General features: G+C 36.2%; 4 protein-coding genes across 7 annotated transcripts; 2 read left to right on the forward strand and 2 right to left on the reverse strand.

Moving 5' to 3' along the window:
- Window positions 1-16770: 16770 nt before the first annotated feature.
- Window positions 16771-18129, reverse strand: LOC112757689 (uncharacterized). Its single transcript, XM_025806246.1, has one exon. The coding sequence runs from the start codon at window positions 18127-18129 to the stop codon at window positions 16771-16773; it is 1359 nt and encodes a 452-aa protein (XP_025662031.1).
- Window positions 18130-27741: 9612 nt separating this feature from the next.
- LOC112757690 (uncharacterized) lies at window positions 27742-28653 on the forward strand. Its single transcript, XM_025806247.1, has 2 exons — window positions 27742-27998; window positions 28095-28653. The coding sequence occupies exons 1-2, from the start codon at window positions 27742-27744 to the stop codon at window positions 28651-28653; spliced, it is 816 nt and encodes a 271-aa protein (XP_025662032.1).
- A 4013-nt stretch (window positions 28654-32666) lies between these two features.
- On the forward strand, window positions 32667-36661 carry LOC112755300 (AUGMIN subunit 1). Of its 4 annotated transcripts, none has more exons than XM_025803289.3 (6): window positions 32667-33185; window positions 34109-34241; window positions 34341-34475; window positions 34622-34745; window positions 35681-35818; window positions 36275-36661. In XM_025803289.3, exons 1-6 carry the CDS (start codon window positions 32936-32938, stop codon window positions 36380-36382), a joined length of 888 nt encoding a protein of 295 aa, XP_025659074.1. In that variant the 5' UTR covers window positions 32667-32935; the 3' UTR covers window positions 36383-36661. The 4 variants fall into 4 exon arrangements, with proteins under 4 accessions (XP_025659074.1, XP_072077422.1, XP_072077423.1 ...); XM_072221321.1 differs by having other exon boundaries at window positions 32685-33185; window positions 34109-34237; window positions 34352-34475; XM_072221322.1 differs by having other exon boundaries at window positions 32723-33185; window positions 34109-34237; window positions 34316-34475.
- A 986-nt stretch (window positions 36662-37647) lies between these two features.
- LOC112755301 (carotenoid cleavage dioxygenase 7, chloroplastic) lies at window positions 37648-46056 on the reverse strand. Its single transcript, XM_025803291.3, has 7 exons — window positions 45266-46056; window positions 41789-41917; window positions 41518-41649; window positions 40258-40533; window positions 39645-39727; window positions 38694-39014; window positions 37648-37994 (listed from the first exon to the last, which is right to left on the reverse strand). The coding sequence occupies exons 1-7, from the start codon at window positions 46017-46019 to the stop codon at window positions 37839-37841; spliced, it is 1851 nt and encodes a 616-aa protein (XP_025659076.1). The 5' UTR covers window positions 46020-46056; the 3' UTR covers window positions 37648-37838.
- Between the last annotated feature and the right edge of the window lie 26033 nt (window positions 46057-72089).

The raw sequence follows: 72089 nt of genomic DNA on the forward strand, positions 1-72089 counted from the left end.
CAATTTAACCACTTAATTAACCGGTTCGATTAAGTGCGGTTCTTACAAAGCAAAAGGCAACTGCTTCAAGCGCTGCAGAGTTGTTTTCCGTGAACTATTTGTGAGCTACGGACCGTATCATACTACGACAGGCACCTTCTGCTACGCGATTGTAGCATGTTCGACAAAGAGTTTTGGACTTTTCCATCATGTATTGAGGCTTTCAAGCATTGCAAGCCGTTTGTTTCTGTCGATGGCACACATCTGTATGGCAGATACGGTGGGGTGTTGCTTATTGCAGTGGCACAAGACGGCAACAGCAAGATCCTGCCTATTGCTTTTGCCATTATAGAGTCCAAAAGTACAGAGTCATGGTCATTCTTCCTTACTAATCTGAGACGCCATGTTACCCCAAAAGAAGGCATGTTGGTTATCTTCGATAGATCGCAGGCCATCAAGGCTGCACTTAATGCCAATGATAGTGGTTGACATCCTCCTAGAGCGATCAACGCTTGCTGTATTAGACACATGGCCGCGAACTTCATGGCTCATTTTAAGTTAGCCGAGGGCAAGCGATACCTTATGCCTGGGATAGCAGACTGGGCTAGCCATTTCAACCCATAGATATGGCTACAACACTGCGACAATGGTTGGCAGTTTGGTCATATGATAACAAATCTGTCGGAGTGCATCAATGCAATTCTCAAAGGTACACGGTACTTGCCGACTTTTGCCATCATGCGCATTACGTACGAACGGTTGCAGAAGTTGTTCGACATAAAGGGCAGGGAGGCGCAGTCACAACTGGCTGCTAAAAACAGGTTCTCCCAGAGGCTGATGGCAGCCATTGAGAAAAATAGAGAAGGCATCCCGAAGAAGCGTGTTGCTCATTGTGATCGGTAGGCTTTTGTGTTTGTCATGGAAGAGTTAGAGCCGTTCAAGGGTTAGTCGCAAGGTTCCCTCCCAGTTCGGCTATCAGCGGGTTCGTGTTACTGTGGACTCATTCAGGCTCTCCACTACCCATGCCGCCATGCGCTTGCCAGGTGTGCCGCCGCTAGCATCGAGTGGGCTCCGTATGTTCATCTAGTATACAGGCAGGAGGCTTTGTGGCACAAGTGAGAGCCTTTTAATATCAGCATCCTGTCATCATAGATGTTAATATCTGGGTATGTGTCCTTTAGGCTGCGTTTGTTTACAAAGACAGGAACACTGAGACACAAAATCGTATTTGACAGGGGAGACATGGACAGGGACAATGTATCTAGGGACACTGAATTAATGTATTTTATGTCCATCCTGACATGAAGGATACAAAGACATCAACAAGGGACACAACTTATTTTTCATTTTTTTCATTATTCTTATTAATTTTTTATAATTATATTTTTTATTATTATATTTTTCGTCTCAAATTTTTTTAATGAAAAAAAAATGAGAATAAATTAGATTTTCATAATTTGTTATAGTTTATCACCAAACAGGATACAAGAACACAAAATCTTGTGCCTTTATCCTTTATGTCTTGTTCTCAGTATCTTGTCTTGTCATGTTCTCAAAAACAAACACAGCGTTATTTACTGCAAAATGTTCACTTATATTTTGGAGGAATAATTGACCATTTGGACCCATGAGAGTTCAGAACGCTGACAAATATACCCATAGTAGATGAAAACTGACTTTGTAACCATGAGAGATGGGCTCTGCGTGACAAAAATAGCCTGGCTTGGGTTGGCACCTGCTTCGGATTTGTAGTGTCCTACATGGCTCCCCGAACCTCCCAAAGCCCAATCCACGTGAAATTTAACATTAAACAATTTAACATTGAAGAGAAATTCACAGGATTTTGCTGATGCCCTAGCAGAGATCGTCGTTTTGTTTCCAAGCCGGAGAAGACGTCTGGAACATTCCTAAGCCATCACCCTGAAGCTACGGCTTTCAACGTTGTCATTCCGAAGTTGGAAAAGGCATTCGGAGTAGCACAGAGCCATCAAGACAAGAACGTGGAAGAAGAACTTGCAAGGAATAGGCATCAGAGCTCGAATCCTGGGATTTCGTCGCCGACGGTGTAGAGGTCACCCCCTTTGGTTGGCAGAGAGCTGAGGTATATCGTTGCCAGTGTTAATTAATTTCAAATGTCACTGAGACTAGTTGGACAGATTACATTACCATATGAAATCGAAGTTGAGAATTGCTAAATTAGTTGATTAGTTAATTTAGGGTTTGTGTTAGGTGCTTAAGTAGTTGATTTATGGTCTGTGTTAGGTGTAGTAACATGCACTGTTTTCTTAGAATGTGTTGGTTTATTTCACTTTCAGAAATGGCCACCATCCATATAACACTGTGTATTAATCTTAGAGGATGGTTTGAGAGAGGGCCGTGTGGGAAGCTTAGTTACGTTGGTGGTAAAGTCACAGAGATAGAGAGGGTTAATGTTGATACCTTGAATGGTTTTTTCGTAGCTGATTTGGTGAAGGACATAGGATATGCATCTGTTACTAATTTTTTCTGGCTGGAACCTGGGAAAGAGCTTGATGATGGGTTGAGGGACCTCAAGGTTGACATGGATATAGTTAGAATGTATGAGGCAGCTGTGAAGAACAGTAACAGAATAAATGTATATACAGAGCATCCGGTGGATGAGCCCGTATTAGTTGAGGAGAACAACATGACTCCATCAAAGATGAGAGTAAAGCGTTGTGCTAAAAGGGTTCCAACTCCAAAAAAGAGTCCAAAAAGAAGGTTGATAGTAGTGGAAGATGAGGATGATGCTGAAATTGTAAGTAATCTGCAAGTTGGGATGGAGGACCGAAAAAGGAGTGAGGCCCAGAGCAGGGAAGAGACCTATAAAGCACATACACAGGCTAGTTTGGAGGCCCAAAAAGAGGACAATATCACTATGGCCCAGGAGACAGCAGACCCACAACTTTCAGGATCTGTTGAGGCAGGACAGGTTTCTCAGCCTCCCCTAACACCTGGCATACCAGATAAACCACCATCAACTCAGTCCCAACCTTTCCAGCCACCTATTGAACAAGATCAGCAACCAACACACACTGCTTGTTCAGACTCAGTCCCTTCTTCTGAACCCAATGTCTCTGCACCTCTTGAACCAGAACAACTAACCCAATACACCCCACATTCATATGGGAATCCACTCTCACAATCAATCCCTCAGACAGTTCCACCCTCTGAGACCAATAGGACTCCCCAGAATGATCAGAGCAATCCTTCAGAGGAGGTTCAGGGAAGGCCAAAGGTGAACAAGAGGAGATCAACTAAGAGGGCCCCCCTACAGGCCAGTCTTTCATCCCAAACCCCGATCCAGACAAGCCTCCAACCTTCTACGTCCCTGTTGATGATGATGATTTCTCTTATGAAAATCCTGGTCATCATTGCTATGAATCAGAGGAATTGCATAGCATAGCAAGTGACGAGAATACTGAACAGACGCCAGGTTTTCCTCAGAGCAATGCTGATGCCCCAGTTAACCAGGTTCAGTTGGAGGTTGGGATGGAGTTTGAAACTCTAAGCCACTTCAGGAAGGCTATCAGAAAGTTTAATATCAATATTGGAAGGAGCATATTCTTTGCTCATTGTGATTCTACAAGATCGAAGGCTATATGCTATGATGAGGACTGTCCTTGGCAAATATACTGTGCCAAGAGAACATTTCCAGCAAGTTTTCAGGTAAAGACATTCGTAAATGAACATACCTGTAGTAGGGACAATTGCTGTAAGTCAGCAGATGGAAAGTGGGTCATAGATGAGTTGGAGGAGAGAATACGAGTGCAGCCAAACTTGATAGTTAGGGAGGCTGACCAATACTTCAGATCCGAGTATGATGTACTAATCAATGAAAGAAAAATTTATAGATCTATGAAGAAAGCAAAAGAGCGGATTGAAGGTTCTGAGATTGCACAATATGCATGACTTCGTGATTATGGTAACCAGATACTGAAGACTAATCCAGGTTCGACAGTAAGGATCCAAACGAATCCCATGCCTGATTCAAATCCAGTTTTTCTGAGGATCTATGTTTGCTTTGATGCGTGCAAGAAGGGGTTTGTGGGAGGATGTCGACCTTTTATAGGGTTGGATGGGACCTTCATAAGAGGATACTATGGGGGGCCGTTACTGACTGCAATAGGACAGGACGCAAATAATCATATCTATCCTATTGCCTACGCAGTTGTTGAATCAGAGAACAAAGAAAGTTATAAGTGGTTTTTGGAGATACTCCAGGAGGATGTGGGAGATTTTCAAGCTAATGGGTTTAACTTCATGTCAGATATGCAGAAGGTACTTGTGCATATTTACTTATAATCATGTATGGCTGATTCATGTGTTTAGTGACTTTGATGTTTTCTCTTAATATATGTATAATAATGTATGGCTGATTATTTGTTTTGGGTCTTGTTTAGGTCTGTTTTAGAAGTTAATTGAAATTTCATTGCTTAATCATTAGTAGCTTAATACCGAATTCTGTTTCAGAATGAGACTGATATTGAAATGTTTGGATTGTTGGATTAGCTAAATAGTCAATGAGACTTATGATTTAGTATTGGAATCTGGTTTAGATTTAGTTAATTATGGTTTGTGCTGAGACTGTTACTGGGAATTTGGAATCTGGTTTAGCTAAATAAACAATTCTGTTTTGTTTTGAGACTGATATTGGAATGCTGGGAAATTGTCTAGCTAAATACTTAAATCTGTTTCTGGTTTATTTGAAATCTGAGCGCTGTTTACTTAAATGAATTACTGTAGGGGCTAATCCCAGCCATACAAGAGATTTACCCAAATGCCAACCACAGATTTGTGCAATGCATATATGGCAAAACTTTCGCAAGAAATGGACTGACTTACAGCTGAAAATGTGCATGTGGTCTTGTGCCAAGGCAACCACAACACAAGACTTCAATGCTGCCATGGAGAGACTAAAAAGGATCAATGCTGGGGCTTGGGAGTACCTGCATAAGATTAGTCCTAAACAATGGAGCAGATCTCATTTCAGTGAATACCCTAAGTTGGATAACTACACCAACAACAACTGCGAGGTGTTTAATGCCAAGGTTAAGAAGATGAGGGGTAAGCCGATAATTACAATGTTGGAGGAAGTGAGGTGCTACGTAATAAGGATTATGGCTAGGAACAAAAAAGCTTTGGTTAGGTACAACGGAAGACTAGCACCAACCCAACAGAGCAGATTAGAGAGGGAAAAGCGAGAGAGCAACAAATGGAGGCCTCTGCCTACTAGAGATGACGCAGGGAATGTGTATGAGGTGCATTATCTGCCAACGAAGGTAAGTGTGGATCTTGGCAAAGGTACATGCAGCTGTCGACTATGGCAAATCACAGGTTTACCATGTAGACATGCATGTGCTGCTTTGGCTTACTAGAACAGAAGGCCAGAAGAATATGCCGACAACTGGCTCACCATGGGTGCATACAACGCAGCCTATCAAACTTCTATGCGTCCAGTTCCAAGCCAGCAGTACTGGGAGCACGATGTTGATACCCTCCCCATTCTGCCACCTCGGTATAGAAAACCAATCAGGTGACCTACACTCAAGAGAGACAAGAGAAATGATGGCCCTAAGGAGAAGAGTGACCCTCATAGAACAACAAAGAGGATTGGGACTATTATCTGCAAGTACTGCCTCCAGGTATGGTAAACCAATTATAGGTGAAATTCTGTCCTGTTCTATAGTTATTGATAAATGTGATTTTTAGTTCAAATTACGACTAATCCTTGTATCATTAGGCTGGTCATAATAAAAGAAGTTGTAAAAAGCGGAAGGAAGCTGCGGGTGAAGGGAGTTCTACCCCACAAGGACCAACAGCTGATGACGATGAGGATATGCTGGCTGAAATATACTATGAGGAGATATTAGAATCTGCAGAGGCTGAACAGGAGGCCACTGAAGAGGGAAATGAAACCGCAAGAACCAACACTCAACAAGTAAGTACATTGTTTTAATCATTTAACTAAGCTGCCTTGTAAATCTTGTGTGATAATAACTGCGTTGTTCTATGGTTTGCAGCAGCCTCACCCAATGCCTCCCCCACCGACTGCACAGCCACAGCCACCAGCAACAAATGCAACAACCAGAAAACAGGTTAAAAGGAGAAGTGTTAACGCCCGCCTCCGACCGGACAATGACAGTAGCCAAGTACACCACCTGCCAACCAGCCAGCAACAACTCCATCCACACACAACTCTCAAACTACACCACATCCACTGCAAGGTGCTAGTGCAGGAACAAGCACCCAATTCATGCAGTTCATGCCCACACCTGGAGTTGTGACTCCAACTGCTACAGGTCGAGGCACATCTGATAGAAGGAGAGGTCAAGGTAGAGGTCGAGGCAGGATACGTGGATCAAGCGGAGGAAAAAATGATTTATCAAGCGGGAGCAGTAACTCGACCCAAATATCATAGACTAATATTGAAAATTTAGAATCTGGCTTTTTGTTGTTTTTAGTTTACACTTGTGAGATACATAACTCTTGTGTTTTCTGATGCATTTTCATGCTATTGCTTAGATATGAATTAGTAAGGCTTTTTTTGAGGGTGTAAACTCAGTGGCCAGTACTTGACTTTTTTTGTTTAATATCAGAATGTTTGGAACCTCCAGCATCCATATATATATATATATATATATATATATAATGAACAATTTACTTGTTAAAGCATTTATATACTTGCCTTCTTTTGCCTCTTTTTGATATCACTATTCTTATTGTTACAACACTTTCTTCACCCAATTTGGTCCTTACTCATATATTGAAAAACAAAATTATCAGGTTGCTAATTTCCAACTTACTATTTGATCCTTAAGGGGAAAATACGGAATTATGTCCATTTTGTTATCAGAATCATTTCAGATTGCAGCAACAAGTTCAAACATTGTGTATCTACATCAATGTATCACATGAAAAGCAAACCAGTATAGATTAGAAACAATCCATATTATGCCAATATCATTCAAAAATTTTAACTATGACAGAACAAAGACCTCCAATTTTACAAGTCTTATGATTTCATAACCAAATACAACTCACAAAACAGACAAAATGCTACCCCCAGTGCAACAATAATAATCATCACTCTAATTTCCCTAATTTTACCCCTAATTTCAACCCTAAATTTGTCTATCTTCTTAGCCATCATTGAGGATGCTTGCAGATTTTCCCCCCTGCATTCAGCGTCAATCCATCATCAGGCGTTGCATAACAATGCTCGAACTTTCTCTTGGCTAAACATCTTGCCACGCCCTCCCATCCTTATTCGAGTTCATCCACCCAAACAAAGTATCTGCAATCTCTTGTCTGAGAGAAAAAAAAAACCCCAAATTTGTCAACTAAAAGTCAGAAATCATTGTCTCACCTCAACAACAACAGCAGATGTCCTTTACCGCCCATAGAGGACATCTGATGAACCATCTGTTAGGGTTCATAATCGTTCCAGACTCCATCAACATAACATCCCTCCTACAGAAATATTTACCGTCGAGCTTCTTCTCCTTCATCTTCTTCGAACTGGAAGAACTGCTGCGAGTTCCAAAATTTGCATCTGAGTTAAATCTGCGTGATGACATCGCTGGGGTTCTGAGATAACTCTGGGTGCACTTGAATTGCAACAATATTTCAGATTTGGGGTTATGGTTCAAATTGGGGAAGAGAACTTGCTAGGGTTTTCATTTCAACCATTACCTACATATACAAACGTTCAGATCCACGTGGATTGGGCTTTGGGAGGTTCGGAGAGCCATGTAGAACGCTACAAACCCGAAGCAGGTGCCAACCCAATCCAGGCTATTTTTGTCACACGGAGCCCATCTCTCATGGTTACAAAGTCAGTTTTCATCTACTATGGGTACATTTGTCAGCGTTCTGAACTCTCATGGGTACAAATGGTCAATTATTCTATTTTGGAGTACCTTTGATCTTCTTGAGGTTGTACCAAATGATAAAATGTATGATAAGAAATGGAATGAAGTAAATTAAGCATGATAGGAATTGCATGAGGTTGTTTTTTTATCCTTTTATTTTCATCCTTCTCCAATAAAAGGGCTCTTATTAATGTATTTTCTATTTCATGATTCACATATACTTGAAATTATGTGAATTAAAGTTGACTTTATTGTTTTTATTAATTTGCATAAGCTGGAAATTATCTTATGGTGAAGTTTTCCTTCAATTACCATTTGCGCTTTGAAATTGAGTGAATTAAGTGTTTCTAGGTTTGAGTATTTTGATATAGCTATTTATGAAAGTGTATGAGGCTTCATTGTAACCTTCTTTTTGAGGGGTAGACGAGCAATGCAATGTCGCCCCAAAGATATACATTTTTTGAAAAATAATTTAGGAGAAAAGATTGTATGATTTCTTTTTAGTATATTTAGATATAAGTTTTCTCTATTTTTTGTTTTTTTTACTTAGAATTTAGATTACTGCTACTCAATATCCATTACTTATTTGATTAGAAAAGAAAAAGTTTCATGCTTTTAAAATAAGATAAAAAAAAAAAGAGAGGATTGAGTTGGCAATTAAAAATATTTGAGTTATTAAAAATTGTATACTTTTAAAAAAATTTTATTTGAATTAATACTATATATGTGTTGAGCTACATATATTTCTTTATTTTCTGGCCTTATAGGAGACTGTTGTGTATTTGGTTTTATTAAAAAAATATTAGATTTTTTTTAGAAACGATTGCTAACTTGTTAAGAATAGTATATTTTACGTCATTAAGCCATAGAAATTGTTGTCTCACCACTACCTTCTGGCATAGTATTGCGTGACAAATTTAGCTTTATTACTAACATATTTTGTTTCCTTTAACAATTAACATTACCAATTGATTGCGTATGTAAATTTGTCTTAAATTTTAATGCAGATTTCAATCTGCATTCTGAAAACAATGAAAATAAAGATATATTAGCAAAATGATAAGTTAGATGCCATATCAAAAAGATATATTAGTAAGTTGATACTACACCAAAAATATCCATCATCTTTAGTTTTGAAGCTTCGTTGCAAAATAAGAATACAATAGTAGAAATAAATTTAGTAAGTTGTCAGTTAGTTAAGCTTGCATATATAATGATTTTAGTTTTTACTCTAATTTTAACCATTTTAACATGTAAAATGTAATATTTGTACATCTTATTATAATTATTAAAGGTGTAATATAATAGAAAATCAATTGTTCTAAGCATAATGCCTATTTGATATTTAGATAGGTCTAAAACATTTTTATTTAGTTAACTTTTTGGGACAGATAAATATCGAATGATTAAATACAAACTTTTTTCAAGCAAAAATTTAGGTAAGGTGATAATAAAATTAAGATTAATTATGTTTGCTATTAATACATATTATTTAATTAACAATGATTCAACGCTTTTATACACGAGTACTATAAAATTGGAGTTTATTTTAGTTAAAAACCAAAGTTAATCATGAAGGATTATTTCGCCATCAATATATTTTCTTTTCTAATATTGGTAAACAATTTTTTTCAAATGAGACAATTGTTTTAGCTATTTTTGGTGATTACTTAAAAGATTTCACCAATGTCAATCATGTTCAAAGTGGAGCAGTATTGACTCCTGGTTCGTCCGAACACTAGAGAGGCCGAGCTTAAGCGCTTCCGAGCAAATCGCCGATGAAGGGGAAGAGCTTTACGTCGGCCAAAATCAAACACCGTGGCGGGAATATCTGCACAAGATACTCCGACGCTCAAGTCAGTAATGATTTTAAGTGAATGGGTTTAGAGTAAAAAGTAAAAGACTGAGAGTGATAGAACCTGAGACCTAGCCGAGCATATTAGCTAGGTTTTATAGGAGTTGGTTTTTACCCGTTAGTGGATAAGTCCTAGTTTGTAGGTTGGTTATGATGTTCTGTTTTGGTGCTATAAACCAGCTGAGCACGTTTTCTTATTTTCAGTTGGGTGATGCTGCTTCGGTCCTGATCACGTGCCGAGATTTTCGGACGGCTGATACGGGACCGAGCTTTATGATGCACGTGTCTTTTTATTCGAATGGGTGAGGCCGAGCTTATCTGCTCTTGTTCCGAGCTTGTTTAATGTGACGCCAGCCTCAGATATTTACGTGACGAGTATTCCGGGCGACCGAGGATACAGGTAACGTATCATAGCCCCCAAGCTTGCCTTGGTGTGGACAGGACTAAGGCGAGCTTTCGGACCAAGAGTACTGGATCCTCAGTTGCCGATTTTGTTTGTCGCATATGGTCCTTGTAGCCCCCAAGCTCGGCTTGGTTTTGTTTGGACTACGAAACGGTTTTTTATGTGTTTAATACTTGCTTCGTTCTTCGCGCCATTTGACATGATTGACGTGAAACGTGCCCCGCATCCTCAGGCACCCCTGTCCGTTGGATTTCGTGGTCATTAAATGCCTCTCTTTTTTGACGACGAGGATTTAATGCGGGGGTTTTGTGTAACCGTTTAGGTTACTGGGCTTACTCCTTTATTACCTTTGCTTTTTGTAATTCCTATTTGCTGCTGTTTTCTGGAAAAAAGGAGTTTTGGTTTGGTTTCCTGTCTGAGAATGTCTAGCAAAGGTCAGTGCTGAATTCACGTTTTCTTCTACCTTTTTGAGCTTTATTTTTCTTTCTTTGTCTGCAATGGAGAACTGTGATGTGGTTGATCCGTGTGGGTGGGTTGATTCCAGGGTGAGGGAATATGCATCTCAGTTTGATGATGAGGAGTCAGTAAAGTTACTGGAGTCGGATTTGTGGGTTAGAAAAGGTAGTAACATTAGGATAGAGTTATTGCCGTGTGGTAAAGAGGACCGAGTCTGTGACCAGTTGAGGGATTGGTCTTTCTTTTATATGTATAGCTGTTTGTTTACTGAATTGGGGGTCAAACTGCCTTTTACCGAATTTGAATGTGGGGTCTTATACTGGTTGAACTGCGCCCCTACCCAGCTGCACCCGAATTCTTGGGGTTTTGTACGGGCTTTCGAGGTATTGATGGAGTTATTAGATTACCCTCCTTCTCTGAGGCTTTTCTTCTCGTTGTTTCAGGCTAAGGGGGTGGGACGTGGGTTGTGGGTAAATCTTAGCAGTTATCCGCGTCGGGCTATCTTTGGTCTGTATAAATCTTTGTTTAAGGATTTTAAGTCGATGTTCGTTAAGGTGAGGAGTGTACCCGAGGAGTTTCCCTTCTATTTGAATGAGCACTTGGTCGAAAAATTTCCCTTGTCTTGGTGTCCCGAACCTTATCAGGTATTAGACGTAGATGATAGGCATCCAGATGATGATATTATGATGAGCTTCTTATTTAAATCATTGGGTCCGAAGGGGTTGTTATCGATTGCCGAGATGTTGAAATGGGATACTAATAGACAGGCTGTTTATGATCACATAGGTAACTTAATTTGTCATGCTTCTGTCTTTCCTTTATAAGGTGCTCTTTCTGGTTTTTATTTGCTTGTCTTTGTTCTGCAGCTGAGAGGGCTCCTGCGATTACAACTGCGGGCCTGAAATCTTTCTTCAACCAGCGCAAGAAAGGTGAAAAGGAAGTGTCTTCGAATGCTGGAAAAGGTTTAGCTGCCTTGATTCATCATGGGCCAAAACATAAGAGGAAGAGGGGACAAGCCCAGGGCAGCCTTGCCGAGGTTTTGGAGGGTAAGGGGGAGTCTTCTATGATTTTGGAGAAGGTTGAGTCTGCATATGAGTCACAGAAAAGGCTTCACGGTTATGACGAGAATGAGCACGCTAGGTCTCTGTGGGCGAAGTTGTATCCTTTCAGTACTATGGCTGACGAACTGTGTTGCTTTCCGGACGATATGAAAATGATTGAGGAAGTTGGCCGAGCTGGTGTTAGTCGGTTTCTACAGGTATAGGTTATTTTGTTTGAGGTTGTGGCTTTTTGTTGATGTCTCTTATTTCGTTATTTTATTTTCGTAGGTGATTGGTGCTCGGATTGTTGCCATTGGCCGAGCACAGGAGCTTGCCCTGGATCGGGAGCAGACTGAAGTTTCCCGTGTAGAAGAGCTGTCTGGGATCATTCAGGAAAAAGATCAGAAAATTGCTGAGCTTGCTGCTTCTATGGAGAAAAAGGAGTTGGAGTTGGCCGATGAGAAAAAACTTCAAAAGTCCTCGTCTGAAAAATTGAAGGTTGTGGAATCTGAGAACGATCAGCTCTCTGCCCGGGTCAAAGAGTTGGAAGGCGGAGTTTATGAGGCCTTTGCCCAAGGGTTTGACAGTGCTGTCTCCCAGGTCAAGGTGGTGTATCCGGAAGCTGATCCTTCGAAACTTGATGTCATGAAAGTGGTTGTTAATGGTGAACTTGTCAAAGATGAAGGTACTGGTGAGAGTGAGGGATCTAGCATAGGTGATAAGGCAAACTAGGCTTTTAGTATTTGATCTTGTTTATTTTGTATATTTGTAGCATGCTTGAAACTTGTGGCTGTTTTATCTTGAACTTTGTTTTCGAATATTTGGCGATAACGTTTTGGGTACCGAGTATGTAATTCGGTTGCGATACTTTTATTTTCCGAGCATATAGCTCGGCTTAGTTATGACTTTGTAAAAACTGATATTTTGGATGAATTCATGATTATGTGTTGGTGACAGTTGCAACTGTTTCTTGATTGTTGGTAAAGAGAGTAGTAGCTCTAATACAAGGGTTATGGCTGGTTGATCTCTTGGGACTTGTTTAAATATTTTGATGTTTGTTGTATTTTTTCCGAGTATTATGCTCGGTATGTGCATTTAGAATTCCGAGTATGAAGCTCGGACTAGTTTGTTCATTGGAAAAAACTTTGACTCGTTCTTATGATCGAGGTTTTCCGAGGAATAAGCTCGGCTCGTGATGTTAGGGTTCCGAGGATTATGCTCGGATAATTTGGAGTGTTTACTAGCTGAAGTGTATGTTAACTGTCAGAATGAGAACTGTTTTGATTGCACATTGAGTTGTGTGGGTACAATGACTTGTTGCGTCTGGCCTCGTTAAAACCCTTCCCGAGTAAAACCCATGTGTTTTGGGAAAAAACCTTCGGAGGGAAAAAAGAGTACCATCATTCGCTATTTTGCATACTATGTTATGACTGATATTTCTTTAGAGAGGAGATATTTCATGTTCCCGGTAGCTGGTCTCCTTTGAGGGTTTCTAGTTTGTAAGCCCCCTTTCCGAGATTGTGAAGAACTCGGAAAGGACCTTCCCAATTTGCCGCTAATTTGCCATGTGCTGGTGGTTTTCGAGCATCTTCTGTTCGTCTGAGTATAAGGTCTCCATTGTTGAAAGACCTGTGAATTACTCTTTTGTTGTGTCTTCACTCTAGGTATCATTTTCTGGCTCGTTGCTTTATGGCGGAAATTTCTCTGTCTTCTTCTACAAGGTCCAATTCGGCTGTCCGAGCTTGCAAATTATTGGATTGATCGTAGAGGTCGGTCCTTAATGTTGGGATGCTGACTTCTACTGGAATGAGTGCTTCTGCGCCATATACCAGTTTGAAAGGAGTTTCTCCCGTGGCGGACTGAATGCTGGTATTATAGCTCCATAGGATTTCTGGGATGAGATCGGCCCATTCTCCTTTAGCATCGCCGAGCTTTTTCTTTAACCCCTGCAAGATAATTCTGTTCAACCTGTCCGTTAGTTTGCGGGTGCTCTACCGAGCTGAAATGATGTTTGATGTTAAAGTTTGTTAGAAAGGTAGCGAGCTTATGATCTGTAAATTGTCTCCCGTTATCCGAGATTATCTCTCTTGGGATACCAAATCTGCATATGATATTTTTCCATAGAAAAGATCGCACTTTCTCTGCTGTTATGTGCGCTAGTGGTTGTGCTTCTATCTACTTAGAGAAATAGTCAATTGACACTAAAAGAAACTTTACCTGGCCTGGCGCTTTCGGAAAGGGTCCGAGGATATCCAGTCCCCACCTATCGAAAGGCCAGCTTACCTCTATGGTATGGAGCTCCTCGGCCGGGGTCTCTGAGAGGGTGGCGTGCTTTTGACAATTATCACATGTTTTGACTTTTGTGATGCAGTCTCATTTTATCGTCGGCCAATAGTATCCTGTTCGCAAGATCTTTGCTGCTAATGCTCGGCCGCCGATGTGGTTTCCACAGACTCCTTCATGCGTTTCAGCCATAACCTCCTCGCATTCCTCTCTGCTGATGCACTTGAGTAGTGGTTGTGAATGTCCTCGCCTGTATAGGGTGTTTCCGAGCACTGTATAGAAGCTTGCTCTTCTTCGGAAGAGCGGGAAGTTCGGTTCGTCATTTGGTATAGTGCCTGTGTTTATGTAATTGAGAAAAGGTGTTCGCCAATCTGGGACCTGTGTTATACTCAAAATTGTACCCTGCTCAAAACTCAGTTTGTCAAGTGTTAGCTGGGACAGTGCCGATGTGTTTTCGGCTTGCCGAGTCGTGGCCAACTTAGATAACACATCAGCCCTGGTGTTTTGTTCTCGATTTACATGAATAATATCGAATTCTTTAAATTTTGAAATTAGATCCTTTGTTATGAGCCAATATTTCTCTAACAAAGGATCTTTTACCTGGAATTCGCCCTTTATTTGATGTACCACTAACGAAGAGTCGCAGTAGGCTGTTATTCGAGGTATCTGTAGTTGTAGGGTGAGCTTTAGTCCAGCAAGTAGGGCCTCATATTCTGCCTGATTGTTGCTTGCGTTGAAGCAGAACTGTAGTGACTGTTCGGCCACCACTTTGTCTCCTTCTTTTAGTAGTATCCCTGCCCCACTGCCTTCTTTGTTTGACGCTCCATCCACATGTATGCTCCAACTGGCCTCTGTATTATGTGTGTCATTAGTCATCTCCGATATAAAGTCGGCTAGCACCTGTGACTTCAGTGTTTTCCTTGATTCGTACTGGATGTCAAACTCGGAGAGCTCGACCGACCATTTTATCAATCTGCCGGCGAGCTCGGGTCTGGTTAATATCTGCCTTAGCGGTTGGTCTGTTCGTACTATGATTGTGTGGCTCTGAAAATAGTGCCGCAGTCTTCTTGCTGTGGTAATTAGTGCTAGCGCCAGTTGTTCTATCTTCGGGTACCTTGTTTCTGCTGGCTGTAGCACCCTACTGATGAAGTATACTGGGTTTTACTTTCTTCCTGTTTCTGTTACTAAAACCGAGCTTATAGCATGGTTAGATACTGATAGGTATAAGTACAGTGGGTTACCTGTCTCTGGTCTTTGGAGGATTGGTGGTGATGTCAAGTGTTGTTTAAGTTCGGTAAAAGCATTTTCGCATTCGTCTGTCCAGTTGAACTTCCTGCCTTTAGAGAATGTCTGGAAAAAGTGATAAGATCGGTTTGCCACTGCAGGTAGAAAACGTGACAGGGCAGCTATTCGTCCTGCAAGTTGCTGGACTTCCTTTACCATTTTTGGGCTTGTCATGTTCAGTATGGCCTTGCACTTTTCTGGGTTGGCCTCGATGCCTCGAGATGTTAACATGAATCCCAGGAACTTCCCTCCTTGTACTCCGAACGCACATTTGTCTGGATTGAATCTCATGTTATATGTTCGGAGTTGTCTGAAGATTTCTGCTAAGTCGTCGCAGTGTGACCTCTGCATAGGTGTTTTTGCTACCATGTCATCTACATAGACCTCCATATTGCGTCCTATCTGTTGTTGGAATACCTTGTCCATTAGCCTTTGATATGTCGCACCTGCATTCTTTAGACCGAAGGGCATTACCTTGTAACAAAAATTCCCATGTTCTGTTATAAAAGCTGTTTTGCTTTGGTCTTCTGGGTGCATTAGAATCTGGTTATAGCCAGAGTATGCATCCATAAAACTCAAAGCTTTGAAACCAGAGGCGTTATCAACTAATTTATCAATGCAAGGCAGTGGATATGCATCTTTAGGGCAAGCTTTATTTAAGTTTGTAAAGTCGACGCACATGCGCCATTTACCTGAGCTCTTCCTTACCATTACCACGTTGGACAACCATGTGGTGAAGCGAATTTCTCTGATGAAGCCTGCATTGATGAGCTTCTGGGTTTCTTCGAGTGCTGCTTGTTTTTTCTCTTCTCCGAGGTTCCTTTTCTTCTGTGCAACTGGTCGGATTGTTTTGTCGATTGCTAGCTTGTGGCAGATGACTTCTGGGTTGATTCCGGGCATGTCATCTGGTGTCCATGCAAAAAGGTCGGCATTCTGACGCAGTATGTGAATGAGTTTTGCTCGGTCTGCCCCTTCTAATGCTTCTCCAACATATGTGCATTGTTTGTCATCTGATGTCAGTGTTACTTGTTGAAGATTGTCCATTGGCCGAGGTCTTTCGCCGAGGTCTTCCCTTGGGTTCGAGATCGGCTAGTGTCGCTGTGTTGGCAGACGTGTGGATTGCTTGAACTTGGGGCCGAGCTTCCTGTTTTGTTTGTACTGATTTTAGACCAGCGTTATAGCATTGCCGAGCTTCTTGATGGTCGGCATACACCGTAGCTATCTTGTTTTCCTGCACTGGAAACTTGACACACAGATGTAATGTGGAAACCACTGCCCTGAATATATTCAGGGCGGGTCTCCCAAGTATAATATTGTAAGGGCTGTAACAGTTTACTATTAGGTATTGAATATCAATCGACTTTGACATAGGGATTTCTCCCATTGTGGTCTTTAGCCATATGTGTCCCATGATGGGGACTCTCTCTCCGGAGAACCCAATTAGCTCTCCGGAGGAGGGTTGTATCAATTTTTCTGATAATTTCATTTTTGTAAAAGTAGAGTAAAATAAAACATTAGCACTACTACCTGGATCTAACAATGTTTTTCTTACCAACAATTCTCCGACCTGGATTGAAATTACCACGGGATCGTCGAGGTTAGGGCTTGCCGATTTGAAGTCTGCTTGGTTGAAGGATATTGTGACATCTGGTTCTTTGTCCTTCTTTGGTTGTATAGTTCCTTCGATTGCCAGCATCGCTCTATAGCTTCGTTTCCTGGCCGAGCTTGTTTCTCCTCCGCCTGCGAATCCCCTGATATGTGGTTAATGACTCCTCTTGGTGGATCAGGAGTCGTCCTCTCTTTTTTGTCGCTGGGCATTGCTTGCTTATGCTCTACCCTGTCCGAGTTTCCTACTCTGCCCTTCCGGGTTTCGATATATTTGTCCAGGAGCCCTTGGCGTGCTAACCTTTCCAGGAGGTCCTTCGCGACGATGCAGTCGTCCGTAGTGTGACCGAACTTCCGGTGGAAGGCACAATGCTTTGTCTTGTCCACGAACCTTTGATCCTGGTAGTTTCCTGCTCGGGCTGGTGGCTTTATGATTTTGGCGTTGAAGATCTCTCTGATGATGTTTTCTCTTCTGGTATTGAATCTGGTGTATGTGTTGTACTTTGATGCGGGCTTGGGAGGTTTCTTAGTGTCCCTGTTGCCTGGCGATCTGAGAGTTCTTTCTTCATCTCTCCGATGTGGTTGTTTGTCCGACTTTTGGGCTTCTCGGAGTTCTTCGATCTCCATTTGACCTGCCGCCCTTTCTCGGAATTCCTCTAGCGTCTTCAGCTTTGTTATGGCAATGGTCTCCCGAAATTTGCCAGGCCTTAGGCCGGCCTTGAGAGCGTGCAGGTGAACGGCCGGGTCCAAGTCTTGGATCTCCATAGTGGCGTCAGCGAATCTGGTCATGTAGTCTTTCAGGCTCTCGTGCTGACCTTGTTTGATGGTGCCGAGATAGTCCGAGCCATGTACGTAGATTCTTGATGCAGTGAAATAATCATTGAATGATCTGGCGAGGTCTTCGAAGGAGGAAATCGAACCTGCAGAAAGTTTAGAAAACCAAAGTAACGCAGCACCATCTAGGTATGTGGGGAATGCTCGGCAGAGAACGGGCTCATTGTTAGGGCCATTGAAGAACATCATTGATTGGAACTTCTTCACGTGGGCTCGGGGGTCGCCGAAACCCTTGTATGGCTCTAGTGCGGTGGGCAGTATAAAATTTTTTGGCATCTGGTAATTTGTGATCTCCTCGGAGAAAGGGTTGTCGAGGGTGAGCTTTTCCTTTGGCGGGATGATGTTTAATGGGTCTGTAGTGCCTTGAGCCGAGCTTTTGGAGGTTTCTCCATTGTTCTGTGTAGACAGCTCGGCTATCCTTCGTACTTCCGCCTGAAGCTCGGCGATTTGAGCCAGGAGGTCGTCCTGTGAGAGTTGTGAATTTTCCTTGTCAGCCATGTTCGAGGATCGAGAATCCTGCAAAATAGAGTAGAAGACTAAACGAAGGAAAAAGTGGGGTTAGATGTATTCGGCCCCACGGTGGGCGCCAATTGGTTCGTCCGAACACTAGGGAGGCCGAGCTTAAGCGCTTCCGAGCAAATCGCCGATGAAGGGGAAGAGCTTTACGTCGGCCAAAATCAAACACCGTGGCAGGAATACCTGCACAAGATACTCCGACGCTCAAGTCAGTAATGATTTTGAGTGAATGGGTTTAGAGTAAAAAGTAAAAGACTAAAAGTGATAGAACCTGAGACCTAGCCGAGCATATTAGCTAGGTTTTATAGGAGTTGGTTTTTACCCGTTAGTGGATAAGTCCTAGTTTGTAGGTTGGTTATGATGTTCTGTTTTGGTGCTATAAACCAGCTGAGCACGTTTTCTTATTTTCAGTTGGGTGATGCTGCTTCGGTCCTTAATACGGGACCGAGCTTTATTATGCACGTGTCTTTTTATTCGAATGGGTGAGGCCGAGCTTATCTGCTCTTGTTCCGAGCTTGTTTAATGTGACGCCAGCCTCAGATATTTTCTTGTTTAATTGCTAACATTGTTGAAGTCAATCATTACATGTTCTCTTTAAAAAATAATGAGATGATACCTATGTGTACTTATACATTTATAGTTTGTAATATTAATTACTTGATAAAACAACTTTTTTAATATTAATGAACCATATACCATCCTATTCCGCACAAAAAACATGTTTGAGTATTAAGGTTAAATAATGTCTTTTTTATCGAGTATTAGCAGTCCGTCCGTGCGATGCGCAGAAAATGGTGAAACAGTGATTAATCTCAATATATATAAATGAGAAGAAAATATGATCATGGCAAAATAATTATAATATTAAAAAGGTATACATTGTTGTTCCTGAAATGAAGATATTAAAAGTATCTCTTAAATAAGTTGATAACGAGAATATTTGCGGTGCTAATATGCAACTATTTGTGTGTGTAATTATTATAATATATTTTAATTAAATTTAAATGTGTTTTATTATGTGATAATAAATTATGAATAAATATTATTTATCTATATTTGTGAAAATTTTGTTTGAAAATTATTATTTATCAATTTACTAATATATCTTTTGATCCTCTTGTGGAACAGCAAAATTTTTATCCAAGACTTTGTTAATACAGGACCCAAAAAAAAAATGCCAATAATATTTTTATGTAAGTAACAATTTCATGTCCAAATAAAAAATGTATGTAACAATTTGCACACATCAGCTTTGGTGGTGAAATTCTCTATAGTCTTTTTTGTCACCGAGTTATCTTCACTACTTTGCCAATTACCATCTCATAGACAATTTTGTTTTCGTGCTGGCCTCTTGTTTGGGAAATTAAATTAATCCTAAAACTAAAGTGATACAATTTTGTGTGTCTGCATAAAAGATTATGTGGCAAGTCACTTACTACAAAAAAAAGGAATTTTTTATTTAAATAAATAAAATAAATGTAATAATTATCAAAATAAATAATTTTAAAAGTATTTACTGATTTAAATTTTTTAGTCTTATCTTGTTTACACGATAAACGAGATGACATTTTATGTATCTCCTTTACAATGTAAACGAGATAAGACACATCAGTGTCTTATTTAAAAAATTTCGTGTTGTCTATCTCGTTTACACTGTAAACGAGATACATGAATTGTTCATCTCATTTACAGATATATAGTAGACAACCACATCAGCTATAAAAGGATGTGTAACCTTTGGTATTCTTCACAAACTTTTTCTATCTAGTATTTCTCACGAATACAGGGCATCAATGGCCAGTAATAATCCATACATAGTTGTGCTTGTTTATCCCAATTGTCATATGAGAAATGGCGACAACAAGGTGACATTTGAGTGTGAGGATCCGATATTGTTTCGCACTCAGCGTGTGAATACGTTGCCGGATTTGAAGAGTTTGATATTGAGCAAGCTCGGTGGTACAGAAATGAGAAAAATCAGAAGGGTGACGTATAAGTTGCTGGCACCCATGGGTAACGGAGTCTTCCGGTTTCAACTATTCCGACTTCAAGGGGACGAGCATGTGCGACTGATGTTCGACATCCATGGGAGGATCATGGTGGAGCAGGTAATGGAGCTTTCCGTAGAGATAGGACACAGTGGTGGTGGGAGTTCCGTTTCAACTATTCCCTCGGCTGTTATAATCGTTACGGATATTCAGGGCTGTGTCAGCTTAACTTTTAATAGGATTGGAATGGGCTAATTAACTAAAGCACATATACTTTCTCCATAATAGATAGAGGGCTTTGTCGAGCTTCTTTCCGGGCTTGATGAAGTAGCTTGCGGATTGGTCTTCATTGCAGCTTTCTCCTCTTTCTTTTTCACAGCTGCCCATGAGTGAAAAGCAACGAGCGTCTAAAGACCGAGCACTATCGCCCAGATCCTAAAGCCTTCTTATCTTGAGTAGTGGGGAAAAAGCTGTTGGAGGAATAATAGCATTTGAAATGGAATCATCATAACACTCGACCTATGTACAGGACGACCGACCTCTCGCACCACCACCCATTCATGTCGCCATTCCAATGGATGAGGCAAACGAGGGCAAGGAGGAGTCGGATGAGGATTACGTGGCGGACAGTGCAGACAGCAACTCGTTCGATGGTGGGGATGAGGATGAGTGTGTTCCGGAGACACCTATCCAGACTGTGGCTGGTGCGGTATTTATAACCATAGACTAACCGGCAAGTGCACCGGATCGTACCAAGTAATACCTTACGTGAGTAAGGGTCGATCCCACGATGATTGATGGATTAAGCAACAATAGTGTTTGATAGGCTTAGTTAGACAAACAGAAAATAGTGTTTGGAAGTTCAAAAGCATTAACAATAAATTTAGAATATTAAAGATAGGCAGATAAATAAGTTGGGAATAAAATATTGAGAAGGCAGTTAAGGCTTCAGAGTTATCTATTTTTCCGGATTTACTTTTCTTACTAACTATTTTAATCATGTAAGATTTAATTCATGGCAAACTATTTGTGACTAGACCCTAATTCCTTAGACCTTTCTAGTCTCCTCTAAAATTCATCAACTGTCAATTCCTTGGTCAATTAATTCCAATTAGAGGGTGATGATCAAATTCTAGTTCATATGCCACAAGAATCCTAATTATCCAAAAATAAAGGGATTATATGTCACGTATCCCGTTAAATACAAACAATTAGAAATTCAGGATAATATGTTTTCAAGCTATTGTTCAAGTAAAGAGCTTTTCCAAGTTATACAAGAACTCAATTAGAACATGGGTCATACTTCTGTTCCACCCAAATTCATAGAATAAAGAACGAAAATAATTATTGAAATATAAATAAAAAACATGAATTAAAATAGAAAAATAATAATATCAATCCATACAATAGACATAACTCCTAACCTTAACAATTGAGGATTAGTTGCTCATGGTTCGGAGTGAAAAATAAGGATTGTAAATTGGAATAGGAATAATGTTCCCGTCTTCGAATCACCCTGTTGGCATTCCTTTTATAACTAATCCTAATAAATTTAAAATCTAATTTTTAAAATTAAAAATAAAAATAATATCTTTTCCTAATTTAAGATTTGAATTTAAATTTGAATTAATTAACAAGTCTTCAGTTGATGGGTGGAGACCACATGTTTTGTCCATTCTGCAGCTTTTAATCTGTGTTTTTTGGGTTGAAAACTGAGTTAAAATAGCCCAGAAATCGCTCCAGCGTTTTTCTGCGTTTTTCCTGCACGTGGCGCATGTCACGCGTACGCGTCAGCCACGCGTACGCGTCGATGGTTTTCTTCGCGTGTCACGCGTACGCGTCGCTGAGTAAATCTTCAAATCACGCGTACGCGTCGCTCCTCGCTACCATCTCATTTGATTCTTGTGCTGCAGAAACTCCATCAAATTCCACCAAATGCTACCTAAAATAAACAAAATTACAAAAGACTCAAAGTAGCATCCATATTGGCTAAAAGATAATTAATTCTTTATTAAACTCAACAAATTAGATGCAAATTCACTAGTAAAATATAGGAAAGATGCTCACGCATCACAACATCAAACTTGAACTGTTGCTTGTCCTCAAGCAACCAAAATTAATATAGGCTTAGGATGTGAATTTGCATGAGAATGAGAGTTCGATTAAGCTCATGTCTCTTCTTATAGTGGGGTTTACAATTGCAATCCTGAATAGTTTTGGCATCTCACTTTATCCTTTGAAGTTCAGAATGATTGACATCCATAGGAACTCAGATTTCAGATAGTGTTATTGATTCTCCTAGTTCAGTATGTTGATTCTTGAACAAAACTACTTTATGAGTCTTGGCCGTGACCCTAAGCATTTTGTTTTCCAGTATTACCACCGGATACATATATGCCACAAACACATAACTGGGTGAACTTTTTCAGATTGTGACTCAGCTTTGCTAGAGTCCCCAGTTAGAGGTGCCCAGAGTTCTTAAGCACACTCGTTTTGCTTTGGACCACGACTTTAACCGCTCAGTCTCAAGCTTTTCACTTGACACCTTCACGCCACAAGCACATGGTTAGGGACAACTTGATTTAGCCGCTTAGGCCAGGATTTTATTCCTTTGGGCCCTCCTCTCCATTAATGCTCAAAGCCTTGGATCCTTTTTACCCTTTGCCTTTTAGTTTAAAGAGTTATTGGCTTTTTCTGCTTGTTTTTTCTTCTTTTTTTTTTTGCCATTTTTTTTGCAAGCTTGTGTTTTTTCACTGCTTTTTCTTGCTTCAAGAATCAATTTTATGATTTTTTAGATTATCAATAACATTTCTCTTTTTCATCATTCTTTCAAGAGCCAATAATTTTAACATTCATAAACTTCACTATAAAAATATGCACTGTTCAAACATTCATTTAGAAAAAAAGTATTACTACCACATCTAAGTAAATAAGACTACTCTTAAAATTAACTCAATTTCTCATGCAATACATCACTTCTGTATTTTTTATTTGAATTCAAGCTCAGTGAGTAATACATGAGACATCTTTTCAGAATTAAATCAATTAAGAGAAAACTAAACTAGACCTAGGATTCTAACTAATCAATGATCATGCAACAAACAAAGTAGAAACAGCAGAAAACCGGAACATAATATAGAAAAAGAGGGGAGGAATAAAGAGTGAAAGGAGTTTAACCACCTTAGTTATCCTAACAGTCGTTTTATTCTTTAGGTTAGTTGTGCTCCTCTGTGAAGATGATTCGCCTCCCTTTTGGTGCCATAGGAATAAACAGAAAACCCTTAAGTGAAGCGTCAACACCAAACTTAAAGGTTTGCTTGTCCTCAAGCAAAGAAGAACTGAAAATAAAAAGAGACAAGTATTAATATGAAAGAAAAAGGAAAGGATAAAAGAACAAGAGAGAATTAGGATTGGGAGAAGGAGAAAGAAAATTAAAACTGGGCGGCGAAGGCGACGCATGCGCGTACGGCACGCGTACGCGTGGGTCGCGGAACTTCCTTGATGACGCGTCAGCGTCAGGCACGCGTCCGCGTGCCCTGGGTTTTGCGCAATTCGCTCGAAGCCAGCCGCGCGCACGCGTAACTCTCTGTTTGCGTGGCTATGGAACCAATATTGGCATACGACGCGTTCGTGTCATGCACGCGCACGCGTGGATGGCTGATTGGTCAAATGACGCGCACACATCAGGGACGCATACGCATGGGCAATTTTGTGCTTTTAGCACACTTCCAGCCCCAAGCCAGCATAACTCTCTGCCCAAACACCTTTTACGCCGATTGCGAGGTCACGCGTACGCGTCGATGACGCGGACGCGTGGAGTGCCAAAATCATGAGTGACGCGTACGCGTGGGATACGCGTACGCGTGGGTTTGTTTGTGCTAGAGGCATCATTTTCGCATCATTCCCATGCAACTCTTTGTTCAAAGTTATTTTTCACGCACACATGACTGACGCGTACGCGTCAGCGACGCTTGCGCGTCGTGTGCTCTTTTTTTTTGTTTTTTGTTTTTTATAGCTTGAGGTGTTCGGTTCCTATGATAAAATAGCTGCATGATCAGTAAAATAGTAAAAACTCAATATAACTTAAATAAGTAAGAAAACTACTACTACAAAAAATAACTAAGGATACGAAATTATCGGGTTGCTTCCCGACAAGCGCTTCTTTAACGTCACTAGCTTGACACTTGATTATTGAAGTTTCTTCCTCTTCTTCCAGTTGGTTAAAAGAAATGTCTCCAAGGGGAGAGAGGTGAAAATTAGTGCCCCTTGATATAAATTCCTCCTAACAAGCTTTCTTTTATTGTGATTAGCTTGATTCACCTTGCTTGTTGGGGTAGAGGTTGGATTGCTTTTTGCTGACCTTTTCTTCTTCATAGATATTTTCTTCTGTTTTATTGTCACAATTCTCTTTTTAGTGCTTCCCTTGGTTATCTTCACATCTTTGATTTCAACATGTGGGTGTTGTGTGATGGTTAGAGTGTACCCTTCATCAAGAACTTCTTGAATTGGTGGTTCAATAAACTCACCCTCCATGCCACTCTCTGCTTCATTGGAGTGTAGATTTCCATAATTGTTTTCATCCCTTGCAACCTTCTTTGTTTGTGCATCTTCCTTCTTTGTTGGTGCATCAACCTCCTTTATTTTTACATCTTCCTTTTCTTCTATATGTGAGGGTGGAAAATCCTCTAATTCACTGGAGTATAAACTCCTTTGATTGATTTCCTCACTTTCTTCCATAGGATCCTGCATTATATCTCTTGGGAAGAAATTTGCTTGTTCCTCTTCCTGGGACTTGATAATCGACTGCACATGTTTCTCTACATTTTTGACACTCGTCTTTATATCATGTAAGAATTCTTTCATGAGAAGCTCAATATCTGATGGTATTTGAGATTAATAGGGAGATGGTGGCTCTTGATATGAATAAGAAGGAAGTGATGGTTCTTGATAAGAGTAAAAAGATGATGGTTCTTGATATGGATAGAGAGGTGGTCGTTCTTGGTATGGATATGGAGATGGTGGTTCTTGATAGTTAGAACATGGAGCACTGAAGTTTCTTTGGTTTTGACTTTGTCAACCAAAATTTGGGTAGTTCTTCCATCCACAATAATATGAGTCACTACTCGGGTGTGAGTAGTAACCCATATGATCTCTCTCCATCATTTTTCCTTAGCACAAAATACCAAACAGAATTAAACGCACTATGTGGTAAACAGGAAAGCAAAGAAGAAATAACAAAATTCTAAAAATTAAAATAAAAAAAATTAAAATAAAACTAACTAGGAGACACCAAACTTAGTTTTAGAAATTAAGAAAAATTACTAGTATAAAATTATTATTAAATATTTTTTTAAAGACAAAAATAAAATAAAACTAATAAAATATAAAAAGATAAAAATTAATGAAAAGAAAAAAAATGAAAATAAAAGAAAATAAAAATAAAAAGAAAAAATAAATGAAAAACGAACAGTTTTGAAAACAAGAAAATAAAAATTAAAAATTAATAAAAAGAAAAGAAAAGGAATGCACGGAAAGAAAGAAAAAAAATAAAATCAAACCAAACGAAGACAGGGGGGGGGGTTATGAACGAAAAGGAAGAAAACAAGGAAAATTTTTTAATTTTTTTTTTGAAAAATAATAAAATAATATTTAAATAAAATTAAAATTAAAATGCCTAATCTAAACAATCAAATAACTAATAGTTGTTAATCATAGTCAATTTCCGACAACGGCGCTAAAAACTTAGGTAGCGTTTGGTGGAGAGACAGAGACGGAAAAACTGAGACTGAGAGACAGAAACTAAGAGACAGGGATTGAAATAAATCTCAGTATTCTGTTTGGTGCAAAATGAGAGACAGGAATTAAAACAAGAATGAAACTCTAATTTAATTTGCACGAAGGGTAAAATTGGAATTAATTAATTGAAATGAAAGTATTTTAGGTATAAAATGTTATTAAAGTTTCAGTCTCCATCTCTAAAAATTTCAGTCCCCTGTGTCCCTACTTTTTGGAGGTACTGAAATACTGAAATTTTAGAGACAGAGACAGAAATTTTAGTACCAGTCTCTGAACTAACAAACACGATACTGAGTCTCAGTCTCTCAGTCTCTGTCTCAGTACCTCAAAACAAACGCTACCTTAGTGTGGTATTTATAATCACAGACTAACCGGCAAGTGCACTGGATCGTACCAAGTAATATCTTACGCGAGTAAGGGTCGATCCCACGAGAATTGATGGATTAAGCAACAATAGTGTTTGGTAGGCTTAGTTAGACAAATAGAAAATAGTGTTTGGAAGTTCAAAAGCATTAACAGTAAATTTAGAATATTAAAGATAGGTAGATAAATAAGTTGGGAATAAAATATTGAGAAGGCAATTAATACTTCAGAGTTATCTATTTTTTCGGATTTACTTTTCTTACTAACTATTTTAATCATGCAAGATTTAATTCATGGCAAACTATTTGTGACTAGACCCTAATTCCTTAGACCTTCCTAGTCTCCTCTAAAATTCATCAACTGTCAATTCCTTGGTCAATTAATTCCAATTAGAGGGTGACGATCAAATTCTAGTTCATATGCCACAAGAATCCTAATTATTCAAAAATAAAGGGATTATATGTCACGTATCCCGTTAAATACAAACAATTAGGAATTCAGGATAATATGTTTTCAAGCTATTGTTCAAGTAAAGAGATTTTCCAAGTTATACAAGAACTCAATTAGAACATGGATCATACTTCTGTTCCACCCAAATTCATAGAATAAAGAACGAAAATAATTATTGAAATATAAATCAAAACATAAATTAAAATAGAAAAATAATAATATCAATCCATACAATAGACAGAACTCCTAACCTTAACAATGGAGGATTAGTTGCTCATGGTTCGGAGTGAAAAATAAGGATTGTAAATTGGAATAGGAATAATGTTCCCGTCTTCGAATCACTCTGTTGGCATTCCTTTTATAACTAATCCTAATAAATTTAAAATCTAATTTTTAAAATTAAAAATAAAAATAATATCTTTTCCAAATTTAAGATTTGAATTTAAATTTGAATTAATTAACAAGTCTTCAGTTGATGGGTGGGGACCACATGTTTTGTCCATTCTACAACTTCTAATCTGTATTTTCTGAGCTGAAAACTGAGTTAAAACAGCACAGAAATCGCCCCAGCATTTTTCTGCGTTTCTTGCACGTGGCGCATGTCACGCGTACGCGTCAGTCACGCGTACGCGTCGCTGAGCAAATCTTCAAATCACGCGTCAGTCACGCGCACGCGTCGCCATGGAAAGTTCCAAATTCACGCGTACGCGTCGCTCCTCGCTACCATCTCCATTGATTCTTGTGCTGCAGAAACTCTATCAAATTCTGCCAAATACTACCTAAAATAAACAAAATTGCAAAAGACTCAAAGTAGCATCCATATTGGCTAAAAGATAATTAATTCTTTATTAAACTCAATAAATTTGATGCAAATTCACTAGAAAAAGATAGGAAAGATGCTCACGCATCAGTGGCGCACCATGTCCGGACTCCACCTCACCCAATTCCGGCGCTATCGGTAGTGCCATCTCACTATCACAGTCTGGATCTGAACGCCATGCATGAGAGGACTCCGTTTTCTGACACTGATGAAGATGATTACAATCTAAACGGTGGTGTAGAGTTTCGGGTCGGCCACAGGTTTAGAAGCCGAGAGGTAGTGCTTCAGGGTGTGAAGAACTACAGTATTCGCAGGAGTGCGGAGTACCAGGTGATCGAATCGATCCGGTTAAAGTACCATGTGCAATACCGTCAAGCTGAGAATGGGTGTCAATGGAGCCTCCGTGTGGCCCTTTGGCAGAACCTCGAATACTGGTAAGCTCAACTTTACTTGTGCTTTTCAATACTTCTGTACTATATATTAAGTAGGTTTGAAACATGGCTAAAGCAATACTGTTTTGTTGTGTTCAGGGAGGTTCGGAGGGTTGGTAGTGTGCACAGTTGTCTAGTATCTACCATGTCTCAAAACCATCGTGAGTTAGATAGTAGTCTGATCTGCAAGGTCATCTTGCCGTTAATTCAGTCCAACCCTTCTATGAGCAATCCGATTTTGCAAGGTGCGGTCCAGGTAAGCTATCACTTCAAACCATTCTATAGAAAGGTGTGGATGGCCAAGCAAAAAGCAAGTGCACAGATATACGGGGATTGGGAAGAGTCGTACAATAAGGTGCCGAAGCTGCTTCAAGTACTGCAGAGTTGTTTTCCTGGTACCATATGTGACCTACGCGTCAAACTGTTCTATGATGGATACCTCCTGGTACGCGACTACAATATGTTCAACAAGGTATTTTGGGCTTTTCCGTCATGTGTCGAGGCCTTCAAGCATTGCGAGCCCTTTGTATCTGTAGACGGCACGCATCTGTATGGTAGGTACGGTGGAGTGTTGCTTATTACGGTGGCACAAGATGGGAATAATAACATCCTGCGTATTGCTTTTGCCATTGTGGAGTCCGAGAGCACCGAGTCATGATCGTTCTTCCTTACTAATCTGAGATGCCACGTTACCCCACAGGACGGCCTGCTGGTTATCTCCGACAGATCTCAGGCCATCAAGGCCGCGCTAAGCTCCAATGATAGTGGTTGGCATCCCCCAAGAGCCTTCCATGCTTACTGCATCAGACACATGGCTGCGAATTTTATGACTCGGTTCAAGTCAGCTTAGGGCAACAGATACCTCATTAACGCTGCTTACAGTCCAAGTAAGGCTGGGTACGAGTGGTACATGGATGCTTTGAGAGGAGTCTCCCCGTCGATGGTGGACTGGGCGGGTCATTTCAGGAAGGAGATTTGGCTACAACATTGCAACAGCGGGCGGCGGTTTGGTCACATGACCACAAATCTGTCCGAGTGTATCAATGCAGTGTTGAAGGGGACCCGATACTTGCTGATTTCTGCCATTGTGCGCATCACGTACTAAACATTGCAGAAGTTTTTTGTGACGAAGGGCAGGGAGGCACAGTCACAGCTGGTGGCTGGATGCCGCTTCTCCCAAAGACTCTTGGCCGCCATTGAGAAGAACAGAGAAGGGATACCAAAGATGCATCTCACTCATTGTAATATGCAGGCCTTTGTGTTTATTATGGAGGAGCTAAAGCCGTTCGAAGGATGGGGGGAGGTTCCTTCCGTGTTCGGCTATCGGACGGTACGTGTGATTGTGGCTTATTCCAATCTCTCCACTATCCGTGCCGCCACGCACTAGCCGAGTGCGCCGCCGCTAGCATTGAGTGGGCCCCATATGTGCATCCAGTGTACAAATAGGAAGCTGTGTTCAAGGTGTATGAGATAGAGTTTTCCCCTATCCCTGACGAGTCGTTGTGGGCGGAGTGGCATGGGACGATGCTGCGTCCTAATCCAGTCATGCGTCGGAAGGCGACTGGAAGGCTCGTGTCCACCAGATTCCAGAATGATATGGATGAGAACGAGCGACATGAGAAGCGGTGTGGCTGGACGTCGGGGGGCAACTCGGAAGGGTGAGATCGTCTCTCGGCTGGCTGGCAGTGGGTTGGACGTCGGGGGATAACTCTACGAGCCTCGGGTCCTCCAAAACCTCCTGCCCCGATAGATGCCGCACACGGCAAGCCTCACGCCACCAATCATAGTATCATCTGTTCGGCCTGGTGTCAAACGTGTAAAGCACGGTGATCCTGCGACCGGGATCGAACCTCTGGGACCAACCATCGTACCACTGCTGGAGTCGCTCTGGCCACCAGACATCCTCACCACGGCCAATGATGGTCAGATACCTATCGTTCAATACATTAAGTAAATAAACTAGTATCACTATCAGAATAACAAACAACTACATTCATATAAATTTCAAAAAACTATCCAACATTCATACCTGTCAAGATTCACTGGAGTGCCTGGCACCTGCTGCTCCCCATTGAACTGCCGTTTCACCCGATCAACGTGGTAAAACCGGACAATGTTGAAGCAGACCAGCGGGACGGCTGACAACCAGGTCCCCCACTCCTCCTCCTCACGGAACCAGTGCAGGCACAGAGCCTGCATCACAGGTTCATCGTAGACTCTCCATGCAAACTGAATAAAAAATATCTCCGACATCAGTAACCATATGCTATCTATCTAACTGTCGAAAATATAACGTACGACAACACAACAAGTATTTAAAATCACAATATATTTTATTTCATGACTAACCTCATCGAATCGTAACTGGTCGATCGAAACCCTCCAATGCAGGACCCTGGCCTAATGCTGATCCCTACTCTACTACTGCAATCCAACCAACCTGACAATAAAGGAAATATATACAATTCGTTAAGTAACAAACCATATGAATTGACAACAATATTTAATGCAAATACAAAAATAAACATTGGTTACCTCGCAGCCAGCGGATACTGGTAGATTCCTCTATCTGGTGGACACCACTGAGGAAATCTCTGATAAATCCAGCTCATCAACAGCGGAGTGCAACCGGCGATGTTCGTGATGCCCCGCTGTGCCGCCGAACAGAGTGACTGGTACGTCCAGGCCAGCACAGCCGAGCCCCAAGATAATGCCCTACACTCCCCGAAGTCCCGGAGAAGCGGTAGCCAACGTATGTGCACCAGGTTGTTAGACTTGTCTGTCATCAGATACCCTCCGATCAGTAACATAATATAGCACCTAGCGTACTGTCGGAGGATCTCCGGGTCGTCGGTCGGGGGGCATCTGGCGGACACGATCCCGCAACCACACTAGCTTCAGTGTGAAAGACTCCTTCCTCTGCGCAACCTACTGTGTCGCCACTGGAGGCTTGACACCAAGAAGCTGCTCCACCATAACCCACATCTCCATGCTGTACCACCTACCGAAGTCACGGAGGCACCCTCCAACGGGGTTGCCGTGTGCGTGTAGGCCTAGGTGGTACGTCACGTCCTGCAGGGTGATAGTGACCCCACCCCACGGGAGATGAAATGTGTGCGTCTCCGGACGCCATCGCTTCACGAGTGCCGAATCCAACCTTATCCAGATATGGGACGATGGCGTCTGGCGGAGGAAGGATATGGCTCACTCATCGGGGCAGTAGAAGGCGAGGCCTCTGAACAATAAAATAAAAATTCAGTCTTATAAAGAGATGATCATAAATTTATGCATATTATTGAATTCTTACTCTTTTTTTTGTGTGTTTAGATCAGCTTAACATATGATACAAAGCAAATATTTCTATCTAACTTACAGTTACTTCTAATTAAGAACATACTTCCATGTTTCTAGCCTACACATGTCTCTAAATTACATATGCCAGGATACCCTTCATAATTAGAATGTTATACATACTAACAACCTAGCACAAGAAAAAAAAAAGCTCCAAACCAACAATTAAGTTATAACAACCTTGCACAAGCAAATAGAGTTCTAAATTCCTTTTAGAGACCTATCACTAAACTATTTAACTACGTTCTTGTCAATTCAGGATTACCTTAACAATGGTCACATACTTAGATTAAACAAACAGAACGCAACTAACCTCGAAGTTGGCCGCCCCACCCCGGCGTAATGTGATGTGTCGTTCAGCCTGTTGATGTCTTTGTTGTTCCCTGCCTGGCGCGCGCCATCACCGTATCAGTCTAAAATAGGGTAAGAAAGGGACAAAAGAGGAGAGAAAGAGGTTGACTCAGTCAAAATGAGGCCCAGACTGCCGCTGTAAACAACTTCTATTTATAAATACAAACAGTGTAAACGAGACAGACATATTGCAGCTGACGTGTCATATCTCATTTACACTGTAAACGAAATACATAAAATATCATCTCGTTTATAGTGTAAACGAGATAAGACTAGAGAATTTAAATCGGTAAATATTTTTAAAATTATTTATTTTGGTAATTATTACATTTATTTTATTTATTTAAATAAAAAATCTCAAAAAAGGCACAAAAACTAACGTTGTATAATTTTTTTAATATTGAAAATATTTGTGGTGTAATTAAAATTTTGGAGAACTTCTTTGTGCAAGTAGCTTTAAAGACTAATTTAAAATTATATAAATATTTTAAAATAATTATCTAAATTAGTTTTTGAGATTTTATTAACCAATACTTTAATTTTTTAGATTTTAAAATATACAAAATAGTCTTTAATATTTATCAATATTAAATAGTACATTCTTCTTTTAATGTGATCGGTTTAATTAAAATAATTATTTTAAAATTTTTAAAATATTTTAAAAATTATTTTGAGAATTTTTTAAAAGTTATTTTTATTTTTTGAATTAAATTTGATAAAAATTATTGATAAAAATTATGTTGTCTATTAAAAATAAATATAAAAGATTATATTGTGTATTTTAAAATAACAAAAACAAAAGTGTTAGATTTTTAAATTTTAAAAGAATGATTTGAATAATTATTTAATATTTTAATAAAAATTATTATTTATACACTAAAATTAATAATTAAAATTAATTATTAATATATTTATATATAAATATATATGTGATAAAATATATTTATATTTTAACCTATATCTTATACTGATTTAATAGTTAATTTTAGTGTCCTTAAGACATAATCGTATTTTAATAGTGGGGAACAGGAACAAAGATTAATTCAAATTTCAATTTCAATTTCAATTTCAACCCACTATTTCCCCACCAGTGAGCGAGAGCATCCGATCAGGCCTTCCCGGCGACATCTACGCCTTTCTCTGACACCGCCGATCTTCAGCAACAAGCTGTGACGTCAATACAAATCCCAAAATCACCTCTCATTTTCGCACTCTCTCTCTCCCGGCTCGAATTACGAATGGCCGATCAGAATCCTGCGGTGCCAGAACCGAAGAGTGGCTCCGATGCGTCTTCTCGGATTGGGGAAGTGAGTGAGTGGCTGGCGAAGACATTCGAAGCCGCCGGCAAACCCGTCCCAGAGTTTGAGTACACGCCTCGCAGCGTCTCGCATTTGCATAGTCTCTTAACCGTCTCCAAAGCCAAAGACGAAGCTGCGCGTCTCGTCGCTCGCGATTTCCGCCAGAAGGCCTCTGAGTACCGATCCCAAGGTACGGTTCTAATTAACCGTGATTCAAGTTAATTCAAGTTAGTGAGACTCCTGCATCATGGAAGTTATAGATTTATTGTTGACTGGGGCCTCAATTCTCGCTTTACCAATTTCCTTTTTTAATTTTTAATTTTATCTTTTTTCTATTAGGGATTGATTACTGGAATTCCTAAGTCCAGATTTGATGAATTCTATTTTTCTATTCTTAATTATTATTATTTTCTTGGTTTGTGATCTGAGATGACGATGATGATGATTGTTTGAAGGACAATACTTTGATCAAGTTACTTATGCTCATTTTACATCAAATGATGGCATGTGCAGATTTTTGTTGAAATTAAATTATGTACCGATCTCAAGAAGAATTCAATACGTAACCGTTTGAGTTGAGAATCGGATAGAATGGATGCTAGGAATTTTTTTGAAGTTTACTACTTGATTAATCTTATGGTTTTGGATCTGGTTGTTGTTCATGGGTGATGAATGAGGTGTTTGCTAAATGTGGCTTCGCTGAATACTAAATTTCCAGGAATTTAGAGCTGGTTTGATTAATTTTCTGTTTTTGTTTTTGATTGATATGCTTTATTCATCTTCAAGATTTTATTAAAGGAATGCTGGTTCTATAGTTTCTTTTAAAAATAAATGAAATCGAGGTAGCATGCTTGTTCGTCTTGGTGATTGTAGCACTGTTCTTATCAATTGAAATATTGGAATGAGACCAGAAAACAAAACAAATCTAACATTTACTAATGTGGTATTGTCGTTGTAACTCTCAGGGTTAAAAATATTTTGGACAATTGATTGAAATTGATGAATTTAGGGTCTCTTGTTCATCATGGATAAGTGGTTTGGTAAATTTTGGCTGGGTTCTTAAAATTGCAGTGTTGTCCTGAACTTGATCTCTGTGTTGGTTTCATTGTGTAGCTGCTAGAATTAGAGAGATTTTGGAGAATGTGGGTTTGGCACAGGAGAGTTTGCCTTCAAATGTGGTTGCATCTGCACAAGTTCTTGCCAATGTGGCTAACTTGTTGAATATAAGGGACACTGAACTCAGTAGGTTGGTTTTGCTTTACCAAATCTTTTTTGGGATGGGAATTTTAATATTGTTTATTTCTATATTTTGCTTTGAAGTTTGAACCTTGAAGGCTGTATTTAGCTTTCTTGTAGCAATGGGTGATATTTCCTTGCGGAAAACTGGTGTTGAGGAGAAAAGGGCTAAAGTGCAGAAAGAGTCCAAGGTTCTCCTTGACTACACTAGAAAGGCTATAGCCAGACTTACATATCTAAAAAGGTAAGTTTTAAAATGAATTATGTTTCTGTGTGCTTCTTGCAAGCACAATTTCTTGGAAATGTAGATGTGAAACTGAGAAGTATGTTAATTTTTGTCAAAAATGTTCTTTCATTTTCTACTCAGTTTTACGAAATAAATTTTGGCAGAACTCTTGCCCAACTAGAAGATGAATTACCTCCATGTGAGGTTCAGATGGAAAACTGGAAGACAAACTTGCAAGTAATGGCTGCAAAAGAAAGACAATACATACAACAATGCGCCAATTACAAGGTAATGCTTCTTGTTTATGTCCTCAAAATTTAGTTTGTATTTATATTTTGGATGGAAAGCGATAGGATGAAGAACTAGCATGCAAGGGTTATAGTCAGTGATGAGGATAAGTAAGTAGATAAAATAGTATAGCCAAAGAGTTGTTGTTTTCTACTTCGCAGACAGGGAGTATAGAAGCAAACTACTGTCATTGGAGAAACTGTGAATTATCCACCTTTATAGTTTGCACCCATTAATCCATACAGTAGGACAGATATTTTGCTTGCATTCTAAACAACTTTCCTAAGACATAGAACATCATATGTTCTCAAGTTTTTTTCTTATTTATCTTGAAACCTCTAGATGAATTGATACTTTAAATGTTTGAAGATGTTGAAAGGTTTCATTTAAGAATCGTTTCAATATCTATCTTTGATTAACTAGCTTGATCAATAAGGACATATGGATCTTGTAGAATCAGCCTACCCAAAGTTTAAACTTGAATATTCTGTTCTGTTAAACAATAACAACCTTGCTCTGTTCCACTAGGTGAGACCAGTTTGATGGATTAGACTAGAGAATAGTATCCTACCATAAATCATGTTTATAGTATAAAGTTCTTTTATGCTTTCATCAGAAGTTTTTATTGGTATCAAGTTCGGGTCACCTATTTCCCAGCACACTACATTGAAGTCTAAATTGTTGGGGTGATAGAAGTTCCTGATAAAGGTTTAAAATTTTGGGATCTCTTGACGTTTTAAGGCTGGCGATTATAGATTTCATACATCATACCGTGCTTGCCATTTTCTTTATAGCAAATGGGGGTTTTCTGGAGCACTTTTTGTATAAAGACTCTAAAACTAGTAAATTGTAATCGTTGATTGCCTGTTAACGTTGTTGCCAATTGACATAGTTGTTATTTCGCTACATTCCTTAATTCTTCTGATCTTTTGCAGGCAGTTCTCAATCATGCAGGCTATACCCCAGAGATTAGCCACAGGGTGTTAGTTGAAATGGCTGAGCATAAAAAGGAGTTGGAGAAGAAAACTAAGCCCATCCTTGAGACACTAAGGAGCTACCAAGATTTGCCGCCGGTATTTGATATTTTACATTCTCTCCAGTTTTTGCTCGCGTGCTGAACTATATATATATTTGGGAATCCGTTTACTCTAAGAGGAAAACTTATCCGTTCACTGATAATTCTCTATCAACATTGAAATTTACGAATCCAACTGAGTTGATTATATTATCTTAATGATCAAATTTTCAAAAAGGTAGGACATCAATGGTTGTTTTTTTCTATTAGTCAACATTTACTTGTATTTTTAAAATAAAAATAAAATTTGTCAAAATAAAGAGGATGACGAAGCACCAAATTATTTTCAAACGTTATGAAATTTCATTCACATGATCTGTATGGTGGACTTTTAATTCAAAGTTTGGATGAATGAAATTTAATGTCAGTAAAGAGTTATTGAGTGGAATAAGTGTATAAAAAGTAACTATGTTTTGTCTATTCTAACATTTTATGGCTAATGGGAATTTTCCAGGATAAAGCTTTGGCTGCCTTGGCTATTGAGGATAAGAAAAGACAATATGCTGATGCGGAGAAATATCTTGAAGATGTATTGCAATCGGCTCTTGCCAATTCAGGGTGATATACTACCATCCATTTTTTAAATTTCGTTTTTTATTCTACTTTCGAAAATGTTTGCTTATTGAGTTGTTGTAGGCTTGTCTCTTGAGAATAGGCTAAAAGGTTATGCATTTCTAGGTTATGGCTTTGCTACTTGCTAGTAGTACACACAACCTAATTGTGAGATATTAGTGCTTGAGTATCTATTAAGTTCGACATTGATTGTCACAATGGTTGAATACTAATCTGCTTCCATCGAGTCCAGTGTGAAAATTCCAAATAAGTTAGATTTCAGCGGCAATTACGAATTCTCAGTAAGGTAAAGTTCACCGATAACTAGAGTTCTACAATTATCATTTGGGGTTACTTGTACAAATATGCTCACTAACTATTAATGCAAGTCTAATATAATAAGCTAGGAGTAGGAGTAACAGTCAATTTAGTCTCCCTATTTTCACACAATTACAATAACAAGTTTAATAGCTAATGTCAAGTACGAAGTTTTTTTTTTAATTAACATTCTTATATACTTTGGAATAAATAATTCATAAATGTTAAGGGTTAACATTTTTATTATTTGTCTTTTATTTTTTCTTAATTTATTAACTTATTGATCACAAAAAGAAGATCAATATATTCCTCAAAATAAATTTGATAACATTTAAAAATTCAAAAGATATTCTTTATAATTGTAAAAGTATCATACTAAGACAACTCAATAAAAGATAATTTTATATCTTTTAATAATATAAATTGTCTTATATCAAAAGTAACATAGCTAAACAATCATTTTATCCTAATTAATTTTTGTTTATTTCTCTGAAAATTTGGACCTCAACATACTTTTACAGTCTTTTACGATAATCTTTGTAATATACAGAAATATAATTTTGATTAACATATAATGTCATATATATCATAAGAAGTTTGATAAGTAAATACTTTAATGTATTTAGCTAAAACTGTTTAAGCAATTATTGTAAAGATAGTATTGCATATAACCTATCTACAAATGTAATCATTATTATATAATAAAGTCACTAACCTGAAATAGGAAAAAAATTAGTCAATAACCTTTTTTGTTTACTGTTTGTTACTTTTTGTTCGTTGATTGTACAGCTCCTCATACTTTTGTGTCATTTATTCAATGTAATTATTCATGAGAAGATGTCTTGATGTGTAAATTATTAATTAAGAATTATTAAATGATTTGACATGTTAGACTAAGTTATTTAATATAATATATATGCATCTTAATTATTATTTTCACATGAATACATTCTCATATAAGTATCCACTTTTTTGAAACCAAAAAACCTGAGTTCATGCTTATATTTACACTATTTTTAGTATAATCTAATTTTCAATTATAACCTGTTGTTTACATTAACCTCTTTCGTGTACGCATATAAACTACAACCATCAATTGTGCGAACCATGAGTGAAAATTCATTTTAATGTAGAAGGTTTTTCATAACTTAAATTTGGTTCCCGCTAGCTGCCCAAAAACCATGAAATCCTAAGGGAAAGTTTAAATGCCTTGGAATTTCAAGTCTGGCGACGAGGGCTTTGGAGGTTCCTATCATTTTTGGGTTCAAGATAACAAGGTAACATCTCTGCATTGAAACTGCATACTGCAAAACAAATAGATATATAACATCAGCTAAGTAAATGTGCATAAACAAAACCTCGTTTGCAACTTTTATATTGATGTGTGTGTGTGTATTTATACATATTTGTGGTTGTTATCGTGATTGAAGTCATTGCAACTTTTACAATGAGCAATGCAGTCCTTGTGTCATGATTTTCTTTTTCCTGTTTCAACTTAAAATGAGTGTATATATAAGTGCAAACTCACTTCCAGTTATCTTTATTTGAAGTTGAATGCTGTAAATAATTTGACATATTTGAGTAAAATATTATTTAACAATTTCAACTATCAACTTTATACTAGAGTAATTATATGTGAATTTTCACCTTATATATATTATGACTTTTAGAACTGTGATACAACTTGATGCAATTACATTTACTGATGTCACAATATAATTTGTAGGGTAATGAAATTGTCACTCCTATTTACATGATTTTTTTAATCATATATTTATATGAATTATTTATAAAAAAAAGTGGCATTATCAAAATATGACTCACAAAATTCATTTCCAATATTATATATTTGCAATTGTAATTGCAAATGAGATTATAATTGTTCTTTAAGCTAAGTTAAATCCTGAATTTATTCAATTACTTGATTGAAATAACATAATTTATTATCATTCGCCATTTGTTTAGAGAATAAATAAATAAGAACTGGTAAAATTTGTGCTGACCTCAACAACAAGGAGGTAGCCATCATCTTCTTCTTCTAAATCACTTTTTGGGACAAAAATAGGCTCCCCAATAAATCTTCTGCTTCCAACAGTCCAAGTTTGCACAGAATCTGTCTCTGAATCTAACTTCACAACAGTATCAAAAGGGAAGCTTGGTAATGTTTTACGTGACCCTAAAGTAGTTGCAGCATAGAGATACTTGTTTCTCTTGCCAGAAAATGCAGGATTTATAGTAGGAAAATCTGAAGATTTCTTCCATTTCTTCATAGCCTTCACATTGCATTCTTGGCAATTGTGGTCAGAATCTAATTTTATTGATACCTGCATACATTATTATCATTTCATATAAATGTTGATCAGCATCAAGATGACTATTTAGGAGAATATTCTACTTTCTCTTCCTTTATGGCGTAACTCACTTTTTGATATATCTTTGATAATTTAATTTATATTTATTTAAAAGTTTATATTAAAATTGACAGCGAGAGGGAAAGAAAGAGGTTGAGAAGTAAGAATGTGATACAAACAGCCAAGAAAAGATGTAATTCAAAATTTAAAAAATGATGATAAACAGTAGAAGAAAAAAAAACATTGCACAAACATAATAGAATATGAGTTATTATATGGCAAATACTAGTAACGTACCTATTAATTTACTTTTTTGTAAATTAAATAATAATAATAATAAATTTAAAATTAATCAAGATGGTAAGTGTGTTATATTTAAACTAAAAATTCACGAGTTCAACTTTTGAAATGAACAAAATAATTTTTTTTATAAATTATATATAATATAAAAAATTTTGATAATGAAAATTTATATACCAATTCTCTTGATAATTAAAAATTTGATAAGAACAGTTGGGTTTCTAGAAGAACAATTATGACTCGTTGAACTAAAAGTGCATGCACAGAGGAAAAGAAAAAGGGGAGAGGAATATCGATATATACCTGAACAAGATGAGGCAACAAGTTATTTTCACCTTGTATGTTCATTATTGATGGATCTAGCTTTTGATTTTGCCAATTGTATCCTGATAATATTGACCAAAACAACTTCAGTTAGAAATGCTTGGGAATAAATATATGATTACTAAGTCAATTATTTTAATTTTGTTTCTTCTTAAATGTCGTGATTAGAAATATTTGAACCTTATTAAATGCTTAATGCGTTGGATGTAAATGCATAGGAGAATATGAAAATAAAATAATTTATATATTGTTGGATCAAATAGACTCATTTTTCTTCTAATAAAGGTTTATATTTTCATATTTTTAACTAATGTCCAAATAAATTTCTAATAAAAAATAAAAATAATATATACATACAAAAAATTCAGCCACAAAATCAACTATTATGTATTTAATATAAATATATATATTGTTTAATTTATTTTTAATATATATTTTATATTTTAATATATATTTTATACGATTAGTTGATTTTTTATGTGTAAATAATATAACTGTTATAAAAAAAAAAAAAAACTATATTTGGAATAGAGGCTGAAAGAGTGTATATCATTTATCGATATTATTATTAAGTGCATATGTATATATATACCAAATAAGTTGCGAAAATTGAACCACTGGTAAGAACAAGCAGCAGCAGTGATTTGAATATGTAAATTGCCATTGGCATGACGAAGTTCAAAGGCATTGCCAACATGGAGCAGCCATAACCGTGAAGGTGCTTCAAGTGGGACTCTCCAGTCTCTGAAATTGGATTTGGATTTGGTTGGGAAGCGAGGAAGCAAGTATATGGGCGATGTGTTCTTACTTGGATTCACTTTTAATGCTGATATCATTGGTGATATCCCACACACTGCTGCCACTGATCCTGATCATCATCAACAACAACAATTATTTTCCCAGCACCAAAAAAAAAAAAAAATTATAGATTCTCATTGTCTTAGAATTACTCATTTTAAAATTTTAAATTATTGGGTTGAGGTATAAGATTATTATTTATCTTTCATGTTTTTTTAAGCAAAATATATATTTTTTTACTTAGAACGTAAATTCTTTATAGGTATATTGTTGTTTATGCTAAAATTGTTTGGGTAACAAAAATTAAATTCAAATTTTTTTGTTATAAAAAATCTAATATCATGTTTGCTATAGACTTTTCTCATTTGAAGGGTGAATTTTACATAGATTTTTTCTTCTTAAACTATTTTTTTTATTTATTTGAAAATATGAATCATGTCATAAATCTTTTTAATTATAGAAATTTTAATACTATATCACAAAATTACTTATTTTACAAATTTAATTTGTTAATAAAATTAAATAAAAATAAATATTTTTTTAATCACTAATCATCTATCAGAAAGACAAAGTTTTTTCATAATTTAAAAATTTTTAATTGGTCTTCAATCATTTAAGTAGTTAGTCTAATAAACTGCTTTTATAAATCGTAACATACTGATGTGTCAAAAACTACTTAAACTAGTTATTTTGATGGTTAAGAACCAATTAAAGATTTTCAAATCAAAGGAGAGTTTAACTTTCGAACAAATAGTTAAAAACTGAAAATAATATTTATTCTAAATAATCATATCTTTATCATCTAAACTAATCATTATTAAATAAAATTAAAATTAATTATTTTAAGGTTTAAAAAATATTGAAAACATCTAATGCTTTATTCATTTATTTAACAGAAAGATGATTACAATATTCCTGACATGGATGCTAGTTCTACTTCTACATGCGTATTACTATTACATACAATACCATTATTCACAAGAAGAGTAAATCCATGGAAATCAATAATATAATAATTACCTTTGGTGGAATAATATAATAATATAATAATTACCTGGCACGTCAAGTTTTATGCGATTGGCAAACACTATGTAGTGGGTATCTGTGAAAGCCCAATCATGGATCATAAGGTGGTCTGGGATTCTAAACTCTTGCTTATGTAACAACTTGAAATTGGAATCGTATTCTATAAAAACAAGAAATAAAATATAAGAGCTAATAACCGGCAAATTTATCAAAATAAAATAATCTAGCTAGTTGATACGTATTGAAAGGGATATTAGAAAAAAAAAATAATGCCATTATTATTGTAATAACTTAATTACCGCTAAAAGTAAAATTGCTGCGTGGAAGCAACATGTCTTCTGCATTGCAAGAAACAGTAAGTAGCCTGCTCTTACTAGAATCAACCTTATAGTGAGACAAAAGCCTCCTTGGTGGCATCTTAAACACACCTGTAATCAATAAATTACAGGTTAAAAATTTAAGAGTACAAGTCACTAAAATAGTGGTTTAATATTGAAGAGTTTGATTTAGATAGATTTTCGTTTTTTATTGTATTTTTTAGTCTGATAAACTAATAAAAAATTAAAAAATTATTTAAAAATTTATTATTGATCTATATATTATTATATATATATAATATAATTTAAATTTCTAACACTTATTTAAGTAAACGAGTTAATTGATCATTCAACTAACTTCAATTCGTTTAAGAGTTTAGATAGTATTTATATTCATGCATGAGATTAAGTTTAAATTTTTTTCTATTGTCAGCATAAAAATAAAGCATTTGAGAATATTATTTATACTATTGAATATACTTAAAGAGTTAACTTGTAATAATTAAGATCCGTAAATTGAAAAATCAATAACCAATTTTATTTTATTTTTCTTTGTTTCCCTTTGGGGTAAATGGAATAATCCTCAAAACAGATACACTAGTGCGCAAACAAGTACCTTGGAAAATACTGTTATGATATCACCTTGTGCCACACTAAGTTTTGCCACAATTATTCATTTTCTTATTTATTTATTTAATTCGATGGAAAGAAATTAGAAGCACTTCCATGTGTCGCTTAATTTGAATCCATACTTGCTTCTACTCCTACTTCTCCAGCTAACTTCCAACTCTAGATGGTTATGCTAATACGAGCAATTTCTTCGTTATATATGTACAACATTATAAATCAATAAATTTTAACAGTGAATATATGATAAAAGAAAAGACACATTGTTTGGTGCGTGATGCATAAAATAAAACTAAAATTAACTCTACGATCTAGATGTCTACAATATTTAATATAAGAACTAGGAGTTAGGACCAAAGGAACCACTTTAATTCGATTATTGTTCCGTTTTGCCCTGTCATATACTATATTATTAAATATTAACTATATTTTCTTCATAAATGCATTTACATTCAACAACTACTTAACCCTTGTGCAATGCATAAACTTAAATCTAATTAACTATATATAAACTTATCATAAAAACTGAGTTTTAGTTTCATTTTCTGAACAAAAAAAAGTTTCTAAACGTAACTTGGAGATTCAAGTGTTTTTAATCATTTTTAAAAAATAGAAAACCAATTACACTTACAAGTGTTTTTAATCATTTTAAAAAAATAGAAAACCAATTACACTTACATAAAAAAAACAAATTAAATATAAAATATATAATAAAGTAAATAAAAACATATTTGCGCGGTTGAAGTTTTAAATGAAAGTGATGAAAATAAAAATAACTTTATAGTTTGACATTTTTTATTAAACGATTTAATATAATATGTGTATTAATATTTTGACTATTATCCTATTCGAATTTGATCCTTCTAAATTTTAGATTTTTATTTTAGAAGGTAAAATATAATCTCTCACTCTTGAATGATTTCTCTCTCATATTTTTTTTTGTCTCACTTATGAAATAAATGATGAGAAATCACACTTTATCCTCTAAAGTGAAATCTAAAATTTAGAAAATCCAAATCCAGGATTCACTTATAGAGCTGGAAATGAGTCAATGCAACTCGAACTCGACTCGTTAATAGCTCGATAAGCTGAACTCGTGAGCTGATGAGCCTAGTTTGAGTCTGTAATTGAGCTTATAGATTAAATGAGTTGAACTTGAGTTTGAATAAGGTCAGCTCATTAGCTCGTGAGTTGGCTTCGATTATATATATATATATATATATATATTAATGATTTTAATTATTTAAAATTTTATATTTATTTTTATATATAATTTTGATGTAAATATAAATAAAAAATTTATAATTTACTGATAGATCGATAATAAATAAATTTGATCTTTTTAAATATTTTTTAAAATATATAAATTATAATTTATTGAAATATAATTATAAATTATGTTCCTATTATTTGAGTCAACTCGAGCCAACTCGTGAATTTTTGGTGAGCCGAATTTTAATTTAAGAAATAGACTCAATTGTTAATGAGTCGAATCGCGAACCAAGCTCAATTTTTGTGAGTTGAGTTTGAACTTGGTCTAACTCGACTTAGCTAAGTTCACTTCCACCTCTATTTACATAAAGACATTTTTATATTAGTAATCACTTTATTAATTAAATAAATATTTCAACGCTTTATTATAGGATAATATTAAAAAATAAAAAATAATCAAAACTTGTCTTATTAATTTTTATTAATTAATATAATAATTAATAAAAATTAAATAAATAAATTATTTTTATTATTAATTAAATTTTTTTATTATCAAATATTTTTGTTATTATAAGGGGATTGGCATAATGATACTGCTCACTTTCTTGCAAGAAAGGAGGAGTGGATAGATGAGTGTGTGTTTTGATCTTTTTTTGATCTACCACCTTTAATTTCATTGTGAGTTTTCCTACTGTATCTACTTTTACCTTTCACTCCAAAAAATATAATAATCTAACTTGTATTATATTAATTGTCAAGCCCAAAAAAATTCATTATTAATATATATTTCATCATATAATAATAATAATAATAATAATATTTTCTATTATATATCTGAAATAAGTGTTCAAATTAATGATGCTTAAGAATTAAGAAAATGATTAGAAATTTATACTTTGATTTTAGACAAATTAATAAGAGCTATATGGAAAAAAATTACTTAAGGTTTGAGTCAATAGTCAATTTAATCTTTGATTTTTTTTTTTTTTTGTTTACAAACAATCTGATATTTAACTAAAATTAGATAAATTACAATCTGATTTCTAACTATGTAATAAAAGGTTCTGTTTGGATGAGATAAAGTTGTTTGTATCTAAGAAGTTGCTAACAACGACTGAATTAATTAAATATTTCAATCCAAAATCAAGAAGTTTTTAATCTATAATATGTATAATTATACCAAAAAAAAGTTTAAAAAATTAGTATTTTATTAAAATTTGGTTAATATTTAATCAATATATATATAAAAAATAAATAATCTTATACTATTAAATATAATTTTATATTATTAAAAATATTAATGATAATTAATTAGTAACTATAAATTATAAAATCTACTGACTCGATATTATAACACTCTTCGTTATACTAATTTATCGGACAGATTCTAAACACGAGAAAGTAAAAAAACAATTCTTTTAACTTTTTTTTTAATTATTATATGAAGTGTGATTTTTATTATATATTTTTAAATAAAACTAAAAAATATAAAAAAATAATTAAAAAATATTGAAAAGATGTATTCTTAGAAAAAGTGTAATAATGTTTAAATAATAATTAATAATGGTCTAAACCAGAAAGCTGCTATAATATAACGCAGAAGAAGAAACGGACACATACCGTACAAAATAGGCTTCAAGAGGCCGGCAGCAACCTCCCATACACCATCACTATCTTCCGTCGAATCATCATGACCGTCCATCATGTTATACCGTCCGATCGTATCCAACGTCCCAGATTCAATCTCATAAGGCTCACCACCTTCCCACATGCATAGTAGCTTCTCCCCCCACCTCACCACACTAGTGTTCGCGACATTTTTCATTACCTTCGTATTCCCAACTTTCTTCCCACCTTTCAACACAGAAAACGGACCTCTATGCGTAAACCGCCACGTGTCAGTTTCTGGATCATGCTCTTCTACTTGCGCTTCTGTCTTAATGTATTTCGCCATGTACGTCACTCTATTGTTGTCAATCGTGAATGCTCTTAGGTATCCATGACCGTCTAGTGGGTGCACTGTGGAGCCGTGATCATCGGAGAAAAGCCCCGGTCCGGTTAGATAGTACGTGCCGGAGGGGAAATCCGACGGTATGACGCCGTCCACAAGGCGTAGCGTGATTGGTTGGGTTGTTTCGGATCGCTGTGAGACGAAGAGGAATTGGTAGTCCCAAAAGGCGGTTATGGAGTCATCAAGGTCTATAGATGGAGGAGGTACTACGGGGACGGCAACATGGGTTTCGGGTGCGGTTATGGATATTGCACGAGGTATGGTTGGTGGTGATGGCGGCAATGGAAGTTGTTGGGGAACCGGAATTTGCCTTATTGGAGGAGGAATGTATGTTGGTGTGGTCTGAATTGGTTTGGCGTTCATTTTTAGAGGTAAAGGCTTTTGGGTCTTGTTATGTGAAGGTGGCAACCAACATGTGATATATAAAGAGTTTATAGCACCCTGGAGTTTAAAATGCTTATTAGTACGTTCACTACTATTATTATACAATTTTGATATAATATTTATAAAAATATTATTAAAATTAAAATAATATTTTTTATATTTTTAATACTTTTAACTATTTTTTAAGTGCTGTCAAAATTACATCCTTAACACTTCGATTTAACTATGTTTAATAATGTTTAACACTTCGATTTAACCAAATAAAGCATTTGAGAATATTATTTATACTATTGAGTATACTTGAGAGGAAGTATAGAGAGTCAATATATGTTCTGTACAATGCATATAATGGAGGTTGATTTTAAATTAAAATTAAAGTATCGAATGTTTATTTAAAGTTGTTCATATGTAAAGGTGTATTTGTGTGAACAGTTTCAAATATTTTAAATTGAATGTTCGATTCAGTAGGATATCTAATATCCGGATGGTTATTTTAGATAATATAAGTATATTGTGTTTGATAAATTAATAGTATCTTACTTTAGATGTTCGAATTTGTACGATAATAAATAATTACTTCATATTATTGGGCCAAAGAATCAACCCATTATACACATTATATACTTATTCCAAAATTCTTTACTTAAAGAGTTAACTTGTAATAATTAAGATCCTTATATTGAAAAATCAATAACCAAATTTATTTTATTTTACTTTATTTCCCTTTGGGGTAAATGGAATAATCCTCAAAACAGATACATTAGTGCGCAAACAAGTACCTTGGAAACTACTGTTATGATATCACCTTGTGCCACACTAAGTTTTGCCACCATTATTCATTTTCTTATTTATTTATTTATTTAATTAGATGGAAAGAAATTAGAAGCACTTCCATGTGTCGCTTAATTTGAATCCATACTTGCTTCTACTCCTACTTCTCCAGCTAACTTCCAACTCTAGATGGTTATGCTAATATTTCTTCATTATATATGTACAACATTATAAATCAATAAATTTTAACAGTGAATATATGATAAAAGTGTTAGTCTAAATAATTATTTTCGAAAGTTTAAGTTGATTCAAAATGCAGGTGAGGAAGGAAGTAAAGGCTGAAAAGACATACGTATAAGCATTAGGTGAAAATTATATGACACGGACTTAATTTTAACATCTTGATAAATCGAGCAGTCGCTCGAGTCACTCGAATAAAAAATTAAATAGTCTTTTAAATGAAAAATCGAGCAGTTACACGAATAGGGAAGTTGATGGTTTTCTCTAAGTTATGAATTTTGTTGGTAACGTTCATGATTAAATAAGTAGGAAGAGTTATCTAAGAATTTGCATGCAAGACAGCATCATGTAATTAATGGTCGGTTATGGAAGTGAGTTATAAATATTAGTAAGTTTTAGGAAATAAGTCAGAAATACATTTAAGCACACTCATATCCCAGCAAATTCTTGAGTTTGCGTTCGAGTTCGAGTTCGATTTCTGTAAGGTTTCTTCCACTGTCTTTACCTTTCATTTATGATTCTTGCAAAATTTTATTTTTCAAATAAATTTATCTTTCAAGCATTGTTTAATTTCCATGTCCAATTTACATTTCGGTACCTTTAATTTCTATGTCTAAAGTTCTTTGATCCAATCGAAGAAATTTTAATTGCTTTCTTTAAAATTCAATTCAAGCCATTTCGATTTCAGTCAATTTTACTTCTCGAATCCTTTATTTTACACTTCTTTAGCCTTTTGCACTTTTTGAACTTTTTTTCTATCTTCGCACTCGTCTAATTCGAGAACCTCTTATGTGCTTATAGAAACCTGATACCTGTAAAAGATGAGTTAGTTTCGCTCTCAGACCATTAGAATCGAACCATTATCGATTTATTAAAAATTGAAAAACAAAAAGAAAAGACACATTGTTTGGTGCGTGATGCATAAAATAAAACTAAAATTAACTCTAGGATCTAGATGTCTAAAATATTTAATATAAGAACTAGCAGTTAGGACAAAAGGAACAACTTTAATTCGATTATTGTTCCGTTTTGCCCTGTCATATACTATATTATTAACTATATTTTCTTCATAAATGCATTTACATTCAAACCAACTACTTAACCCATGTGCAGTGCATAAACTTATTAAAATTAATTAACTATATATAAACTTATCATAAAAACTGAGTTTTAGTTTAATTTTCTGAAGAAAAAAAATTTCTAAACGTAACTTGGAGATTCAAGTGTTTTTAATCATTTAAAAAAAAAATAGAAAACCAATTACACTTACATAAAAAACAAATTAAATATAAAATATATAATAAAGTAAATAAAAACATATTTGCGCGCGGTTGAAGTTTTAAATGAAAGTGATGAAAATAAAAATAACTTTAATATGATAGTTTGACATTTTTTATTAAACGATTTAATATAATATGTATCTATATTTTAACTATTATTCTATTTGAATTTGGATCTTTTAAATTTTGTATTTTTATTTTAAAAAGTAAAATGTGATCTCTTACTCTTAAATGATTTCTCTCTCATATTTTTTTTAGTCTTATTTATGAAATAAATAATAAGAAATTACACTTTATTTTATAAAGTAAAATCTAAAATTTAGAGGATCAAAATCCATCCTATTTATGTATAGGGCTGGAAGTGAGTCAAGTCAGCTTATGAGCCAACTCAAACTCGACTCGTTAATAGCTCGATAAGTTGAACCATAAGCTGGTGAGTCTAACTTGAACCTGAAATTAAGCTCACAAATAAAATGAGTCGAGTTTAAACTTAAGAAATATGGTCGGTTGTTAATGAGTCAAGTCACGAGCCAAACTCAATTTTCGTGAGCCAAACTTAAATTTAGTTTGGATCGGCTCACTTCTAACTTTATTCACATAAAAATATTTTTATATTAGTAATCACTTTATTAATTAGATAAATGTTTCCATGCTTTATTATAAGATAATACTAAAAAAAATAAAAAAATAATTAGAATTTATTTTTATTTAATTTTTATTAATTATTATAATAATTAATAAAAATAAAATAAAATAAATTATAGTTATTATTAATTAATTTTTTTTATTATCAAATATTTTGGATATGGTAAAGGGATTGGCATAATGATACTTTCTTGCAAGGAAGGAGGAGTGGATAGATGAGTGTGTGTTTTGATCTTTTGATCTACCACCTTTAATTTCATTGAGTTTTCCTACTGTATCTGCTTTTACTTTTCACTCCAGAAAATATAATAATCTAACTTGTATTATATTGAAAGAATTGATATGTGATATAATGTAATGAATTTAACTGTCTACATGCATGTGTAAATTGTCAAGCCCAAAAAAAAAATTCATTATTAATACTTCATCATATAATAATGATAATAATATTTATTTTCTATTATATATGTGAAATAAGTCTTCAATTTAATGATGCTTAAGAATTAAGAAAATGATTAGAAATATATACTTTGATTTTAAAAAAATTAATGAGAGATATGAAAAAAAATTACTTAAAGTTTTGAGTCAATAGTCAATTTAATCTTTGATTTTTTGTTTACAAACAATCTGACATCTAACTAAAATTACATAAATTACAATCTGATTTTTAACTATGTAATAATAAAAGGTTTTGTTTGGATGAGATAAAGTTGTTTGTATCGAAGAAGTTGCTAACAACTACTGAATTAATTAAATATTCCAATCCAAAATCAAGAAGTTTTTAATCAATTATACTAAGAGAAAATCTAGATAGGCATTATTTTTATTAAAATTTAGTTTGTATTTAATTAATAAAATAAAAGTAAATAATTTTATATTATTAAAAATATTAATAATAATTAATTAATAACTATAAATCACAAAATCTGATTGTCCCAAATCTTAACATTTTTCATTATACTAATTTATCTTATAGATTTTAAACAAGAGAATGTGAAAAAATAATCCTTTTAATTTTTTTTTCAATTATTTTGTGAGGGGTGATTTTTATTATATATATTTTAAATAAAATTAAAAAATATAAAAAAAAATCTAAAAAAAAATTGAAAAGATGTATTCTTAAAAAAAGTGTAATAAATGTTTAAATAATAATTAATAATGGTCTAGATCAGAAAGCTGCTAGCCTGCTATAATATAATGCAGAAGAAGAAACGGACACATACCATACAAAATAGGCTTCAAGAGGCCGCCGGCAACAATCTCCCATACACCATCACTATCTTCCATCGAATCATCATGACCGTCCATCATATTATACCATCCGATCGTATCCAACGTCCAAGAATCAATCTCATAAGGCTCACCACCTTCCCACATGCAGAGTAGCTTCTCCCCCCACCTCACCACACTAGTGTTCGCCACATTTTTCATGTCATTTTCCTTTTTTTTTTTTTTGTCTCATTTATACATTTTCACTACACCGATTAACTCATCCTCTTTATCTTGTATTTTCGAGTCTAATAAGTCAAACACCTCTATCATTTGCCGCCTGTGTCTTTATACGCCTTTCCATGTTCGCTATCTCTTATATGTTTATACTATGTTTTTCGGTAGTTTGCATACCTTTTTGACAGTTCACCACTTTTTCGGCATCTCTCTAACAATTCACCACCTCTCTTACAGTTTGTCACTTATTCGATAGTTTTTTGGCAGTGCATCATCTTCTCGAAGGTAGTTCGCCCCTCGCGCTTCCTTTCGGCAGTTCTTTCTCCCAATAGTTTCGTCAGTGATTTCCTCTGCCAACACTACAAGAAAAACGTTGAGAACCGTTAGATTTACCATTGGATTTAGCATCGGATATTAGAGGTGAATTTTTCGTCAGATTTGGCAATAAATTCGTCACCCTAAAATATTACTGTTAGAGTTGATATTCCGACAGTAACATCGACGGTAAAATTTGGAGGGAATAAATAAATTTTGGCATGCTAGCTACTGTCAGATTTACCGGCGAGTAAATTCGACATTGAACCTTGTTTAGTGAAACATTGCCTTTTGGTTACACCCACCACGTTACCTTCGGATAAATTCGCTGGTAAATCCAACGGCAATCGTACCCTAAATTTGAACCGCGAACCCTCTTCCCCTTCATTTTGAAATTGATTTCTCTCTTTAATCTCTCACCTTCTTCTTCTTCCTCCCCCTCTCTCTCTCTCTCTCTCTCTCTCTCTCTCTCTCTCTCTCTCTCTCTCTCTCTCTAACCTCTCACCTCTCTCTCTCTCTCTAGCCCATGCCACCTCTGCCACCGTTGCTCAAAATGTCCTTTTCTCTGTTCTCTGTTTCCACCGCTGTTGTCCTGCCACTGCTAGAAAGACCGTCGCTGCTTGCATTTCTATCTTCTCTCTTCTAATTGCTTTCCATTCCAGGTTTTCATTGAATCTGTTTTTCACCTTGTTTAATTTCTGCTTAGTTAATTTTAATTTCATTTAGTTAGTTGATTTTTAGTAATTAGTTTAGTTAGATTAATTTTTATTTTAGTTGATTATAGGTGGTTAGGAGTTTTCATTGAATATGTTTCTCACGCTATTTAATTTCTGCTTAGTTATTTTTAATTTTATTTAGTTAGTTGATTTTTGGTAATTAGTTTTGGTAGATTAATTTATGTTGTAGTTGATTTTAGGTGGTTAGGTTAGGATAATTTAGTTAGATTGATAGGTTCTGATCTCTGCTCAATGTGTTTGGAATTATTATATGAGATTGTTGATTCTTGTTGCTGGAATTATTTGCATTGGTCTGAATCATTAATTCTGCGTTTTACTATTAATTTGGCTGAAGAATTGTTGTTGAATTTGTTTGAGCAATGTTTAACTGTTTTGATGATTCTTTGATTGTTGTTGCTTTGTTAGGAAATTATTATTTTAATGCTTATTTTGCTGATTCATATTGCTACTGGAACTGCTAGTTTATGCTGATTAATTATAGTGTTTTGCCGTATGCATTGCTAGTAATGTTTCATCATGTTATTTTGTGCTTTCTCGAGTTTGCGTTTCAAATTTTTTGGGTTGTTAAAATGCTTTGAAAGTTAGAATATTTTGAAAAATTGTTAACAAAATTAGAATGTTTTGAGAGTTAGAATGGTTTGTTAAAATGCTATACAAATTAGAATACTTTGAAAAGAAAACAAGATAAAATAAAATTAGAATGCTTTAAAAGTCTAATTTAGTTCTTTTGAAACTAAAACACTATGTAATTTTCTTTTTTTTTTTATTTACTAAACTAAACCACTTTTCAAATTATTTGTTATTTTTTTGAGTTTTTTCTTATGTTATTATTTATTGGTGTTGTTATGTTATTAATATATTATTAATATATTTGCTATACAGACATGACGACAGGTAGCAGAGGTAGGTCAAGTGGGAAACTTGGTCATGGTAGAGGGCGGACTTTCACCGAATCTCCCAGGATTTGTCCAATCATTGCCTCTACCCCAGCTACCCCGTCGACCCCTGTCACATCACAGACGGGTCCATCGGACTAACAAGTTATCATGGTTCCAAACCGAAATTGAGTGCTTTCTTCTACTATGCCCCCTTTCAGATGCAGCGACGATGTCGATAGAGACAGCAATGGGTGATACCTCCAATGCCCCGAGCAGGATGCTCCTCCACCACCGCCCGTCATCCGGCTAAGAATTTGGCCCGATGACATGCAGTCGTGAGTTTAATTTTTTAATATTAGGTTTGTTTATCTTAAGTTTGTTTATGTTTACTTTGTTTATCTTGAGTTTGTTTATCTTATTTATTTGTTAATGTGTGGTTTGTTTTTTGACAGGTTTGCATCAAACCTCAATGCTTGCACACAAAACATATTCGAGGTCATTAAGTCCATGTATGACCACCTGTGGCCGACCTACACACAGATTCCGGCTGAGACCAGAGAGTGCCGATTTTAAAAGTAGGCAATAAGAACCCAATTTGATTAGAATTAATTTACTGTATTTGAATTGTATTTGAACTGTATTTTATTCCAACTAACTAATGTTGGTAAATCACTTTGTGCAGTTGAAATTCATATGAGATGCGGAGCATCACCTCATGATTCGGAAGATCTACGACCACTAGGCAGTCAAACGTTTCAGTAGATGATGAGTGATGTTTGTCAGGGAAAAGACCACATGACATCGTTGATCCATCCAAACATCAAGAGTGAACTGGAAGCTCATTTTAGAGATAACAAGGGGTTTAAGCGTCCCTGTTTGACAAACATCGCCAACAAAGCTTCGCCCAGGTCGTTGAGGTATACATGTGGGTCGGCGACCTTCATGAAGATGAAGATGAGACTGGTAAGAATTTTGGCATTGTTTTATGTTATAGTAGTTACTTGAATTAGTTTTTAAATTTGTTCAATTATTTTATAAGTTACTTGCTCTGTTGAAATATACTTATATAGTCCTGTATGAACTGAACTGAGCTGAGCTGATATAGAATTACTTCACCGGTTTAATTTTCTTGTTGATTATCAAATTGCTTAAGTAGTTAGTAGAGTTTAGTTTGTTTAATTTTCAATTTTAGTGAATTTAGGTGGTTGGGATATGTTAGAATAGGTTAGATTAGACTCTGAGATTGCTAAAAAAATGTTGGATCGTTGAACTGATTGCTAATTTCTGCTGCTGAAATTGTTTGGAAAATGCTTGACTATGAAAAAAAAAATTATGGATACTTGGTTTGGATGGAACCCTTCAAGGGTGGCTAAATCTGAATTTCAGGGGAGACTCTGTCAAAATTTTCATAAGATTTACATTGAAATCGAAAAAATGAAAATTATGTTTTCAAAATTAGAATTAAGATTTCCTGCTTCATATATATTTGTCTGTCATTGTTTAGTTTGTTCGTTTATTTTATTGTTTGGTTGATATATTAATTTGTAGTCTAAGTCGTTGGATCGTAAGGCGACACTGGCGGAGACCTTCAAGTATACCTATACTTTGAAGGCAAACAAGGAGAGATTTGCTGATGATAATTCAGCGGACCATTATATGAGTTTAAATTAATCCTAAATTTCAATTTTATTTGGTTTAAAGTCAATTATTTAACTATTATCCTAATCACAATTAACGTGTGTGATGTAAGAGGAGTATCAGCAGAGGTTGGAGTCTGCGACCTAGCAATCTTAGGTTGTTCTCTGAACCCTACAAGAATCACTGCTTCGAGTTGGGCTCGTTCTTCACTAGTGGCCTCCGCTCTTCTACGTTGGCGGCTTTCTCTGCCTCTGCCACATCCCTGCTGATCTCCAGGAAGTTGTCGACCTGAGGGAGGAGGTGCAGAAGCTGACATAGGAGCTTCACCGGCAGCATGAGTAGTCTGAGCAAAGGTATCGAGAGATTCTTGCACACGTTGCTGTCAACTCAGACCTGACGAAGAACCTAGAGCAGCTTGATAGGTAACAACAGTAGATGGAGGAGTACAGCCAGCTGATGTGCGCTAGAGGAAGCGGTGGCGGCACCACTACATACTGCTAGTGGGACACTAACGACAGCACCTACTCCACCGCCTCAGGAGGGGGACCACGACGCCGACGAGGACGACGATTATCAGGATCTGTAAGGTTAGAGTTTTATGCTTTTTTGTTTGTTTAGGGTACAGTGTTATACTTCTGTGACATTTTATTGTATTCATACAATTTATTTTTAATAAAATAATTTGTTGATTTCTGGTAATTTTAGATTTCTAACAATTTTGTTACAAGAATTTTAATTTGATTTGACTGTTAGTTGTGGCTAACTGTGCCAAAAAAAAAATAAAAAAAATAAAAAGTCTACTAGCGGATGTACAGTTGGATTCATTCGACGAGCGAAATGGTGCCAAAGTTACTGATAATCATCAACTCAGACTCGACAATCCATTGAAAACAACGATGAAAAATCTGTCGGCCGGTAATTAGCATCAGACAAAAAAATCCGTCGGTAAGGAGATTCCGACGCCGTTTATACCGTCAATTATAGGATAACAGTAAATCCGACGGTAATCTATTTAGCGACAGATTTATTTGATTAATCCAACCGTAAATTTGACGGTAATCAATATTTTTCTTGAAGTGTAATTTTGTCTGCGTTTTTTCCAGTAGTTATGTTTGCTCTTCTTTTAAACAGTTTCGTCTATGTTCTGTTCTGGCAATTCTCCCCATTCCATCAGTTTTTGTAATTTTTTTAGTTTATTATTTTAAATAAATTTCAAACTCAAATTGCACTCTAATTTAAAAAAAATGTTAAAATATATTAAGATCAATTAATATTAACTAAAATTATTTAGCATAACTAAATATTTATTATAAAATATTATATTTTTATTATTTCAATTTTTTTAACACATATAAATATTCTTATATTGTATATTATATATCTTACACGACATAATTATACACATAAGAACATACATATAACTAAGATCATGAATATAATATGTACCTTATATAATTATCACTATTTATAAAATAGATAAAAGAATTTTGTACTTTTATTTAATTATTTGTTTCGGCTTATTCATTTTTAAATTGTGAATACTTAACTTGAATACTTTTAATAATGTTATATTGTATAATTAGATATTTATATAAGTTTTTAACGGTAATAATATATATACAAAATTACAAATAAAGTCTATTATAATTATATTAAAATTTTTATATAGTTATTTTTATTTAATTTTTCTTATCTCACTACCATACTCTTAAATTTAAAAGAAATGCATGATGTTTGTCATATTTTTATATATACTTTTTATAATATAAAAGTTGATTTTTTTTATATTTTCTCATTTTTATTAATTATTTTTAAAATAAAAGATAAAAAGTATTCAATAGATATACATGAAAATTATGCGCATAACATCCTTCTAAATTTGTGTATAAAAAAAGAAATTAAATCAAAAGTCCAAATATCATATTTTATAATTTTAACCTAGTAGGTTTGGTATGTGGCTATACGCAATAGCATTAGAGCAATACGAGTTTAATTTAATTACAGATTTGCCACCGCTGCTTTTGCAATTTACATACATGGTTCATGGTTGCATGGTTGATTTAGTTTGTGCTCTTTCAATGTTGATGTGGGGTATGGTTAGCAATTTACAATGTGGTGGACACGAGAATTCTTGCACTTTCAGTGGCAGACACAATGCATTTCAATATTCATGGTTGTGCGATTTGTCTGCTTTTGAACATTTTTTTTCTCAGATATCTACTGAGTTTGGCAAATTAATGATTAATTTGTCATGGATTAAAATTTTATTGTTAGTTATTAGAATATTATATATATAAGATAGAATTTAAATTCTTAATACTTACATATTAATGAATTAATCATTAGACTAATTTAAATTGCTTAATATTTGGTTTGTTTTAATGGAATAGAGAGAAGAAAGAGTAGAGCTTGGTGCTCCATGAATCCTACAATTACTGGTTTTCCCCTTTGGTCAATGTGCTGGTTTTAGTTTAAGAGAGAGGGAGCAATGTGTGATCATCATATAGGAGCTGCAATCATAACCTCTCATTATGATAGTTGAGAAGGAAAATGTGCAAGTTGCATTATAATAACTCAATCATTATATATGTATGATGTACATTCTATCACCACTTTAATTTTTTTATTTCTCTCTTTTTCATGACTGTATTTTAAATTTTCGGAAATCACATTTAACAAAATATGAAGTCTCTTTGTATAGGTTTCTAATAATAATTGTTCATATCCTAACCTAACACTAAGGCTCAGGTCGAAATAAAGGCCCAATCTAAAGGTTGGCTCTCATTCGACACCGACCTTCTCTCAAGAAGTCGGATCTAACCATGATTTGCTCTAAGGAAGTCGGAAGTGAAGATTAGCTGGCAGATAACACTTATTCAAATAAGTAACTGCCCCCAAAATCTCTCAACTCATTTCTAGGAGCCATATCTCAACTTCCCTAAGATAAAGGGACGATTATCCTCCTTAAAAAGTGGAACTACTCCAACGGTGGTTATTGGATCACCACTATAAATATACTGACACCCCTCAGGTATCTCTAAGTTCTAATACTCTCAAAACTTGCTCAAACCCTTGCTAACTTAGCATCGGAGTGTCTTTGCAGGTACCACCCCCCATTCTTTCTCACACACAAGTCGGACAGAGGCTCCCAGGCGCGAACCTGCTCGAAGGCTTCCTCCATCAGACGATTGGGCCAACCCAACGAGTCCAGCCCATTAATCTCCGGTTACCCATGATAACATTGGCGCCGTTGCCGGGGACCCGAGAGATCAACCAATAATGGCAGATAATTCACTCGAGGATGGTCACACAGCATCTGATTTTGAACAAGAGAATCTAGACATTGGAAACAACAATGAGGATGTCGATACTCACAAAGGGGTGACCAATCAGCACAAAGAAGGCACCTCAGGACTGAAAAATCCGAAAGCAAACTCTTCTGAAGGGCGCGAATCAGAAAAGGAAGGACAACCCCACGCAGCCGATTTCATGGGATTGTTCCACGGCCACCAAGGGCGCTTGGAACAGTTAGAGCAAGAGCTGGAACGACAGCGAGAGGCAGAGAGAAACATGAGAAATGAGATAGAGCGACGAAAAGAGTTAGAAGAAAAGCTCTTAAGGCTGGAGTCTACTCTCAAAAATCGAAGCTCCTGTAGCGACCGAGAAGATTCTCCCTTAGGGGGAGAAGACCCATTCAGCAAGGACATAATGAGGGCAAAAGTTCCAAGAAACTTTAAAAGTCCTGATATGGACCTCTATGACGGAGCTACTGATCCAAAGCATCATTTAAACAACTTTAAAAGTCGGATGTACCTGGCTGACGCTTTTGATGCTACTCACTACAAAACTTTCCTGACCACCTTGACGAAAGCAGCGATGAAGTGGTTCGACAGTCTTCCTCCAAGGTCGGTCACTAGCTTCGACGACCTCTCGTGAAATTTCTTGATGTGATTCTCCATCCAGAAGGACAAAGTAAATCATGCACCAAGTCTCCTGGGAGTAAAACAGGAGGTCGGAGAACCTTTAAGGGACTACATGAAAAGGTTTAACAAAGCGTGCCTGAAGATTCAAGACCTACCCACAGAGACAGTGATTATGGGCCTAGTAAATGGACTTCGAGAAGGTCCCTTATCCCAATCCGTATCGAAAAGGCACCCGACCTCCTTAAGTGATGTACAGGAGAGATCTGAGAAGTACATCAACATGGAGAAAAACGCCAGACTTCGAGAGCCGACCTGGCGACCTGGACACCCTCACTCATCAAAAGAGAAGGAAAGAGAGCCCAAGAAAAAAGAGGAAGTCGGCCCTGAAAGGCCTAGGAGATATCACTCATATACTCCTCTAAGAGTCTCCCTAGTTGATGTATACAGAAAAATTTGCCACACTGAAAGGCTACCACCCCTAAGACCCATCAAAAATAAAAGAGGGGGGGAGTCGCGACGACTACTGTGAGTGCCATAAGATATATGGTCACTCAACAAATGAGTGTTACGACCTTAAAAATGTGATAGAAAAGCTGGCCAGAGAAGGTCGGCTTGATAGATATCTATGGAAAGGTCGGACCATCATGGGAAAAGAAAGCGAGATGACGAGGATCGAAGAGATCCACCACCGCAGACCCCGGAAAGACATGTACACATGATCTCGGGAGGATTTGGTGGAGGCGGCCTCACAAAGTCGTCTCGCAAGAGACACTTGAAGGAAGTTTATCAGGTCGGAGGCGAGGCTCCCGACCTCCCAACCATCTCATTTACCAAAGAAGATGGACAAAGAATCATCCCTGGACATGATGATCCAGTTGTGATAACTATGATCCTTGCAAACGCCCATCTTCATAGTACCCTGGTAGATCAGGGGAGCTCAGCCGACATTCTTTTCAAACCAGCATTCGATAAGCTGGGGTTAGAGGAAATGGAATTAAGAGCTTACCCTGACACCCTATATGGCCTAGGGGATACACCAACAAAACCACTGGGATATATATCCCTTCACACAACTTTTGGAAGAGGGGAAAAATTCAAAACTCTGAGCATCGACTTCATAGTCGTGGATGTGGCTTCGGCTTACAATGCCCTAATCGGCAGAACCACTCTAAACTGACTCGGAGTAGTGGTGTCTACCCCTCACCTTTGCATGAAATTCTCAACAACAGAAGGAATAGCAACCATTAGGGAAGACCATAAATTCGCAAGGAAATGCTACAATGAAAGCCTGAACCTAAGAGGAAAAGGCAAGGAGGTGCACAAAATTGAGCTCGGGGGGGGGGGTCAGAGCCAAGGAAAAGTTGCGACCACAACTCGGGGGAAAAACTGAGGAGGTACAGGTCGGAGAAGAGGAAGGAAAAAACACCAATATAGGAGCCAACCTGAAAGAAGATTTAAAGAAAAAGCTTAAAGCTCCTATAAGAAAATTCCGACCTCTTCGCCTGGAAAGCCTCCGACACGCCAGGGATAGATCCCAAACTCATATCGCACAAACTATCAGTTTATCCCGGTTCACAACCTGTTCAGCAAAGAAGACGGAAGCTCGGACCTGAACGAGCCCAGGTAGTGGAAGAACAAGTCAAAGCCCTCCTAGAAGCTGGGTTCATCAAAGAGGTCAAATATCCAGCATGGCTGGCAAATGTAGTGCTAGTCAAAAAATAAAACGGCAAGTGGAGGATGTGCATCGATTATACCGACCTGAACAAGGCGTGTCCCAAAGACCCATACCCACTTCCAAGCATTGATACCCTAGTAGACTCCAGCTCAGGGTACCAGTACTTGTCGTTTATGGATGCATACTCGGGATACAATCAAATCCAATGTATAAGCCGGATCAAGAAAAAACATCATTCATCACGCCTAGAGCAAATTATTGCTACGTGGTCATGCCTTTTGAATTAAAAAATACTGGAGCCACATATCAAAGGCTAATGAATAAGGTGTTTGCTCTTTACCTTGGGAATTTAATGGAAGTCTATGTGGATGACATGCTAGTAAAAATCAAGGATGAGACCGATCTCTTGACAGACCTCTTGCAAGTCTTCAACACCATAAGGTTGCATGGGATGAGGTTAAATCCCACAAAGTGCACCTTCGCAGTAGAGGCTGGAAAATTTCTAGGATTCATGCTTACACAAAGAGGGATCGAAGCCAATCCTGACAAATGTAAAGCAGTCCTAGAAATGAAAAGCCCAACTTGCTTAAAGGAGGTCCAACAGCTGAACGGCCGACTTGCCTCCCTCTCCAGGTTATTGGCAGGATCAACATTAAGAACCTTGCCACTCTTCTCTCTACTAAGAAAAGAATGCCAGTTCGAATGGATTCCTGAGTGCGAAGAAGCATTCCAGGAATTCAAAAGGTTTTTAAGCCAACCTCCCATTTTGACCTGACCTAAGGTCCGGGAAGAACTCGTCCTGTATTTGTCCATAGCAGACAAAGCTGTAGCATCATCTCTAATACGGGAAGATGAGGTCGGGCAGCATCCTGTATATTTCACCAGTAAAGTTCTACATGGCCCTGAATTAAGGTATAAAAAACTTGAGAAGTTTGCGTATACCTTAATAGTAGCCTCTCGGAGACTACAGCCTTATTTTCAAGCTCATACAATAAAGGTTCAAACGAACCAACCCATGAAGCAAATCCTCCAGAAGACGGATATTGCGGGTAGAATGGTTCAATGGGCAATAGAGCTATCCGAGTTCGACTTAAAGTACGAAACTCGGACGGCAATAAAAGCCCAATGCCTCACCAACTTCGTGGCTGAATATACAGGAGATCAAGAGGAAGCATCCACTACATGGGAGCTATATGTAGATGGATCCTCAAACAAATTCGAAAGCGGTGCAGGCATAATACTAGTCAATCAAAGGGGAACGGAAATAGAAGTTTCCCTCAAATTCGACTTTCCAGCTTCTAACAATCAGGCAGAGTATGAAGCCTTGATTATAGGACTAAAGCTGGCAGAAGAAGTTGGTGCAACCAAGGTAGTCGTATTCAGCGACTCTCAAGTGGTGACCTCCCAAATAAATGGAGAGTATCAGGCTAAAGACCCCAATATGAAGAAGTACTTGGACAAAACCTTGGAGTACCTTGGGTGCTTTGCAGAAACCTAGGTCAAGCATATAACTCAGGATCTCAACAGCAGAGCAGATGCCCTCTCCAAACTAGCAAGTACCAAACTAGGGAAAATAATAGAAGCCTGATCCAAGAAACTCTCCTAGAACCCTCTATGGCAAAAACAAAGGCCAAGCAAGACGTCCTTGAAGTCTCCAGATTAGACATCGGATGGATGAACCCTTTAATCAAATACCTAAAATTTGACATCTTACCCAAAGAGGAAAAAGAGACCAAGAAAATCCGGAGGAAAGCACAAAACTACACTTTAGTGAAAAATATAATCTACAAAGGGGGGGGTATCAACACCCTTATTAAAGTGCGTTTCGACCTCAAGAACGACAGAAGTCTTAGAAGAGGTCCACAATGGTATCTGCGAAAATCATCTCGGAGCAAGGTCCCTGGCTAGGAAAGTCATCCGAGCCGGGTTCTACTGGCCGAATTTGTAGAAAGATGCCACCGAGTTTGTGAAGATGTGCCAGCCATGCCAAATGCATGCAAACTTCCATGTCGCTCCCCCTGAGGAACTCATAAGTATAACTTCTCCATGGCCTTTTGCTAAATGGGGATTGGACCTATTAGGACCCTTTCCTCAAGCACCTGGACAAGTAAAATACTTAATAGTGGTAGTAGACTACTTCATAAAATGGATCGAAGCAGAACCATTGGCCACCATCACCGCCCAGAGAAGTCGAAGATTCCTCTACAAGAATATTATTACAAGGTATGTGGTACCTTACTCTATCACCACTGATAATGGTACTCAATTCACCGACTCTACCTTTAGAAACCTGGTAGCCAGCATAAAGATCAAACATCAGTTCACCTCGGTAGAACATCCACAAGCGAACGGACAAGCCGAGGCAGCCAACAAAGTTATACTGGCCGGGTTAAAGAAAAGGTTGCAAGATGCAAAGGGAGTGGGCTGAAGAACTCCCTTAAGTACTCTGGGCTTATCGGACTACACCTCAGTCTACCACAGGGAAAACACCCTTCCGACTTGCTTATGGCATAGAAGCCATAATACCAGTGGAAATCAATGAGCAAAGTCCAAGGGTGAGCTTCTACAATGAGGTTGGCAACGTACAGGGGCACAAAGAAGAACTTGAGCTGCTCCCTGAAGTCCGAGAACAGGCCCAGATAAGAGAAGCAGCATTGAAACAAAGGATGACAAATAGATATAACACAAAAGTCATTCGAAGAAGATTCACCCCAGACGACTTGGTTTTGATTAGGAATGATATTGGAGTCAACAAATCTGGGGATGGAAAGCTTGCTGCCAATTGAAAAGGATCATACAAAATTAGTGAGGTCTTAGGAAAAGGCTACTATAAGGTGACCGACTTAAACGGAACCGAGCTGCCTAGGTCGTGGCATGCTTGTAATATGAAAAAGGTACTATAGTTAAAAGCAAACTCCATTCTTTGATGTACTCTTTTCCCGACTTCATGATTTTTTCCAAAGAAAGGGTTTTCCTGAAGGGGGTTTTTAACGAGACATCAAAATGGAGACTAAGGGGCAACACTTTGTCAAACCCCTTAGTAGCAAAAAGTACCTTCGTAAATAAATAAAGATTTTTTTCTCCACATCTTTTTATAAATTCCTTTTACAATACTATCATTCTTTCTATGAAACGCACTGACTTAAGCTCGACAAAACGTGAAAATCCCGTGAACCGACCTAGAAGGTCGTTAGGATAAAACGATGAGGTACAAGTCGGTGTAAAGAGATTATAAAAGTAGATTATGATAAACTCGGAAATTTATCGACTCACAAGTCGGCAAAACCGAGAAGAATGGAAATGCATTGCGAAAATAACCTAAGTTACAGAAACTCAATAAAACAAAATTGAGTGCAAGGAATGCAAAAAGGGATAAGAAAATCCATCAAAAATCAAAGGCAGAGGCTGTCCCAAGTCTTTGAAAAAACTCAAAATAACTTAGACAAGAGACAGCTAGCCAAAATATTTTCCAAAGATCAAAAGGGTTTTTAAGCAAAAAAGATCAAATTTAAACAGAAAGCATGCACGCCACAAAGATATCTTAAAACCCTTATCCAAAAAAGGGTATTTTTTAAAGCAAAAAAATATTTTGTTTACGACCACAAGGGGCCAGGAAATGTTAGCAAACCACCGCAAACAAACAGACATATTAAATTGTTTAAAAAAGAGGGCTCACAGACCGGGCCCCAATAACCAAATTTCAAGTAGCAGGAAGATCAATATCACTAGAAGGAAGGTCACCACCACCAAAAGAAGGATCCGCAGGGAGAGAAGTCAGAACAACACCAGGGGAGGACGGAGCAGACTGTTCAGGATCTTGAGGAAGAACCCCAGACGAACTCGGCAGGTCTCCACGAGGAGGGGACTCCACAATCCTCTGCCCCCTCGTCTTTAAGTCGGAGTCAGTCTCAGGTCAGGGAGGAGAGACAATAGCCCTATCAACCACAATCTTGTCAGGGTCCAAAGGAGAAAGATCCAGGTCAGGGGCAATAACCCCGACCTGTTCCTTGAAGATCCTCCACGCCTCCTCGGAACCCTCAGCCATTGAGTCCTCCAGCTCTTGGAAAGCCTCCGGACATACTGTCAACTCTTTCTTTAAGTCAAGGTTCTCTCTCAAAAGCCTAACGTAATTCTGCTCTGCCTTCTCTTTAAGGCACTCCGCCATGGCGCACTGGCCCATCAACTTCTTCTCCCTCTCCTGGAGACGACCCCTTTCCTCCTTCAGCTCGGCGACCTCATCTTTAAACCTCTTCTCTTCCTCCTGATAGAGGAAAATCCTCCCCTCCAATTTCTCAAACTTCTGGGTTGAGCCCAAAGAACTAATGATACGAAAATAAAAGATAAATAAGAAAATAAGGATTCAAACTGAATAAAAAGATACATTGAAATTAAAATAGAAACAAAAAAAGATAAGTTGAAATTGAGTACAAAGAGAATCACTCTACTTTCTACCCAATTTCTTGACGCAACAAGAAAGGGACTCCTCAACCTAACTTGTCAACACCATAATTTGGAAATTGAATCGAAGGGACTCCTCAACCTTCTACTCAATTTCCCGATGTAACAAGAGAGGGACTCCTCAACCTCAATTGTCCACACCATGGTTTCATCACGAAACCAAAAAGGGTTTTCAAACCTCTAAAAATTCTATTCTATGACTACAATAGCTAAGGAGGTATTTATAACCTCTTATTAGGTTAAAACAAAGAAAACCCTAAAGCCTATAAACATAAGGCCCAATCTAGTAATTAAATAAACATAATCAAAATACATTAAATAAAATATTCTAAAAATGTAAACTAAAATATCTTCTAAATAACTCTTGAACTCTTCATATATCACGAACATTTGAAGCACGTATCATTCTCCTCCTCTTCAAAAAAGATTCGTCCTCGAATCTTGTAGGTGGAAAAAAAATAATATATGAAAAGGACAATAATCATAAGGAAGATAATTTTTTTTTGGGGTTTTTTTTCTTTTTTTTTTGTTTTTTTTCACTTTATGCTTCTTCTTTTTTTTTTTTACAATAATGAAACGCAAACGAAAACAAGAACACAAGAACAAAAAGAAAGACGCGACAAACACTGGACTCTTTTTTTTATGATAAAAGAAGAACAAATATAGATTAATAAGAATTAATCTAATACCTGAGCTCTGATACCAAATGATACGAAAATAAAAGATAAATAAGAAAATAAGGATTCAAACTGAATAAAAAGATACATTGAAATTAAAATAGAAACAAAAAAAGATAAGTTAAAATTGAGTACAAAGAGAATCACTCTACTTTCTACCCAATTTCTTGACGCAACAAGAAAGGGACTCCTCAACCTAACTTGTCAGCGCCATAATTTGGAAATTGAATCGAAGGGACTCCTCAGCCTTCTACTCAATTTCCCGATGTAACAAGAGAGGGACTCCTCAACCTCAATTGTCCACACCATGGTTTCATCACGAAACCAAAAAGGGTTTTCAAACCTCTCAAAATTCTATTCTATGACTACAATAGCTAAGGAGGTATTTATAACCTCTTATTAGGTTAAAACAAAGAAAACCCTAAAGTCTATAAACATAAGGCCCAATCTAGTAATTAAATAAACAAAATCAAAATACATTAAATAAAATATTCTAAAAATGTAAACTAAAATATCTTCTAAATAACTCTTGAACTCTTCATATATCACGAACATTTGAAGCACGTATCAACTAAGGGGAGTTTTTTCCAAAATATCGAGGAGCTTTGTGCATACCCTAGCCGCCCGAACACTCCCTTGAACTAAGATATTAAGATGGTTTCAGACGGAACCATCATCCATATTAATTCGGATATGAGGATAGATGTGGTTTTGAACAAACTTGGGGCCATCAAAATTAGCTTTTCCAGAAAAAGAAGAGCCAAACTCTGAAGTCTTGCGCTTCTTCTTCTCGGGTTCAAGAGGGGGTTGGACGGGGGGAGAAAGAGAAGAGGCAGAAGATACCAATATAGGGCGAGAAGAGGTCCCCAGACTGTGAGGGGGAGGAGGAGGAGGAGGAGGAGGAGGCAGAGTACCACCAGCCCTGGCGGCATCAACTCGGGGCTGAGATCTCTTTTTAGCATCTTGGACCTTTTGGTAGGAGCAGATGGAATTCCTCTTCACCATTTCTATAAAAAGAAAAATAAAAGAATCAGTATGCAAGTCGAAAATAAAAGTTCAAAAAGAATTTTATAGTCGGAAGTAGCAAAATCAAGTCGGAGAAAATAAAACAAACAACAAAGTCTACCTATTTGGGCCCGAACAAAACTCGGGGTCCCTTGAAAAAATCTCTTTGTGTCCAGATAAGGGGCCCTTCCCCAAACTTCTCGGAAGAACCCCACAACAGCCTCCTCCACCTCGTCTAAGTCATCCAGGCCATATTTCTGTACAGAAGAGGCCTCTAACCAGTAAAGGAGAAAACGGGGAGAAGAATTTTGGTCCAGAAAAAAAGGGTGGTGACCCTCTACGGCTTGAACTTTAAAGACGAAGTTTTTGAAGTCATGGAAAGATTCATCAAAAAGGGTAAAAACTCTCTGACCTTGAATGGTCCGGAAGGATACCCATTGTTGTTTATTATTTTGCCCACTGAAGGGCTTGGTCATATGAAAAAGAAAGAAAAAAATCTTCAAAGAAGTCGGAAAATCTAATTCATGGCTAACAAGTTGGTAAATTTTCATGAAACCCCAAGAATTGGGGTGAAGCTGGGTAGGAGCAATGCGAGAATGAGACAACACAGATATTTCAAAATCAGAAAAAGGCAGAAGAACCCCTAAACGGGTAAACAGAAAATCGTACATAAAAAAGAAAGGAGGGTCAGTTTCAGTAGCCTTCCCAAAGCAAACCCGATCTTCAGGACCCGGAAAAATCAACTCATACTTCGCCTCATCCTCATCAGAGCCACATATCCTATGGTGAGTACGAAGGTCGGTAATATAATCTGTGTCCACTAAAGGCTCTTTCCCAAGGACTGTAACATCCACCCACTGTGAAAGAGACTCTAAAGAAGACATCTTTTTCTAGTAAAAGGGTGATGAAACCTACAAAGAAAAAGGAAAAGGATCAAAAACAAGGTCTCTAAAGGGCTTAAAGTAAGTTCTACAGTAAACAAAGTCACTAGGCGGCCTACAGTCAAACGCATCGTAAACATTCCCCTAAAACAAAAACATGCAAATAAGAGCATTTCATAAAAGAGGGGAAAAAAAAGAACTGACCTTTACTTTCGGAGAGAATCAGGCGTGACAGCAAGCACTCGAAGAAGGAAGAAGCTTTCTTTCTAACGAAGAGTGTAGGTGAAAAGTTTTTGGAAACGAAACAAAGAAAGAGAGGGAAAGTATTTATAAATACGCTAGGGGCATAATGGTAAATCGATGTGGTCATTAAAGAGATGCACCGTTACTAATGTAACTACTACTCACGTGTAAATACGAAACCCCTAACGGATGCGACGTTTGATTAGACGCGACTGTTGAGAAATTTTGAATCACGTCGGTTCTGAAAAATCACGTCGGTTCCTCACCATGTCGGCTACAAGCCCGAGATAAAATACTTGAATCTAACTCTTAAAGAAAAGTGATTGCACTCGAGTAGGGGCACTGTTCATACCCTGACCCAACACTAAGGCCCAGGTTCAAATAAATGTCCAATCCAAAGGCTGGCCCTCATTCGACACCGACCTTCTCTCAAGAAGTCGGATCTAACCATGACTTACTCTAAGGAAGTCGGAAGTGAAGATTAGCTGGCAGATAACACTTATTCAAATAAATAACTGCCCCCAAAATCTCTCAATCCCCTTCCAGGAGTCATATCTCAACTTCTCAAAGATAAAAGGGACAGTTATCCTCCTTAAAAGGTGGAACTACTCCAACAGTGGTTATTGGATCACCACTATAAATACACTGACACTCCTTAGGTATCTCTAAGTTCCAATATTCTCAAAACTTGCTCAGACCCTTGCTAACTTAAGCATCGGAGTGTTTTTGCAGGTACCACCACCCATTCTTTCTCACACACAAGTCGGACGGAGGCTCCCAGGCGTGAACCTGCTCGAAGGCTTCCTCCATCAGACGATTGGGCCAACCCAACGAATCCAGTCCATTAATCTCCGGTTACCTATCGTAACAATAATAATAATAATAATAATAATAATAATAATAATAATAATAATAATAATAATAATAATAATTTGTCATTGCGTAATTCATAAGAAGAAAAATGAATTTAATGACTCATTTAAAGTATAAACTATACTTTAAAAAAAAGACTGCAACATGCATAAATTATCTATTAAAAATATTAACGATAAAATATTGTTTTGATATTTAATATTTGAATTAAAAACTAAAATGGTTCTTAAGTTTTTTTATTGGTCAAAATCATCCTTATATTTTAAAGAGCAATGCTATATGTCCAGCATAATTTAGGATCAGTTTAGATAGATCTATAAGTAGGGATGGACACAAGTGGGATGAGTGGGAGGCCTCGACTCCCAATTTTTTTTTTAAAAAATAGTAATAAGGTATTTAGTATGATTTAATTTTTTAAAAAATATATTTAATATTTTGTTTAGTATAAATAAAAGTCCAGTTCAACCTAAATATTAATGATCTCTGATTAATATAATATTTTTTAATTAAATAAATTTTTTTAAATTTCATAAAGTAGATTCTTTTTTTTTTTTTGTGACGGTCTTTTTTAATTTGTTTGCTATTAATTCTTTCTGTTTTAAATGCTATAATCGAGAGATATTTTTTAACCATGAATATTGTGAAGAATAATTTAGAAACAAAATAGAAGATGAATTTTTTGTTAATTGTCTTTTAATTACACTGAAAAGAAAATTGTTGAAAGATTTAATACAGATTCTATTATCGATGAATTTTATGATACAAAAAATCCACCACTTTTTTAGTAAAAAGTACACACATATTTTTTATACTTTAAAATATATTCTTGTTAGTAAAAAATAATTGAATTCGAAAGAGGAGAAGGTTATTCGAGTAACCAAGTGAACTTTTGGTAAGAAGTTGGTGTCGAAGCAGGTATTTTAGATATTTTTCATTTTTAAAAGCTGAAGTTGGATACAATCCGTCATGGGTTTGAAGGAGTCTATTAGAAGGGTGAAAGGTTCTGGAAAAGGGAATTTTCTGGCAGATTGGGAGGAGATCAGCAGTGAAGATTTGGGAAGATTGTTGGGTTGGAAGACAATGACTATTGACACTGAGACAGAATCAGGAGCCTAATTTAAGTTTAATTTGGGTCTCTCAACTCATCACTGAGAAAGGTAATTGGAACGAGCCTCTTATAGCCAGCAACTTCACACCAGAAATTACACAGGAAATACTTCAAATAAACATTAAAAAAGAAGATAACTTGATTTGGTACAGAAAAAAAGGGGGTTCTTACTCTGTAAGGTCAGGATATGAGGTATGCTTCAATTTTTTTCACCCGCCACGTTCGAAAGTCTTCCACCAATTTTCGGAGACCAAAATCTATGGAATTCGATTTGGGATCTTGACTGTCCAGCCAAAGTTAACGTCTTTACCTGGAAAGCTCTCCATAATGATTTTCCAGTGAGGCACCGACTGCACGCCCGCATTCAAACTGTCCCTGCGGTATGTCCAAGATGCGAAATGGAGGACGAGACTTTGACCCATTGTTTGCTTACCTGCATTTACTCACGGCAAGTGTGAAATCACATGGGGATCTTGTTTAACAGTCCAAATAGAGTGGATGAAGAGGATAGTTTTGGCAATTGGTGGAGGGAGATGCAGGTAAAGATAAAGCAAGAGAGTTTTAATAAAAAGCAACGAAGTCTTCTTGCGATGGTGCTATGGAGGATTTGGATATTTAGAAACAAATGGCTTTTTGATGGCAAAAGGAGTGAACCGGTTGCTATTTGGGAAGAGGCACAAAACATGAACGAAGAATTTCACCTTAAAACAATTTATTGTTACGTTTCCTTTTTATTTCCTTTTAGGTTATTCTCATGCTTTTTCTTTGGGTTAATACCCACCTTATCCTTGCTAGAGTTCAGACATGAACTAATATTGCTTTATTGCAATTTATTAATAAATTTCATATCTTTGAAAAAAAAGAAGTTGGTGTCGAAGAAGACATATTCGGGGACATTAAGTAAGAGTCCAATCGACTTAGCGAATTGAGGAGGTATTCGACAAAGAAAGTCGAAGACTTTGAAATCGAAAGAATTTCTGAAACCATCACATGATTAGGCAAAAGGGCGGGAACGGTTACCTATATTTTTGCTCACATGGGAGTTTCATTTCAAATTAATCCGTTAAGGATATGGCTATAAATACTAGAATGTTCGAAGTCACAAGGGTTGGAATTTTGCTTCAGAAAACACTCAAGTACACTCATATTCCAGCAACTTTTTGAGTCTGCGTTCGAGTTTTTTTCTGTAGGGTTTCTTCCACTTGTTTTATCTTTCTATTTTCAATTTCTGCAAACTTTACTTTTCTTGCAAATTTATCTTTCCAGCAATATTTAATTTTCTTGTTCAATTTACAATTTCAAGTATTTTTATTTTCGAAGTTTAAAAGTCCTTTGATCTAATCAAAGGTATTTTATTGCTTTATTTAAATTCAATGCAAACCATTTCGATTTCAGTCAATTTTACTTTCAAAATCTTTATCTTTCAGTCCTTCAGTATTTTTCTTTAATTCTTATCTAATTTGAGAAACTTTGATGCACTTCTAGAAAATTGGTACTCGCAAAAAAGAGGAGTAAGTTTCGCTCCCAAACTATTAGAATCGAACCACTATCGATTTGTTAAAAATCGACAAAACAATTCTCCATCGGTATATTTTTGTAATACATTTTATATTATATAATTTTTTGCATATTTTTTTAATATATTATATATATTATTGGCCTCCATAATAATATTTTTGGATCCGTTCCTATTCATAAATATTTTTTTTAACTTTTAACTTATGAAAAGTTATAGTATTAATATTTGGTACAATTTTCAAAATAAAATAATAACTTTCTAAAAAGTTATTTAAGTGTTTACGGAGAAATTTAAAAAAAATAACTTATCTTGTAATAAAAAAAATTATTATTCTTTTTTTAAAATAAGCATTTTTAAGACTAAAAAATTGTATACAAAATAACTTATTTATAAGTTACTTTTAATACAAGTATTTATTGTTTAAATTTTTTTTTAAATAAACTTAATTAAATTATTTATCCAAACTAGACTTTATTATTTTTGACTAATAATTAACCAACAATATTTAAAAATGTTGTCTAAAAATATAATATTAAATTATTAGACTAAAAATATATATTAGACTACTAGCCAAAAATACTAGCTAATATCAATTAAAATTATTAGCCCTCATACATTTTTCTACTTTAAATTGGACGCTATTTTCTTTATTTCCAATAATTTCATAATCTTTTTCTCGCCTTTCTTTCATAACCTTAATTAAATTAGCTTTTTTGAGGTATAATTCACACTTCTAATCCAAATATTATATTTCAAAGACTCTTTTGACTTAGTGTTGGAGTTTCCTTGTAGGCATCCCAATTATTGGAGCCAGCAAATCTGCCCTTTCGGTTACTAACTTTCTTCTCTATCAAATTCTCGACCCAAATAAATCTTATGCTCGAATATTCTATTCAAACCATAGTAATATATACTAGGGAGAAAAAAAAAACTCCAATTTTTAACAACTATATATTGATGAGTTGAATATCATATTATAATGAGTACTCTTATACAATGTTTTTCCATTTGTATATAATCTATGTTTGGACCCTCGATATATCTCTTTTTACTTACTATCTCTCTCCTTTATTTAATATAATTACTAGTGGAAAAAATTAATTAAGTATAACTAGCAAAAAGAAATAATAATATTGTGTCATTTTCTAAATGGAAATTAACATATTTTAGACCAAATGAATTTTAATAATGAAATGTTATTTTGTACTAGAAGAAATAATTCATAAATATTTAACGTTTCCAAAAAATTTTAAAAATACTTTTTTATCAATTTTATTTCTAACATTTGAAATAAATTTTAATTCTACTCATACGCATTAGTTTTGGTTATTAATGATATTTCAATCACTAGTAATTTTGAAACATAAACTAAACTTACAGACAAAAGATAACAAGTTTTTGGGTCTAGTACAATTCTAAACCATTTTAACATATATAATTAAATCTTAGGGTTGAATTTGAATTTATTTTAAATTTTGAAAATTAAATAAATACAAATTAAAAGTTAAAAATAATTTTAAATTTTTTTTGCAAACGTTAAGACTATTTAATAATTTCTCCTGCTATATGAAATGAGCTAAATAAAGAGTTAATAGTCAAAACCGTACTTGAAAGATATCTCGATCTCCATTTTTGTCCCCGAAAGATAAAATTAATCAGATTCTTCCCCGAAAGATACTTTACCTGGTCACGTTCGTCCTTCCGTCATGTCCATAGCTAAGTTGGCAAACGTCCGCT

Source organism: Arachis hypogaea, chromosome 16, assembly GCF_003086295.3.
Source record: "Arachis hypogaea cultivar Tifrunner chromosome 16, arahy.Tifrunner.gnm2.J5K5, whole genome shotgun sequence".
NCBI lineage: Eukaryota > Viridiplantae > Streptophyta > Magnoliopsida > Fabales > Fabaceae > Arachis > Arachis hypogaea.

Coding starts and splice junctions, on each gene's coding strand:
- LOC112757689 (XM_025806246.1), bottom strand. CDS start 18,129: ATGGCTGACAAGGAAAATTCACAACTCTCACAGGACGACCTCCTGGCT.
- LOC112757690 (XM_025806247.1), top strand. CDS start 27,742: ATGCATGAGAGGACTCCGTTTTCTGACACTGATGAAGATGATTACAAT. Junction 27,999..28,094: donor TGGCAGAACCTCGAATACTG/GTAAGCTCAACT, acceptor TGTTGTGTTCAG/GGAGGTTCGGAGGGTTGGTA.
- LOC112755300 (XM_025803289.3), top strand. CDS start 32,936: ATGGCCGATCAGAATCCTGCGGTGCCAGAACCGAAGAGTGGCTCCGAT. Junction 33,186..34,108: donor CTCTGAGTACCGATCCCAAG/GTACGGTTCTAA, acceptor TTCATTGTGTAG/CTGCTAGAATTAGAGAGATT. Junction 34,242..34,340: donor AGGGACACTGAACTCAGTAG/GTTGGTTTTGCT, acceptor GGCTGTATTTAG/CTTTCTTGTAGCAATGGGTG.
- LOC112755301 (XM_025803291.3), bottom strand. CDS start 46,019: ATGAACGCCAAACCAATTCAGACCACACCAACATACATTCCTCCTCCA. Junction 39,728..40,257: donor CAATTTTCGCAACTTATTTG/GTATATATATAC, acceptor CAATATTATCAG/GATACAATTGGCAAAATCAA. Junction 39,015..39,644: donor TGTTGCCTCATCTTGTTCAG/GTATATATCGAT, acceptor TAATGTATGCAG/GTATCAATAAAATTAGATTC.